Source organism: Mustela lutreola, chromosome 5, assembly GCF_030435805.1.
Source record: "Mustela lutreola isolate mMusLut2 chromosome 5, mMusLut2.pri, whole genome shotgun sequence".
Classification (NCBI taxonomy): Eukaryota; Metazoa; Chordata; class Mammalia; order Carnivora; family Mustelidae; genus Mustela; species Mustela lutreola.
Window position 1 is genome coordinate 87831718 of NC_081294.1, and position 72089 is coordinate 87903806.

Consider the following 72089-nt stretch of genomic DNA (forward strand, 5'->3'; position numbering starts at 1 on the left):
ATATGAGGAAGTGGTGATGCAACATGGGGGCTTAAGTGGGTAGGAGAAGAATCAATGAAACAAGATGGGATTGGGAGGGAGACAAACCATAAGTGACTCTTAATCTCACAAAACAAACTGAGGGTTGCTGGGGGGAGGGGGTTTGGGAGAAGGGGGTGGGATTATGGACATTGGGGAGGGTATGTGCTTTGGTGAGTGCTGTGAAGTGTGTAAACCTGGTGATTCACAGACCTGTACCCCTGGGGATAAAAATATATGTTTATAAAAAATAAAAAAATAATAAAAAAATAATAATCTAGGGGGTATTCTTGGGATTCTGTTTAACCAGTTTATATTTTTAAATCTGCTTCGTCCCCTAATTAACTGCATGGTTTTGATAAGTCACTCATCCAGTGTCATCATTTCCAAGGTTCTTTCTAGTGCTAAATCTATGATTCTTCAGTGAAAATAGCACCTGGAATTATGATCAATTTCAGCTAGTAAAGAGGTTGGAGAAGAGAAGGAAAGCAATTTCTGGTGAATAGTCAGTAACTTTTAAAAGCCTAAAGCATCATATCCCCTAAGCACCCAGGTTAATTATATTTTATTAGAGAAGCTAGTTAAAAATAATATACCAAACCTGAAACATTTCAGGATTTTAATAATCCTATATGCTGGTCCACTGGGTTCTGTTTTTATGCCATATCACAAAAGTGGGTATCTATTGTAGATGAGTAAATCCTTTTGCCAGAAATAGAGAGGATCTCAGCAATGTGGCCAGTAACCTAGAACAGCTCAGCAGATGCAGGCCTTCCAGTTATCTCAGCAGAAGATGTAGATTCTTGCTTCATGTTTCAGTTTCAATATTAGTCCTAAAGACTGATGCAGTGAAACATATGCATGCTAACACAGCTTTAGGATATAAATAAATACCACTTATAAATTACAGAAAGATCAAATTCTTGCATGCAGTTGGGAATGGTCATGTTATGCTATAGTTCTCTATGAGATCTGTTCTGTGAGTCTCCAGATTTCCTTCATTCCTTTTGCTCCTGAAACTTCACTATGGCCCCTAGTGGAATGTCAGGCTGCTGATACCACTGTGTTGTGTCCCAATAGCCGAGGCCATCTCAGACCCCTGGGCGTCCCTGGATCCCGAGTCCCACTCTTCCATAGTTAGACTCCGACAGCGTGACCAGGTTGAAGCTGTTGTGTGTCAAGTGATCCCATGTTGCTAATGATCCTGTTGGTATCTCAACCTGGTAACATGTGAAACTCCAGAAACTCTGGAGACAAAGTCAGCTCAACTGATGAAGCTAAACTAATGTATCAATAATTTCCTGATTCTGAGCAGAATTGTGACAGACCTAATCTTTGCAAGAAGTAATGAGACATTTAAAATTATTTTTAAAGATTATTTTTCATCCTTTTCCTCTTCTCACTGCTTGATAACATTCTTTCCAGCACCCATGGTATCTTGAAATATCTTTTACTTTTCACTTTTCATTATGGAGGGAATTCCTCCCTCCCCCTGCCCCCTACCATATGCGCCTGGTACTAGGGTGATGGTTACTCTCTACTCAAGCCAGCCAGCAAATTTAAAATGTATGGCATAGGTGAGAACACCTGCTGTTCCTCCTGGTTACCATCACCCATGTAAGATTTTAGTTTGCTTTCCCTCTCTCCTCCAGTATTGTTGTCACTGTTTTGATGGAAACTCACAAAAATTCATTCCTCAGCCCCCTGGGCTCTTGTGTCCCAACCTCTTCTCCTGCATTTTGTTTATCTTCCATGTCAGCGATGCCTCCCCATGCTCACATCCCTCAACTTGGAATTACCAATAACTGTGCCTCCTCCAAAGTCTTCATTTCAATGGCCCCCTGCCCCCAACTAACCAGTATTTCTTGTCTTCCCAACTAACTTCTAGTTTGCCAGTTGGAGCATTGCTTCAAACTCATCAGGCCCTCGATCCATCTGTTCATTAGTAGCTTCCCTCCCACGAGGCCATGGTTTTCCTTCTCACTCAGCTTAGTTTTCGTGTGCTCCTTGCTTTTCTCTATTGAGTTTGCCTCTATAGCTTTCAACCCTACTGAAGTTTAACTCTTCAGCTGCTTCCTACTTCTGCCTGCATGGGTGCACATAGCTAGAGAAAAATCATATAGACAATGACACACTGATGGTCGTAAATCCCAAGTAAGCCCTGACACGGCCAGGCAAGCTTACCCTATGGCCCTAATCAGTTCACAGTGCTGCCCCCCCCCACCCTCCAAATGCTTGAGAGCATAATTTTACCTCTTCTCAAAATTCCTAAGCTATCACTTCTTACTCCTTTTTTATTTAAATTTTAAATTTTTTATTTTTTATAAACATATCATATAATATATTTTTTCCGCAGGGGTACAGGTCTGTGAATCATCAGGTTTACACACTTCACAGCACTCACCATAGCACATACCCTCCCCAATGTCCATAACCCCACCCCCTTCTCCCAATCCTCCTCCCCCCAGCAACCCTCAGTTTGTTTTGTGAGATTGAGTCACTTATAGTTTGTCTCCCTCTCAATCCCATCTTACTCCTTTTTAAAGGCAAACCCTCTCATAATATCAGACAAAACACAAGTTAGAAGATAAAATTATCAATGATTTCAAGATTGTGACAGCAGAGCATTGTGCCAAAAGTGGGGCAATTCTGAACAGTGGCCTTAGGTGACTGGAGTGACTGCAGCTCCCAAAGCCACCCCTTGGCCCTCACACCACCGGAAGGCGGGAGGGCATGGCTCCCTGCAGGAGGCAGTGGTGTCCATGAGGTCCCTTCCTTTGGGTTCTGCGTATTGGGACACAATGCAATTTACTAGAGCCCAGTTAAAGGTATTAGCAGATTATATTATGTAGTTTTAACTAAATTAATCGTTGCACACACACAACTGGGAATTTAAGAGGATACTGATAGTGCAAGCTTGGGAAAGGGGGGAGAGGCAGAAAATGGTGGAACTGACCCTAGAAATATTTATCAACTAATGAGATCTCATAACGTAATAACTAAAATTACAAAAATAATAAAAGAATTATTTTACGTATAGGCTTATATCTACCATAACTACAAATTCTGTGGCTAATCATGAATTTTCACCTAAGTGTATTCTGTGCCTTTACAAATTAAATAATGACAGAACAGTATGTATATATCTCTGTTGAAATTTCATGCTCAACTTTTAATTTATACACATCTGTGATCTCTTTATTTCATTAATATCTATAGCTAGATGGGATTATAGTTGAGATAAGAACATAGAGGAAAGCCCACCCTAGAAAACTGGCTTTATTACATGTTAACACTTGAGTCAACAACCTCCATAATGTAATGTTATGCTTACTACATACTAAGTTGTCCATAAAGTCATGGACACATGTGTGAATGAACTATTCATCTAGGCAGTTTCTCTCTGGAATGTCTCTGGCAAGTAGCCAACTTATTTAAACTTGAGCACCTTGATAAATGGGCAACTTACTACTTCTGAAGATACCCTCATTGTAAAATGTCACAACACATACACACCACAGCATACACACACAAGGAATGGGAGAGAAAAAATAATTGACATACCATTTTCCTCCCAAAAGATGTTGAAAGTTAGTTCAAATACATCAGTGTTTTTCCTCTACAGTCTCAGTGGAATCCATAACGTGCTTACAGTCATGAGAACAGAGACAGGAAGGCAGAGAGCACAAGCAGGGAGAGGATGGAGTTGCATTCCAACACATTTGGATAATGATTGATGGATAGCTCGACAAACAACCCTGATTAGTATGAATATGTGTGGTTTTATTGATATAAAAAATTTGAATGTGTAGTGATCTATGTCTTTATGCAATAAGCTATGCTGGTCACCACAGACGTGCTCCCTAACAGTGGCTGGGATGACTCGCCTAGGACAGATGCTACTGATGCATCATTTCCAAAGGATTCCTGGCTTAGGACCATGAAAGGTCTCTGGAACCTGCCTAGAAGAGCAGTGACTTAGCTGTAGGAAGCCCTAGGCAGCCTCCACAATGAGTTTCTGAGGTATAGTCAGCGCCCAAAGAACCGCAGGAACCTATACAAGAACCATCCCTTGGCCTGGCGCACATAGTGAGGACAAGTCTAGCCAGAGAGGCTGGTAGAAGAGTTCCTTCTGTGAGTGTTTGCTTTAAGGTTCAGAATGTCAAGTTTAATGAAAGCCAATCTTTTTGAAAATCACTCCTAATTCCTTTCAGTCATAATGCATCATTTGAAAACCCAACTTTTTTTGTGCCAGGATTTATCCTCACTATAAAATAATTCCTGTTCTTGTGGTGCCTTCCTGTCAGTGTACCAGTTTTCCATAGGTGAAGATGGTCCGGTTGTCCTCAGCAGCCCTGGACTGGGCAGTCATTTCATCCTACAGCTGAGGGAACCACTGAATAGGACTTAGGACTCCAAGCTAGGAAAAGGACTTCTGTGTTAGCAGACTCACCTCTCATAAATGCAAACCTTTTAAATCCTGGACAATATTAAAACTACTCATACAATGAATGTTGGTAGTAATTTACATGAAAACAGGCACTGTGCCTTCTTCTCAGGACACACTTGTCTAGTTTTACTTACATGTAGGTGCCACTGATTTGTATTTTTCAAGCTGTAATTTTTCTTGGAGTTAAAAATACATCCTGTTAAATGAACCGAGGCCATTTTTCTTTTGGGAAAATGCAGTTATTTTTTAGTTTGGGTAGGTGTTACTCTAATCACATTTATTTTTGCTTTTTTCCCTTATAGTAGCAGGGAAAGGATTAAGTTCAGTTATCACAGAGATACAAATCAAAGTGACAGTTATCAAATATTTCTGTCCCCCCGTCTTTCCCGAGAGGTGATACTATTTTCTTACATCTTACTCATCTCACCCACATTCTTTTCAAAAAGTTAGCATAAATGTCCTTGTTGTGTTTTTTTGTTTTTTTGTTTTTTTGTTTTTTGAAAGGAGGAGGGAGAATTTATGAAAACAAACCTACAGGTGATGCAAATTCTTAGTTTTTCCTCACTGGAGGTCACACAGACTTCCTGCTATGGTTCTGCCTAAAGGAAGTGAAACTCTTTCTTTTAATAAATACTCTGTTCTTCATCTCCCTTCCCTCCTCCCTGCCCGCCCCCATATGGGGACTGAAATAGTTGGGATTCATTGAAAGGTAGCAAGGAAGTTTTCATAAGGCACCTAGTAACCCTGTCCTTACTCTGAGATGTTTTTCAAATCTAGAGTTGGCCAAATATAAGAAAAGGAAAGTCAGATTCCAGCTGTCCATTAATTTCATCCTATGGGGGTTCCTGGCTACTATGCACACTGATTTATAAGTAAGCAAGCAACCAATCAGAGAACAAAAATTGCATTTCCAAGCACAGACCATGTTCATATCTGAAGAAGTGATTGAGTTGTGTGAATAGTATTTCAAATCCCAAAATAACAGAAGGGAATGTGTGGGACTCAACACTTCCCCAAATCCCTAAGATTTGTGGCAACTATGCCTGTGGTGTAACCAAGATCCCTTGAACCCTGTTAGCCTGCAGTCTATCATGGGGGTACAATTAGGGGGGTAGAGTTCAGGTAGACAGAGGATCACAATATTTTAAAACTGGCTTGTAGCCCATCATCTAAGGATCCTCAGCTGGGACATCTTGTCTCTGGAAGAGGACATGACCTTCGAAGCAACTCTGGAATTTACACCTCAGCTTTACCATTTTATGAGCATTGTGACATTAGTCCATTTACCAGTAATCATCTCGGTTATTTCATCTGTAAAATGGCAGCCATAAGGCTTACCTTAGAAAATTTCAAAAATTACATTTTTCTTTTGAAACACACAACATGTCTCCTCTGCTGTCTTAGTGAGTGGAAACGATGTGTTTAAAGCAACACAAACAGAATCAAAAAGGCAAAAAGCATAAACAGTGGGAAGGGATAGAGTTGCATTTTACCCAATAAATCCCTATCCCAGGTACCACCCATTCAGCGTGTTTAGGAAGAGTTGGTATCTATACTAGATAATCTGACTAGACTAACCAACTAAATAAAACTGTAACATATTACCAGTTGTGGTTCAATCTGTTGAAGTTATCAGGATGTAGGGCGAGAATATTTCTTAAAAAACAACTAAGTCAAACTTTATTTAACAGGCGGAACAAAGAAACAGGCAAGCATGAGGAGTGGCTTTTATGGGACTCACAAGTCCTCAAGGGCATGTTCAACCCTAGATACCGGATGACCTGATTCTGAATTTACTCTTTCCCCCACCACACCATGCCTTGGATAACATGGAGTAAACTATCTACACTCATTAAATACTGTTTTTAGAATTATGGCCTTATTTGGTGCTGGCAGCCACACCGTCAATTTAAGGAAAACATCAAATTGTCTCTAATCTTCAAATACATGAAAATCCCCATGAATTGTGCTGTTGCAATTTCTGACACCAGGCTTTCCAATATTCCTGCTAGGGTGTATTTGTTGGTTTGTCTCTTCAAGGGACTAACCTTTTTTCAACAGTTTATTTCCCTAAGTCTCAATTCCCATCTCCTGCCTTACCTGTTCCTGGCTATCCAGAAGACGAAAAATACATGGTTTTCTTTTTAAATTTGGTACCTCTGGCCACAGGCCTCACAATGTCAAGTCATTACCTAATAGCTGATGTGAGCTTCTTAGAGGCAGATTGATCCGTTCAGGTCTGGAGTAATTATAAGTAACTTTTATTCCTATGTCAACCTTTCTCTTCCTCCATTTCTCTAGTCCTCCAGCCTCAAACTCAATGCATTTGCCTTTACAACCTCCATTAAATAGCTGCCCTTTCCTTTTTGATGCATTAATTTTTTTGATTCAAACGACTAGGTAAAAAGCCTTATAAATGGTTCTCAAAAAGCTTCAGCCCAGCTTCCTGTGGGCTTCCTTTAATCACACATCCTCTGGACTCATTAAGTCTTATCTGTGACAAAAGATGTCATGCAACATTTCCTCTCCAGCTGAGGCTTTGGCCAAGTCAGTCCAAAGAATTAAGAGTTTTGAGTCCAGGCCAACCTGCAGACCCGGCAGCCTTCACAGCCAGGGCAAGGACAGAGAGCTGCTGAGTCCTGGGGTCACCAGGGCTTTCTGCAGCAGGAAGCTGGACACGGGACTTATAAGTGGGAAGGCTGAGCTGGAGCTGTGTGGAGGACACAGACTGTGTCACTAGTACTTAGAGAGCTGGGCTCTTCCCCAGGTAGCCTTTGCTGAGATACAAGTGTGCTTGGAAATTGTGAGCATTTGAGGCATTGGTAAACTCAAGCCAATGAATGTTGGCCAGTTTTACACCCGTCCATCTCTCTTCATACACATGGCTATGCTTCCTTCTCAAATAGGTTTTGACATAGGTTAGAAAAGGGGTGGGTAGAAGAAAGGACCCTCGGATTTTTTGAGTATCCATTGTCCAGACTGCAGGGTTTTAGTGTTTTCCTTGACCCACACACACCATGTACATCTGTGCCTAAGGAATTGGTATTGTGACATGCAGTGGGTAACTAGTTTTTAACATAAAGCAGTTTTATATGGAGTCAAGTTCACTGTGTGCATGGGGGGAAAGTCAAATAGTGACCAGCAAGTATTTTGCTCCAGTGGCAGCATTCTGGTCTGCATGGCAACTGAACTTAATCTGATTCTACCTGAAATGACTCTAGCAAGATTCACCAGTTTGGTATGAGGTAAGGATATGGCTCTTTCTTCTGAGACTTAAGACCTATGTGAGAGTGAGTGGCAAATTTCCCTTTCCCCTTCTCTCTGTCAGAAGTATACTATTTTCCATAAAGATAGGACAACTATAGAGCGAATGTTCCTGGATATTACGTATCCCGGATATAGAATACCCCAGGAAATAATAAACCTCTAACTAAGAAGTTCAGATGATTATCTGATTTGACACTTAACATTTTGTCTTAGTGGTTACTAGTCAGCATTCCCACGGTTGTAATAATAAAATTATTTTCTCTAAAACAGAGAAATATTCCAAACAAAGCAGATGACATCTTGGTCCTTAAATCCCAAATAGTGACTTATTTTTCTTTTAGGTTTTATTTATTTATCTGAGAGAGAGAAAGAGGAGCAGAGGGAGAAGTAGACTTCCCACTGAGCAAGAAGCCCCACGCTGGGCTCGATCCCAGGACCCCTGGAATCATGACATGAGCTGAAGGCAGACACTTAACCGACTGACCCACCCAGGTATCCTCCAGATAGTGACGTATGTGCACATATATTTGCCCACTAAACCTCTTTGATCAAAATAGTGTCTCCTGAGATAATGAGAAAGTCTATGGATTTAAATGGAATATTGTATTATTTCTGATGTGACTCCTTTTTCTGAAGAAATGGGAATAGGAATGAGCTAGGGAGTAAAAACATTGAAAGCCTGGAGTCACGCTGATAACTTTTTCACAGAAACCACAAAAGGGTCTCCCTGGTTGATGTAAAAAATCAGAAATGAAAAGGAGAGGAAATGTCAGATCCCATCGCTGCGAAGTCTAGTGTGTCTGGGCACAGTGGGCATTTTGCTGCTCCTGCCAACACCAACTTCTTCTTGTCCAGCATCTCTTGATTCTTGAAATGTGGATCCATGTAGCTCTAAGAAGCTGCCTGCACTTCTGCTCCAGAGAAGAATCATCTGATAGACTAAACCAATGAGAGCGTTCTTTCTTAGATTGTAGTGACTGAACCAATACCGGGCAGGTGACCTCAACTGTTCCAGAACTTTTCCTTGAAATGCTGAGTCAAGGATCATTTTTTTCCACTGCAGACACAAATAATAAGAAATAACTCAGGGAGCTATTAGCAGCATTCTCAGGACCATAAGGTGAGGTCCTGTCTAAATAAAACAATACAAGAAAATTAGAGCTGGGAAAGAGGGGGAAAAACAACAACAACAACAACCCTGAGTGTTTGTTATATATATTAAACCACTAGATTGAGTATCATTTGAAAATAGCCCCATCTGAGACTTTTTGAGCCCACGAATCAATCAATACCATTCTTGCTTATGCCAGTTTTAGCTAGGTTTTCTGATTCCTGCAACTGAAGGCATCCTAACAAATTATTAAGTCTGTGTAATTACCCTGAACCTGGTCCCACATCACGACTCTGACTCCTTACTTATTCTCTGTCTTGACCTCACAGAGATAGCCAGCTGCCAGAATCCAGTGTCCGGTTAGGATCGTTGGAGGTCGGTGCTCCGTGGAGAACAGAATGCCTGGCCGGAAAGCATCATAGCTCTGTACTGAATCTGCTGCTGCAGAGACAGCAGGGATATCAATATACTCCTGCCCCCAGGGCAGGACAGACTGATGGGCCCATCTGTAGGGCAGAAGCAGCCAGAACAGAAAATTGAACAAGAAGCTAATGAAGAGTTGGAGGAGAACCAGGAAACAGAGGACTTGGAATTAACAGGAATTAGAGAACAGTGAGTCCAGCTACTCGGTAGGGAGAGTTTACTGGAGACTTCGTGAAGAACAGTCTAATTTCCCAAGGAATGAGCATGTCCATACTTCAGAGATCGCAAGTAGGCCAGCACATCTGTCCAAACCAGGACCTCCAACTGCCCCCATCTCACAAGGCTCCAGTGAATATGTGGGAAGTCTGGAGAGTTGTGTGTGTTCCTTCCTGGCATACAGAAGGGAAAGGAAGATTTAACCAGAGGGGTGTGAGTCACTTACCTAGACTTGATGAAACTTTGAGCTCTTAATGCCTTCCTCCCTCCCTAGGAGGTCCCCCAAGATATTTCCCAGTCTCTTCTTCATCCCCATAAAGCAAAGGCAAAGAAATGACTCAATTCTGAAGTATTATTATCTGGTTTGGACACTGTGATTTTGAGTTTTCAGAAAATTCAACAGTTTGCTCAGTTTATTTCTCCAGAGATAAACTTGACTCTTTTCCTAAAGAAAAAAAAAAAAAAAAAAAAAAAAAAAAAAACTTTGCTGATCCTAAGACCTAAGAAAGATAATACTTTTTAAACTTTCTGGAGTGAGGTGTGTATGGAACCACTAACAGAATAGGAATGGGCTGTATAATGAAAAACTAGTGAAGGGAAAGAAGCATGACAGAGAAAACCTGGTCAATTTAGTCAAAGCTAGGAAAAGAGAGAAAAAGCAAACAAAACCAAAGGCACAAAATACATGAAAATAATTATAGAGTAACTATAATGATCATGAGTGAATCCAAAGGGCTTAAACTGATTGTAAAAATTAGGGCTTAAAAAATTCAGCCACAAACTGATTATAAAATGCCATTTAAAATATGGGAAAGAAGAATTGAAAATAGAGAAATAAATAAAAGACATTCCGGATGATTACTAAGAAATACTAATATCATCAAGATAGACTTTAAGGAAGAAACATTGTCACGGATAGAGAGACTTGTTACATAATCACAAATGAAACGAGTTGCTAAGGAAGCATAATATTCTTGGATATATGTACACTGAACAACCTATCCTCAAGATATATAAAGCAAAATTTGAGATTATTGCAAAGGAAAATGAACAAATCTCTAGTGGGCGATTTTAGACATACGGCTTAGAAATAAAAGATTTAACAGACAATTATTAAGGTTACAGAAGATTTAAGAAATTCAGTTAAAAGGCTTTATCCAACGGACCTAACACATTTAACAGTTGGAGAAGAATCAATATTTTCAAGCACACATTAAATAATTTTATTCTGAGTGAAGTCTTCACTACCTTTCCAATAGATTTCTCAATTGTCGAAATTCCTCTAATTTGTTTATGCTGAAGTAAAAGAATAGAATGGATGTTTATGACAGCTTCAGAATATCAGTACATGAATTGATGAACCATGGGGCTCTTTGTAAATGGCTGGGTTGGAGGGGCCACTGGTCTGGAAACTGGTTCTGTATGGTTCTTTGGTACAAGAAGAATATATTTTTACTTAGACAGTATGTTTCTTTGACTAAGTAGAGATTATTAGGAGCTAAGTCAACTTCTCTCCCTAACAAAGCCATTCCTTGGTGTTTCTACTATTCATTGAGACACTGGCACCAACCTATTTCATCTGCCTTTTGCTCAAATCTCAAGATGCCTGATCTATAGTTGACATTTACAAGGTAGGGTCTTCTTTTGCAAGGTTTCATGAACAGAACAAACAAGTTTCTGCCTACTGGTTCCCAAACTTAGATGTACATTAGAATCATCTAGAAAGTTTCTAAAATACAAATTTCCTGGCCCCAACAATGAGGTTCTGAATGAAAATCTCTTGGGATTAGAAATCTGATCCTTAAAAGCTCCCAGGTTATTCTGATGCAGGGATTCATCTGAGTAGTATTTGAGAATACTTTTTTAGCCAGAGGACCCAGCCTTGAAAATAAAGAAATGATTTTTGTCCCAACTCTATAACTATCTACTACCCTAACAGTTTCCTTAAAGTGCCAATATGTTTTCCCATGTGGCATATTTTCTAAATTTGGAAATTGGTGTGTAATTATACCTGTGGTTCACCTACCAACCCCACTGAGTGTTTTGAAGGATGAATTAGATAGGTTAGAACTATCAACCTAAAACCATAAAAATATCTAATTTTTTAATAAGGAAATTTTCCTCTTTTTCTCAAATCAATTTACTTTCCTTGGATTTTTTTAGAGCAATGAAAAGAAATAAACAAAATGTTTATGACTTGTTTTAGGGATAGACTTAATTCCAACTTGCCCATCCTAAAGCAGAAATGGTATGATTTACAGGATTAAATATCTACCAAGAAAGGATAAAGTACCTAACTAATGACGTCTCTGTGTATGTATGTGTGTGTGTGTGTGTGTGTGTGTGTGAGAGAGAGAGAGAGAGAGAGAGAGAAATGCACATACTATATAGAATATATATAATTTGAAGAGACTTGGATGCTAGAGGCTGGTTATAATGTGTCTGTGCTGCAGTGGAAAAATTCACAAACTTAATCATCTGCATAAAGATTTAACAACACGATAAAATTAGATGTGTCTTTTACATAAGATGTCACTTGGAATGATTGGTTTCCCAAATCTTAACCTTTCAGATTGCGAATGGTATAATTCTTGAGGCAGATGATAGCATGATTTCTCACCTGTCAGTGTTACCTTATATCCACTTTGCTCACATTTATGCTCAGAGAAGGATAAGGGAATGCAAAAATGAAGTTCAGTAAGATGAAGAACAACATAGCTACATGTTTCAAAGGAAAGGAACAAATGAGGAATTGTTAGGGGAGAGGTGGATCATTGTGAGCTATGACCTTACGCAGAAGGGAGACTGGCATTATGAAGACTGTAATTACCGGGGGGGGGGGTTGTTTCCAACAACAGAGAATTCCAGGGTTCTGACTGGGGTGTTGTTCACACACTAGCAGGCAGCAGCACATTTCAGAGTGACATCTTTCAAAAAGCAGATATAGGTAGAAAGCTCATCCCCACTTTTAGGGTTCAGTGCCTCAGCACAGATGCGAGACCCAGACGGAGTTCTGTGCACAAGCTTACAGCTTTGCCATTTATAAAACTGAGCCATAAGATGCAAATCAGATCTGAATGTTGTTTTCCTTCCAAGTAAATTTCAAGACTGGAGAAATTAATCTGCCGTTTTTACTTTGAAGCTGAAATCTGTAGATTGCAAAAGTCAAGACTGGTAGACTCTCTTCATCTCTTTCTTTATGTTCTTATGTAACATAGCAAGCTTTACCAGAAATAGATGATAAAATTTTCACATCAAAGGTACAGAGCAAAATTCCTGCAGATTTAAAGAAGTCTGTTCCTTTGAGGAGGAATAACGTTGTCGCTTGGCTGTTCTCCAAACAATGGTATTTCTGCTGGAGTCCTTGGTGATAAGAAAGGATACAATGAGTAAAGGAAAGTATTCAAAGGCAACAAAATGTCTAATGTGATCTATTTTTTTCTTTCGATAATATTCTGTAGTTCTTTAGAAAAATTGTAGAAAAATGAATAATTAGTCATTTGTTTGACAAAAAATTCTTTCTTCTTTGAGAGAGAGCGTGAACAAGGAGGGGCAGGAGCAGAGGGAGAGAAAGGATTTTTTAAAAAAATTTATTTATGTATTTGAGAGAGAGAGCTTGCACTGTGGGAGGATCAGAGGATCAGGAAGAGATAGAATCCTCAAGATATATTTGCTTATTTGAGGGGGGGGGGAGTGCAAGCGTGGGGGAGGGGGAGCAGAGGGCGAGAGAGAATCTCAAGCAGGCTCCCTGCCGAGCCCAGAGCCCACCACCCCAAAGCTCAGTTCCAAGACCCAAACATCCTGGCAATGGCTGAAAATAAAGAGTTGGCCACTCAACTGACTGAGCCACCCAGGCTCCCCATTTGACAAAAGTTCTTGCATAACTGATTTGGTCATGCTGTTAGAACCTAAGAAGACAAAATGTGACTACATCTCTTCTTGCAAAGAACTCCATTTTAAAAATTTATTTATTTATTTATTTATTTGACAGAGAGAGAGAGAGAGAGAACACAAGCAGGAGGGTAGGAGTGGAAGTAGCAGGCTTCCCCACTGAGCAGGGAGCCTGATTCTGGACTCAATTCCAGGACCCTGGGATCATGACCTGAGTTGAAGGCAGATGCTTAATGACTGAGCCACCCAGGCACCCAAGAACTCCATTCTTGAGAGAGCTTGACATAATAATATCACAAATTATTGTTGTTGTTCTGAAATATAATAAGGGAGTAGAGGGGCACAAGCTACTGAGATCAATTAATACAACTTTTGTTCTCATTAATATTTACCCTCTTCTCTATGGACCTTAAGACAGTAGAGTTAAAAATGACGAACTAAATGTTATCAACAGGCTTGTTACATGCTAAATGATCTGTAGTACCCAATATTTCATGATAAATCTAAAAGTCTTTCATCAGAAAATCACCCTTAGAACGATGGCCGCTTGAACTTAAATATTGGGAGTACTGTCAAGATCAAAGCCTTAGTGGTATGAAACAACACTGTTCTGAAAAAATTGATTAATGTTTAGGTCAACTAATTGGAAAGTTATCTTAAAAAGTCAGTTCCAAGTTGGAGAAGAGGATCCTTTGACAAGCCCAGCCTGGTTTCTTGTCTTCAATTTTGATCACTTACCAGTTGACCATCTCCCTGTCTGTGGGTCAAAATCTAGAGCTAGAGGTATTTACAGAATTCCAGTGTGGAGCTCAGAGACCCACCTTTGACCTTGAACACTTGTTCTGCAAGCTGGATTCTGGCCTATTACAATGGTTTAGACATCACCCTTGATCTCAGTTCTTAAAAGAACATTCATTTCTTGTTCCGGTGTTTGGGTATTCATTTTGAAAATGTGTCCGCTGCAGAAATCCCTTCTATATCTGAAGCTCCTGAAAATTCACCGTGGCCTGTGGCTTTGCTCCCTCAAGAAAGATGACTTTAGTAGTGACAGACCACAACTCGGATCACTGGTAGATCCTAAAGTCTTTGTCATCAATCACTAGCTGCATTTCGGATGATTCAACTCCTCTGGTTTACAAAGCCCTCATATACATGGTGGTCTGCACCACTACCTGTCAGCTGCAGTGTTTTAGATATTGAGGCTCTAGATAATTGTATCTTGCATACCAGACTGAAATTCCTTGTGATAGTAAGACCAAGGTTTCTCTTTGTAAGGTTCTACCCTTAATAGGTTTGTTTTACAACTTTAAGAACACAGTCTTAGCCCAGAGCTGAGAGATGGGCAAACCATACATTATTAATGCCATGCTAAGATTATGACACAGCAATACTCTACCTCCTTCCATTGCATTGGCCATTCCTCAACTTCTCCCCTTCTGGCTTAATAAACTGATGGATTGATTTTCTCAGCTCTCCAATCAGGTAGTAACTGGACTTCCGGATTATTATGTATCTTTTTGATCTCTGTGGAATCTTCAATAATTGTAAATAGCCCTTTTTTCCATCCCCATTCAGATATAAGCCAGACAACCTGGCTGTAAAGGCTGGGACTCAGCTGCAGTGTAGGTGAGCGGGTGTCTACCTTTAGGTCCTGGATGTCCTAACTCATCACAACTGACTGCGCATACTTCCATACCTTGTCACCAAGTGATGGGGCAGGGCGAGTTCCTGAGTGTTCGATGGCTAGGAAAGGAAATCATGGAGAAAGCAGAGGGGAAAAGAATCTGTAAAGTTTGACTTGATGGTTCATTATTTCCATCCCAGAACTGGCCTCTGCATGAAGCCAGTTCTAAGCTCATTCCTTGCAGGGTATCCTTTCTCACCTCCTCTGCCCCTCCAAGGAATTCAGTCCTCACTCCCTGCCCTAGCTCCTTGGTTCTAGGTTCAGCATGGGGTCTCAACACAATGAGGGCTGTTTCCATCCTCTTTTTCCTCTAGCCAGTGTCCTCTCCTAAAAACAAGCTCCATTACAGGAAGAACCTGCTCAAAAGACTTTAGTGGCCCTACAGGCTTTGCCCAGTTCCTTCAGTGTCTTGCTCACAGTTACTACTGAATGAATACTTATAATTTAAGGAAAAGAATCATAAATAGCATTTATTAAAAATACACATTTTGGGGCACCTGGGTGGTGCAGTTGGTTAAGCATCCAAGTCTTGGTTTCAGCTCAGGTTGTGATCTCAGGGTCATGAGATTGAGCCCCATGCTGGGCTCTCTGCTAGTGTGGAACCTGCTTGAGATTCTCCCTCTACGTCTTCTCTGCCCCTCCCCCCATCTCTTTAAAATAAATAAATAAAAATCTTTAAAAAAATACATATTTCCAGCCCCATGCAAGTTTTATGACTCAGAATTTCTGGGAGTGAAACAAGAAAGAATTTTTTTAGAAAATATCCCTAGTGATTTAAAGGCATATACAATTTTGAGAAGTATTTTCTTGGAAAATCACATTCCCTCCCAAGATTGCATTTAGGACTGACCTTTGAATTTAGAACTAAGCCAAAACCAGAAAGTAAAAGAGGGAGATGATATTTCCCCTTTCATTCTCAACTCTTGCCTTATGAAGATACAGAGTCAAAGTCTCTACAAATTCTTGACAAATTCTTCTCCCCACAGCAAGATTATTCTGGTGTACAATCTGACCCAAACAATTAGTTACTAGAGGAATCTGGAGAACAAAGTGTTAATATATAGAGTGTATTTAGATGATCAATTTTCAAGGAAAATAAATTTAAATATGTTTGACATTGGATTAATAAAAATCTTTCTTTGCTGTCCAGTTTCTCAGAAGGAAGTCAGCCAAGCAAAATTCCTGACCCTTAAAAGATATTTAGGTGTTGAGTAAATGGATATACATGTGAAAAAATCCTCTAATCTCTCAAGGTCAATATTATGATTCTGAATCATCATTGTTCTCTAAATATATAGGGATATTAGTGAATTAAAAAGTTATTTAACAGAATGGAGAACAAACTAGGTTTTACTGTAATAGTTTATTATACTGTAGGAACTACTTTCAGTTTTTTCTCTCATAGTCTGTGATAACAAATTATGTAATTTTTCTCTTGTGCTTCATTTTACCCACTTCTCAAAACTTAGAGTCTGTGGTCATAAAATGAATTAAATTTATAAAATACATATGTAAATATATATATAATATAATTTATGAACTATAATAAAATATACATTTATAAAATACATATAAATATGTATACAATATATATAACATATATACATATTTGGGAGGAAATTTTTGCTTTAATATTTATTATAAAACATTGGCCTTACGGCTCTTCTAAAAATTAGGAGAGGATGTAAGTCTCTTAAGACTATGTCGAAAGTTCTATGTAATCTGGTGTGCATCAGCCTTCCTTTGAATGTCTTCTCTGTCCTCATTCTTGTTGGTTTTGGCACCATCTCCATGTGTTCTCTTATGGTGTTATAGGTCGAAAGAATAGAGCTGCATAGGATCGGTCACAGACAGCCTTTGAGTCCTGTTGTCACATATCTTTTTGACTAGCAGAGAGGTGCAACTTGCACCCTTTTTTCTAAAGTAGCTCTGTACTTAGTCTTACACATTTAGAGTTAAAGAAAATTAATTTGTGTTTCTAATTAATAATATAATAAGTTGCTGATTATCAGAGTTTAAAGACCAAATTTTCTGATAATGAAAACCTGAGAAAAAATTGAAAAGCTGCTTCTAAAGTATCTATGAAACTACAAAATACATAAGCCAGGCGAGACAAACCTGAAGAATAAAATTAGGAATTACCCTACCAGATTTTAAGATTTATTCTAATCTACAGTAATTAAAGATGAGCTTATAGCAGCCTACAGATAGACAGGTCAAAGGAGCTGAATAGAGAATACAGCATCTACAGTTACTTATTGTCAAGAAAGGAGCCAATAGAATTCAATGAGGAAAAGAAAGTCTTTTTAATAAAACGTGTTTGAGCAACTAGGTAAATATGTTAAACAAACAAACAAACAAAAAACCTTGACCCCTCTTTCACAACATACACAAAACTTATTTTGAGATGGATCAGAGACCTTAATTTAAAAGGGAAACCAGCAAGCTTCTAGACTTTTACTAATACTATAGCCACTAAGCACATGTAGCTTCTAAGCACTTGAAATGTAGCTAGTCCAAATTGAGATGTGCTCTAAGTGTAGAACACACGCTGATTTCGAAGATTTCGTTTAAAAATAAAAATGTAAACTAGATTTTGAAATGGTAATATTTCCTAAGCCCTGGAAACTGTGAATATGTTGCTTTACATGGCAAAGCTCAGTTCTGGATGCAATTAAAGTTGCTAATCAGCTGGCAGGGCTAGCACAGGAGATGAGCCTGGCTTTTCCAGGTGGACCCAGTGTAATCACGGGCATCTTTAAAGATGGAGGAGGGTGGAAAGAGAGGCAAAACCGGAGAGTAGCAGCCTGAGGAATATGTGGTTTTATGCTGCTGGCATGATGAAGATGGAAGAATATCTTAAGTACAGGAATATGGACAAGCTCTAGCAGCTGGGAAAGGTAAGGGAATGGATTTCACCCTAGAACCTCCGGAAAAAACAGAGCCCAAAACACAGTTCTGCTCTCCAGAACTCTAAGAAGAGTTTGTGTTGTTTTTTAACTGCTAAATTTGTGGTATTGTTACAAAAGCAATAGAAAACTGATGTTGATGTCCCTATGGAAAAAAAGCCAGCCTAGTCAGCTCTAGTTCTCAAGAAAATAAGATACACCTTCTCAAAAAGACCTACAGAAAAACTGCAGGGCAGTTTGATTCACAGAACTGAAATAACACAAATGTTTAGCACAGAAAAATGGAGAGACAAACAGTGGTATAAATCTACAATGAGTTATAAAACAGCAACAATAGAAGTAAATTCAGATGTATGAAGCAACATGGATTCATTTAAAAAAATTAGATTGAGCAAATGGAGTAGATATAAAAGACAGTATACTTTGTGATCTCATCCATAAGCTTGCAGGGGGAGGCTAAACCAGCCTATGATAATAGAGGTTGCAATAAGGATTACTGGAGGGGTGGAGGGTTTATTAAGGGGAACAGCAAGATGACACATTCTGGGATAATAAGTGGATTTTCCATCTTGACCTGGGCATTGGCTGCAGGTGTGGACACATACAGAAAACTTCAGAAAGTCTTATATTTAAGATATTTACATTTTATGTCCAATAAATTTTGTCTTGATAGAAAACCCCCCAAAATTAAAAAAAAAATCAACATTATCTTTTTTTTTATTAACATGTAACTTATTATTTGCTTCAGGGGTACAGGTCTGTGAATCACCAGTCTTACAGAATTCAAAGCACTCACCATAGCACATACCCTCCCCAGTGTCCATAACCCAGCCATCCTATCCCTCCTCTACAACCCCTAGCAACCCTCAGTTTGTTTCCTAAGTTTAAGAGTCTCTTGTGGTTTGTTTCCCTCCCCAGTCCCATCTTATTTCATTTTTTCCCTCCCTCCCCGCTATGACCCCCCCCAACCGGCCTTTCAAATTCCTCATATCAGAAATAATGATAATGTTCTTTCTCCAATTGACTTATTTCATTTAGCATAATACCCTCTAGTTCTATCTACATCATTGCAAATGGCAAGAGTTTGGGTGTTTTTTCTGGTTGCACAGTATTCCATTGTGTGTGTGTGTGTGTGTGTGTGTGTGTGTGTGTGTATCACCTCCTCCTTATCCACTCATCTGTTGATGGACATCTAGGTTCTTTCCATAGTTTGGTTATTGTGGACACTGCTGCTATAAACATTCGGGTGCACATTCCCCTTCGGATCACCACGTTTGTATCTTTAGGGTAAATACCAGTAGTTCAATTGCTGGGTCATAGGGTAGCTCTATTTTCAACTTTTTAAGAAACCTCCGTGCTATTTTCCAGAGTGGCTGCACCAGCTTGCGTTCCCACATGCATTCCCTTTCCTACATGCATTCCCTTTCTCCACATCCTCACCAGCATCTGTCATTCCCTGACTTGTTAATTTTAGTTATTCTGACTGGTGTGAGGTGGTATCTCATTGTGGGTTTGATTTGTATTTCCCTGCTGCCGAGTGATGTGGAACACTTTTTCATGTGTCTGTTAACCATGTGGATGACTTCTTTGCAGAAATGTCTGTTCATGTCCTCTGCCCATTTCTTGATTGGATTATTTGTTCTTTGTGTGTTGAGTTTGATTTCTTTCTAGATTTTGGATACTAGCCCTTTATTTGATATGTCATTTGCAAATATCTTCTCCCTTTCTGTTGGTTGTCTTTTGGTTTTGTTGACTGTTTCCTTTGCTGTGCTAAAGCTTTTATCTTGATGAAGTCCCACTAGTTTATTTTTGTCCTTGCTTCTCTTTCCTTTGGTGATGTTCTTAGGAAGAAGTTGCTGTGGCTGAGGTCAAAGAGGTTGCTGCCTGTGTTCTCCTCAAGAATTTTGATGGATTCTATCTCACATTGAGGTCTTTCATCCATTTTGAGTCATTTTTGCAGATGGTGTAAGGAAATGGTCCAGTTTCATTTTTCTGTATGTGGCTGTCCAATTTTCCCAACACCATTTGTTGAAAAGACTGTCTTTTTTTCCATCGGACATTCTTTCCTGCTTTAAAGATAAGTTGACCGTAGAATTGAAGGTCCATTTCTGGACTCTCTCTTCTGTTCCATTGATCTATGTGTCTGTTTTTGTGCCAGTACCATACTGTCCTGATGATCATAGCTTTGTAATAGAGCCTGGAAGTCTGGAATTATGATGCTGCCAGCTTTGGCTTTCCTTTTCAACATTCCTCTGGCTTTTCCAGGTCTTTTCTGGTTCTATATAAATTTTAGGATTATTTCTTCCATTTCTTTGAAAAAAATTGATGGTATTGTGTTAGGGATGGCTTAAATATGTAGAGTGATTTAGGTAGCATAGACATTTTCACAATATTTGTTCCTCCAATCCATGAGCATGAAATGTTTTTCCATTTCTTTGTGTCTTCCTCAATTTCTTTCATGAGTACTTTATAGTTTTCTGAGTACAGATTCTTTGTCTCTTTAGTTAGGTTTATTCCTAGGTATCTTGTGGTTTGGGGTTCAATTTTAAATGGGACTGACTCCTTAATTTCTCTTTTGTTGGTTTTTGGTGTATAGAAATGCAACTGATTTTTTTTTTTTAAGATTTTATTTATTTATTTGACAGACAGAGACCACAAGTAGGCAGAGAGGCAGGCAGAGAGAGGAGGGAGCAGGCTCCCTGCAGAGCAGAGAGCCTGATGCGGGGCTCGATCCCAGGACCCCTGGGATCATAACCTGAGCCGAAGGCAGAGGCTTTAACCCACTGAGCCACCCAGGTGCCCCAACTGATTTCTTTTTTAAAATTTATTTTATTTTTTCAGTGTTCCAAGATTCATTATTCAACACACCCATTGCTCCATGTAATATGTGCCCTCCTTAATACCGACCACCAGGCCCTCCCAACCCCTCACCTCTGTCCCCTCCAAAACTCTCAGTTTGTTTCTCAGAGTCCACAGTCTCTCATGGATTGTCTCCCCCTCTGATTTCCCCCAACTCATTTCTCATCTTCTTCACCCAATGTCCTCTGCGTTATTCCTTATGTTCCACAAGTAAGTGAAACCATATGATAATTGACTCTCTCTGCTTGACTTATTTCATTCAGCATAATCTCCTTCAGTCCCATCCATGTTGACATAAAAATTGGGTATTCATCCTTTCTGATGGAGGCATAATACTCCATAGTGTATATGGACCCTATCTTCTTTATCCATTCATCTGTTGAAGATCATCTTGGCTCTTTCCACAGTTTGGTGACTGTGGCCATTGCTGCTATGAACATTGGGGTAGAGATGGCCCTTCTGTTCACTACGTCTGTATCTTTGTGGCAAATACCCAGTAGGACAATTGCAGGGTCATAGGATAGCTCTATTTTTAATTTCTTAAGGAATCACCACACTGTTTTCCAAAGTGGCTGCACCAAATTGCAACTGATTTCTATGCATTGATTTTATGTCCTGCCACTTTCCTGAATTCCTGTATGAGTTCTAGCAGCTTTGGAGTGGCATCTTTTGAGTTTTCCACATAAAGTATGATATCATCTGCAAAGAGTGAGAGTTTGACTTCTTGCCAATTAGAATACCTTTTATTTCTTTTTGTTGTCTGATTGCTGAGGCTAGGACTTCTAATACTATGTTGAATAGCAGTGATGATAGTGGACAGTCCTGCCATGTTTCTGACCTTAGCAGAAAAGCTCTCAGATTTTCCCCATTGAGAATGATATTTGCTGTGGGTTTTTCATAGATGGCTTTGATGATATTGATGTATGTACCCATGTACCCTCTATCTCTACACTGAAGAGTTTTGAACAAGAAAGAATGCTGTACTTTGTCAAATGCTTTTTCTGCATCTATTGAGATGATGATATGGGTCTTGATCTTTCTTTTATTAATGTTTTGTAGCACATTGATTGATTTGAAGATGTTGAACCAACCTTGCAGCCCAGGAACCTTGAAAGCCCAGGCTCTTGATACTTGGTCTTGGTAAATAATCCTTTTAATGTCCTGTTGGCTCCTATTGGCTAGTATTTTGGTAGGAATTTTTGCATCTGTGTTCATCAGGAGTATTGGTCTGTAATTCTCCTTTTTGATGGGGTCTTTGTCTGGTTTTGGGATTAAGGTAATGCTGGCCTCATAAAATGAGTTTGGAAGTGTTCCTTCCATTTCTATTTTTTGGAACAGTTTCGGGAAAATAGGTATTAATTCTTCCTTAAATGTTTGGTAGCATTCCCCTGGGAAGGTGTCTGGCCCTGGGCTCTTATTTTTTGGGAGCTTTTTGGTGACTGCTTCAATCTCCTTACTGGTTATGTGTCTGTTCAGATTTTCTATGTCTTCCTGGTTCAGTCATGGTAGTATGTCTTTAGGAATGCATCCATTTTTCCCAGATTGTCAGATTTGCTGGTGTATAGTTGCTGATAATATGTTCTTACATTTGTTTGTATTTCTTTGGTATTGGTTGTGATCTCTCCTCTTTCATTCATGATTTTATTTATTTGGGTCCTTTGTCTTTTCTTTTGGATAAGTCTGGCCAGGGGTTTATCAATTTTATTAATTCTTTAAAGAACGAGCTCCTAGTTTTGTTGATCTCTTCTACTGTTCTTTTAGTTTCTATTTCATTGGTTTCTTGTCAGATCTTTATGATTTCTCTTCTCCTGATGGTTTTAGGCTTTCTTTGTTGTTCTTTGTCCAGCTCCTTTAGGTGCAGGGTTAAGCTGTATACTTGAGACCTTTCTTGTTTCTTGGGAAAGGCTTGTGTCACTATATACTTTCCTCTCAGGACTGCCTTTGCTGCATCCCAAAGATTTTGAACAGTTGTGTTTTCATTTTCACTTGTTTCCATGAATTTTTTCAATTCTTCTTTAATTTCCTGGTTGACCCATTCATTCTTTAGTAGGATGCTCTTTAGCCTCCGCGTATTTGTGTTTTTTCCAACTTTCCTCTTGTGGTTGAGTTCTAGCTTCAGAGTATTGTGGTCTGAAAATACACAAGGAATGATCCTAGGCTCTTGATACTAGTCAAGACCTGATTTGTGATCCAGGATGTGATCTATGCTGGAGAATGTTCTATGTGCACTAGAGAAGAATGTATATTCTGTTGCTTTGGGATGGAAAGTTCTGTCATTTAATGTGTCATTTAAAGTCTTTATTTTCAAGTTGATCTTTTGCTTAAATGATCTGTCCATTTCAGTGAAGGGAGTGTTAAAGTCACCTATTGTTATTGTATTATTGTTCATATGTTTCTTTGATTTTATTATTAATATGTTTATATAATTGACTGCTCCCATGTTAGGGACATTGATATTTAAAATTGTTAGATCTCTTGTGAGACAGATCCTTTAAGTATGATATAGCATCCTTCCTTATATCTTATTATAGTCTTTGGCTTAATATCTAATTTGTCTAATATAAGGATTGCCACCCCAGATATCTTTTCATTTCCGTTAGCATGATAAATGGTTTTGCACCCTTCACTTTAAATCTGGAGGTGTCTTTGGGTCTAAAATGAGTTTCTTGTAGACAGCATATCGATGGGTCTTATTTCTTTATCCATTCTGATACCCTGTGTCATTTGATTGGGGAATTTAGCCCCTTTACAGTCAGGGTAACTGCTGAAAGATATGAATTTAGTGCCATTGTATTGCCTGTAAGGTGACTGAAATTTTCCAGTTTTCATTGATTAGTGAACTTGGTCTTGGCTGAAGGTTCTTGCTGATCTTCTGGGAGAGGGGCCTGCTGCCATGATTTCCAAATGTCTTTACCTGAGGCAGAATTGCACCACCCTTGCCAGGGACCAGGCTAAGTAATCTGCTTGGGTTCCTCTCAGGAGCTTTTGTTCCCTGAATGCTTTCTGTACTGCTTTGGAGGACAGGAATGAAGATGGTGGCCTCCCAACCTCTGGCCCAGAGGAGCTGAGAGCTCGGGGCCCCACTCCCCAGTGCACCCTTGGAGATAAGTAGTCAATCCCTCTCATCTCCCTGGTCTCTGGCCACACTCTGTGCTCACGCAGCCTGTCACCAAGCGTTTCCATCTCTGGTGCACGGCCCCATTTGGAGTCTCCAAACCCAGCAGATTACTGGTTTGCGCTCCCACACCTCCCAGAGGAGGAATGAGGGGGTCTCCCTGGATCTGCCATTTGTGGGGTCCCAGCTGGAAGAGCAGTGGCCCGACTGCCTTGGATCAAGATTTAAGGTCACCCCAAGGTGAGAGTCCCCTCCTCAGCTCTGTCTGTAGCCAGCTTCCCCGCTCTGATACCTGGGAGTTCTGCTATACTCAGACACACCCAGTCTTTCTTTGACCCTACGGGACCTGAGACCATACTTTCCCAGTGAGGGTTCTACCCCCCACTTAGCCTCCTTCAGTGGAGCAGACTTCTAAAAGTTCCAATTTTATGCTGCACTGCTCTACCGCTTGCTGGGAGCCAGGGTCTCCCACAATGTTCTATCTTCCCATGTATTGGGTCAGATTCACTTATCTGTATGTCCTACCTTCCAGAAAGTGGTGCTTTTCTATTCCTAGAATTGTTGCTCTTTTTCTCTTCAATCTCCTGTTGAGTTTGTAGGTGTTCAGAATGGTTTGATAACTAACCAGCTGAACTCCTGGGAATGATTATTTTTAGGTCTCTACTCCTCAGCCATCTTATTCAAAGCTTGCAACATTATTTTTTTAAATGACTTTTTCCTTCTGGTCTGATGGTGGAGGTGGGTGGTGAGGGAAAGGAAGGAGGGAGATGATAGACACACTGGGGATAACCCAGTCAGTTAGATGTTGATATGGCCAAAGGAGGAAAAAAGCAAAAAAATGATCAAGTTGTTATAGGGAAAGTCTAGAGTAAAGGGTCAGTAAGACTCTTACACTCATCTCTGCCTTTACCCCCAACCCCACAAGGAAGGATGAGAACTGAGACAGTAGTTGATGGCTTCTCCTTCCGGTTGTCAGCTAAGTCTTTTGAACTGGTGCTTTTCCAGATGGTAGAAAGTGACATTTTCTTCTTGTTAATAATCTTAGTTGCAAGATCAAATTTTTACTGTGTTAAAAATCAAAGCGCACATAGCTGTATATATCCTCTAAAAAGTCCCTAAATGACAACTTTGGGCTTTAATAAACATTTATTTTTCCAGCCATTGCTTAATCAAAACCATGAAACCTTGAATGTGGCTCATTTGGGTGCTAATTTCTAGCCTTCTATCAATAGTGAAGCTAGGAGTAGTTAATTATATCAACAGAATCTTCTTTCAATGGCCAGAAATCAACTAATATAACTTGGTCCCAGCTATATTAATGAAAAAATCTGAGGCAGAATCTTCTTGCTTTTGTTACTGTTTTTTAAAATTCAGTGTAGCTTAATTATGTTCAACAAAATAAAAACATTTTTGATACTTGAATCCTGTTCATATAGCCTAACAAATTAAGGCGACGAGGTAGTAATGTTGATAATTACTTATCTACTTGCAAATAGACTCCTATTTTCCCAGTATTTCTACTTCTGTGTGGTATGCTGTTAGCTCCTTTTCAACTTAGTTGGTCCAAAGTAAGTAAATTGAATGTGACCACAACTGCAGGTGACCACATTAAAAACCCAAGAGACACCTTTGGTTCTTTCTTTGTTTTATCCCTCACATCCAATTAATCACCAACTCTAATGATGCCAATTAGTTTTCACTGTAGTTTTATTCTGTGCTTGAAACAGGACATCTTAAGATTTATTGATTTTTTTTTCAAACATTTCTTTCTCAGGGTAATGCTATTTTCTTGATTTTTAATTTTTACCCCCCTCTATGTATTTGAACAACCATTCTATTTTTAATCATGCAGTTTCTCAAAGTTGAGGCATGAACATGTTTGGCACATTAGAGAAGTTATAAGCCAGCCAAAATCTCAACATTGGCGGTTGACAAGCTCAGGGAGAAAGCCAAGTTTTTGATAATGTGAGGCATTGTAGACTGTGGTAAGAATCGTATTCTGTTTTTGTTTTCCCTAAGAGTGATGGGAAAGTATAAGAGTTTAATTTGGAACATATAAGTGAAATGGCCAGAATTGAATTGTCAAGGATCACTTGGTGTGTGAAGAATAAACCACGAGGGCAAGAGGATGGAAGATGGGGAAGATCAAATGGTTCCATGCCAAGGGATAGATGACAGGGGCAGAGCCTATGTTGGTGATGGTGAGATTTGATACCATTTGTGAAGTGCTTGACATTCCTTGAAGCACACCTAACTTTATGTTCAGATGCTGCTATGTCAGATGATGCCTGTAACTGGGTCAGGTTAGCCATGCAGAGGGGAAGCTGGAGCAGAACACTAGACTGTCACTTAGGATACCTAGGTTCTGGTATGCCCTCTTTCCAGTTATGAGCTGTGGGCCAAGAGCAAATCCTTCTACCTCTCAAGGCTTCTTTTTCCTTACAAGTAAAAGGAGGGAGCTGGTGGGGTGCCTGGGTGGCTCAGTGGGCTATAGCCTCTGCCTCTGGCTCGGATCATAATCCCAGGATCCTGAGATTGAGCCCCTGTATCAGGCTCTCTGTTCAGCTTGGAGCCTGCTTCCCCCCAACCCCAACATCCGCCACTGTCTCTGCCTGCCTCTCTGCCTACTTATGATCTCTGTCAAATAAATAAATAAAATCTTTGGGGAAAAAAAAAAAGAGGGAGCTGGGAAAGATTTTACTTAAGTCATTTGTACTTAGTCAAGAAGCAGGTGTTTTGCATTTTAAAAGAGAAGCTTGGAGAAAAAAGTTCACTTAATGATACACAATAGAGAGATGCATTTGAGAAGGAAACACTTGGGTGCCCTGAACTATATGGGAAGAGCCCCTTCTCCTCTGCTCATTGGATCAAATTTGTGATGCACCAGAAATCTGCACCCTAGCTTCCCTTCCCTCTCTTCTTCCCTATGTTAGCCAGCCCTCCATCCTCTTCATCTTGTGGGTATGTAGATCACATTTAAAGAACTAAGCATTGGAAGTTTGGCTGCAGTAGAAAGACCATTGTGAGTACTGGCAACTGGAAAAGGATTTTTGTGCTTAACAGGACACATGAATGCTGCCCAGATTGCTTTTCTGGGCTTGCATGTAATTACCATAATAAGGAAAGAAACATGAGATAATTACCCCATTCTTCTTGCTGTGCCATGGAGCAGGAAATTAACAAAATCCGGAAACTTAGTTTATAAGTTACATTGAATCAGTGTAATTTTTTTTTTTTCTGGGGCTTTAAGAAGACCTAACTTGATGGTTTAGTTATTAATTTCTATTAAACTAAAAGGAAAATAAATGTGTTGCCTATGGTAAGACCATAGGAGGCTGGGCTTTTTAAGTGAGCTAATGTTTCCTGACTTCTCCTCCTCCCCTTCTTGACCTGCTGGCATTCATCTCTCCTTCCTCACTTTCCTTCCTAGGAAAGGAAAAGCCCAGTGTGGAGGGAACTCATTTGATTCTCCACCTTCTGTGTGCTGGTTCCTGTGTTAGATGCTTTAAGCCCGTGAACTCACTTGACTCTGATAACTTTCTGAGGTCTTATTCCCATTGTAAAGATGAGGAAAAGCGAGAGAGGCACCTTAGCTCTACCTTCTGGGAGGCTGTGTTGCTAAAGGCAATTGAACTTCATCTCACTTTGACCTATCATCTACTTCACAACTAACTCAAAGATGTTTCTTTCAGGAAAGTTGGACCTGTCCTCTCTGAGGCTTTTACCACATCCCACTGAAAGTGCTGAAAACCCCTTCGTTTATTCATCTGTGCTTCTGTTCCTCCCTTCATTCAGCGAGTACTTGCTAGCACCATAATGTTGGATTTCCTCTCTCCTATGATTACAGATGTCTTTGTTGAATTTTTTTGTTATTCCACTACAATCTCAAGGAAAGAATATTAACTTTCCCAACTCTTTTTGTCAAAACGTAGTTGAATAATTCTGCAAATGGGAGCAAGGCATAAATGCATTTGTTTTTAAAAAGGGAAACAGGTTAACTTATAGAAGGATAATGTATGGCTTCTCCACTTAAAAAAAAAAAAAAGGGCATCTTTGAATACAAACCACTGGCTTTGCCCTCCTAAGTCTTAAGTAAAATAATGGTTTTTTTTTTTTTTTTAAGATTGGTGACTTAAGAATAATGAACATTTTCATGGAATTGTAAAAAATGCCATACTGCATATTCCAAAATAGACCAAATGGCTACTTGGATGAGTGATCTTAAAAACAATACATAATGCATGAATACTAGTAAAATATATCTTAGGCCTTTCAATTTATTCTTGTCAAGCTGGGAACAGTGATAGAATTGTTCTCTGTTATGTCAGCAAGAGTTTGCTGGCTTCCTGAGCTTTAGATTGTAGGAATCAAGCCCACTGTAGTGAATGTTGTCTTGAGTACATTCTGCTGCTTAGGGTGCTTGAGTACATTCTGCTTGCAGTAACTGTTCAAAAAATCTTGGTGAACTGCTGTGTCCCTTGAAATTCATAGTGTACTTCACTCCACGAAAATAAGTGTGAGCCAGAAGAATGTAAATGATGGCCTTTGAAGGTGCTCACTTGGGGAAGTGGGCGTGGTGGTGTGGGCTGCCAACTGCAGATAGGAAATGGAGGTGTGGACTGTTGGGTCCATGATCCTAAAATCATTTAGCATGATAATAGTGCAGAATAACCAAATGTTCCCATTGGGCACTGCATTTTTACCTTGGGGTCCACACTGGGACATTTAAAGCAGATATGTATTAGCTGTTTTCATTGAACCAAAAAGCAAAACCAAGCATGATCAGAATATTTTAGGAGTGTTCCAAGATGAGTTGACTTTGGATGAGGCAAGAGGTGACAGTTCAAGGCATGACTTGGTTTGCTCTGAATCATTTTTTTCATAAGGAGAGAGGGAGGGAGACCAATGAGACAGAAGCATTTCTGTTCCTGAAAGAGGAGTTACATTCCATCCTTCAGGTGGAAGGTACACCAAGACCTACATGAAAGTTCTTAAGACCTTTCCCCCAAATTGAAATTGTTCTTTAGTACACTAAAAAAAGCAGGCCCATCAAAGCAAGAAACTAATTTCCCTGTTCCCATGCACAAATACAGTTGCTTCAAGGACTTGATTTATCACAAAGTTGTGATAATGGGGAATGGCAGTCACTATTCTCAAAGGCATCTTTTTGAGAGTTTTATTTTAAGACACCTTGGTTGTAAAACTTTATTATCTTGTAGCTGTTATTGGGGAATAATGCATCCTCTGGATTGTAAAATCTAACTTGGTGTTGCCTAAGCTTTTTATGCTGTTTACGTGACTTCCAAGGTTGGGAATTCAATTGTCCTTTCATTTTTGGCTGGCTAAAGAAACTCTTTCCTAGCTTATCCATTAGTAAAAGGGAGATGACTTGTGGTGAGAAAATACTAAAGAAAGGGATCACAGGAAACTGGGTTGGCCTTTGGGTTTGTTTTCCCAGGCATGTAGAAAACTGAACTCTATTTGGCAAATCTAAACCCTCTTGACTTAAATCTCTCTCCCATAACCAACGAGAGGCAGCACCGCCCAGTGGTTACATACATGGAGCTTTCAGCCAGACTGCTAGGCTTTTAATCCTAGCTCCACTGTCAGTTGGCTGTGTCACCTTAGACATATTATTGAACCTCTCTGTGCTTCAATTCATTCATCTGTTGGAAAAAAAAGAGAGAGGGGGGTGTTATAATAACTTGATATGATTGTTGTTAATATAAGTTGATATATATGAAGCACTTGGAGTAGCACCTGGCACTGAGTGCGGGCTCCTACATGTAGGAGTAGGATGTCGTCATCACCTCCTGATCTCTATTTGTGTCCAGTCCTCTCTCCCAGGCATCTACCAGCTGTGTCATTAACACCACTCCTCACGTGGCTTGACTCTGCTATGTCTTTGTTATTACCCTCTGTCTTCCTTACAGCTTCACTCTGAGTTCCCATCCACTTAGTTTTCAGAGATGAATGTCATTTGTCTGTCCATTCCATTCTTCATACTTCTCATGAGCCTCTGATTTGTAAGCAGTAAGTTAATTTAAAAGACTATTAGGAAATAGGAGAATGTGTATACCTAATGTAAATCCATTGGTGGCTCAGGTGGAAAAGACTCAAAGATAAAGTAATGGGCTTAAGAAATTAGTAAAGTGATAGATTTCATGTTTGCCTTCTGTTTTCCAGTCCTAGAGATGATCCCTCCTTGGTCAGAATCAGGAACAAAGAGTACCCCTCTGGGTTTGTTTTTTGTTTTTTTGTTTTTGGGTTGTATGTTTTGTTTTGATTTTTAATTTTTGTGGTGGTTGTTCTGTTAGAGTTTTTCTATGCATTTTAAATATTGAACGTACTGAGGAGAAGTAGCCTTTAGACTTTTTGCAAGGTTAAGGTTGATTTATTTCTGAACTGGTTTGGGAAGTCCTTTCCTAAAACAGCTCTGAGGTCTATTTGAGTTTTCAGACTTTCTCTTAGAAAGATTGCCACTGTGCAATAAAATCACAGGGTTCATTGAAACCTGTCCATGTTAAAAATTAATAAATATTGCAGTGTAACTGTTGGGCTGGAAAATAAGACCTCTTGAGGTCTTTAACTGCAAGATTGGGAGGACACATTGGGCCAACTCTGAATATCTACTTGAGGCTTTGAGTTTGCATTTCAAATTAAGCTAACAGCTTTGGAGATCTGGTTTGTTTTTATTCTTGGTAAAGTATTCTAGCCTTATTCAAAGGGAAAAAGGAAAAGTTAATGTCTTCCATAAAAGCCAAAGCTTCTGGAACTTCTAATAGTGCATATTAAACATCACAAAAACAAAATGTAAATGAATAAGAAACAGATGTATTTCCCTGCTCTTGAAATGTCTGTGAATTTTAAAATTAGAGAAGTTGGAAGAAAAAAGATCTGGTGAGAGATAATAAATTGATTATGACTGTACTACATTGTCTTATAATCAAAACATTCTTCTCTAGTTGAACATAAAGGATCAATGTCTAATGAATTCTGAAGTTTGAGTTTGTTCCAGGATCCCTAATGTTAAAACACCGTTATGGAACAAAACAAAACACTTCTGTGATGTTTTCTAAGACAATATATATTCCTAGAGCAATTAACTTCTTTTTTGTTCTAGTTGACAATACATTCAACATTGACTACACAGTGTCCTTTACTACACCTAAGTGTTGATATACCTAAACTATACAAGGACAGAAGCTACATGGGACTAGGCATGCATAATTTTCTGCGATTGGATCCATAAGAGAAGGAGAGGATACCATATTTAAATAGGTGGAAGAAGCAGGGAAAAATGAATTTATAATGCTGTGAATATTTTATAGAAAACTGAGCTCAGAATCTAGTCAATTTTCCAGCATCGTAGATGAAAAGAGGCAACACTTGGCGACCGTCCCATTGCTAATTGAGAAATTGGGGACAGGAAGAGTTGATCTAGATGTCCGGTCCACCGCGCTTGCTCAAATGCAGACGAATATAGAAAACAGAAACTCCACTATTTGCAGTTTCTGTGCTCTTGTTCTGGATGAGATGAACTGCTGCTTTGTCACAAACATGGGCATCAACTGCAAATAGCAAGTCAGAGTGTGGACCCCCTGGTGGTATAAGCACCAATGGTGGTCAGCTGGATCAGGAAGGAATTTATTTCTCATTGGACTCTTCAGGCCGGTTTCCTGGTCTTTTGCCTCAGATAACCTCTCAAAGTTTCCTGAAATTCAGGTTTGGTGGGACTGACACATGTGCAGAGGAACACACGCTATCTGAATCCGTCGGGACTAAAGTAGAACATGACCGAATATGCCATCCCCAAAAAGGCCACTTTGACATATGAATTATTTGGTGCTGTAGGCACTTGAAAAACAGCAACTGCAGGCACAAGCTTTTTCTCAACTCCGTCAACTGCCTGAAGACAGATCCTCCAAAAACAAATCGTCCCTCAGAGTTTCATCAACAAGGGAAGAGAAACTCTAGTCACAGGAGAGAAGTCAAGCCCACACCACATCAAGGCAGACTATCATACCTACGATCTGTTCTTCTAAGGAGCCATTCATCTTTCCTATAAATCATTTACTGTCCTCTAAGAAGCCCCTAAGCTCCACACCCCTCCCTATTCCCTATTAAGATGATACTTATTTCTGAATTCTAAGGCACCTCAGGGATCCTTCATTCTCACCCCCCCCGCCCCGTATATCCATGAGAAACTTCTGTTTCTCTTTCATTACTCTGTCTTAATTACAGGGGTCTCAGCTATGAATTCAGAGGACTAGAGGGAAAATTATTCAAATGTGCAAGTAATCATACCTCAAGGAGGACCCCAAGGCTTCACCTGACATTACTGAGGACCACACTAGAGAATAATTCTTGATGCTCCCCAGTGATCATACTGGTTACAGTATCCATTCAAAAGCATTTTCTTTTGTTCTGTCCCTCCCTCCACTTCGCTTTCTTTGGATAAATACTTGGCTTGCTACTGAAAAAGTTAAAGGCAGGTATTTTAATTCCTAATCTAGTTATCACACTTGATCAAATGCTCCCTACGTAGTGTGTCACTTAAAGTCTCTTTTTCATCTCTGCTGCACCTAACCAAGTTTTAACTTTCTCATCTTCTCATAGGTAGGGGTTACATGGGCTTTAGAATCACATTATTTAGTAATATTTGGCATGTATCATTTTATATTGGTCAAGTTATAGGGGAGAGGAATGGAGTTTTCTGTTGTGTTGACATGTGTGATTCCTCTTATTATTTTTTATTTATTTTTTTATTTGGGTGTGTTACACGGGGCACGTATACTCACTAGGTAGGTATTGTGAATGGTCACAGAGCCCTCCAAGCATTCCCAGTCCAGTTAGATTCTCAATAATTTCTCCCTTACCCTTTGTTTTGTGTGTGTGTGTGTGTGTGGCGGGGCGGGGGGTGGGGGCTCGGGATCTCAATTCCTGCTTGTTAATCAATGTTTGTATGTACAGCAGAGTTTTTGAGGGTTTTTTTTTTAATTGTAATATTTACCTGGTGGCAAGATTGCAACAGGATCTATAAAAGCCTTAGCATCCAAACGCCAGAGTCTTCTAATGTCTGCCCAAAGGAACTAGCTTGTCTTAGCTCTGTTGGCAACGTATTATCATCCCTCTCTGCCACCACCTTAATTAATAGTTTAATTGTCCAACACATATATGTAGATAGTAAAGTTTTTTATTTTTTTAAATATTTTATTTATTTGACAGAGAGGGGGAGAATACAAGTAGGCAGAGTAGCTGGCAGAGGGAGAGAGAGAAGCAGCCTCCCCACTGATCAGGGACCCTGATGTGGGGCTCAATCCAGGGCTCTGGTAACACAACCTGAACCAAAGGCAGAGGCTTAACTGACTGAGCTACCCAGGTGCCCTGATAGGTCTTTGAAAAATGTGAAGAAACCCATGAGACACTCAAAAAAAAATAATAATAATTACAGGTATACATGGAGATACGAAATTTCCTTAATAAAAGTAAGAATGTTTTGAGAGACATGGGTACCATTGTCATTACCTCCAGCAACACAGGAACCCAGAAGAAGAAATGATGACATGGGATGAGGGTGGAGAGTTGTATGATATGAACTTGAGCTAGAAATTCTCATTCTGCCCTTTTATTCCATTCCCTTGAGGGTCAGTTATACTCCCAATCAAAGCTCCGGATGGTATTTGGTTTCTGGGGAAAGTCTGAAAGATGTACTTGGCATTTGCAGAGCACAAACAGCATATCAGCCTCTGCTGGGCAGATCAATAGATCCATAAGCATGTGAGAAATATGAATGCATTTCTGTAGAGGGTACAGCTGTGGGCCTGGAAAGTGTCCGGTGTCAACAATAAGAAAGCAAAAGAAAGTGGTAAAAGAAGGATGAGTCTGGCTTGATGTTTTTCAAATAGATCCCTTTAACGTTCCAGGAAAGTTCTGGTCTGTAATTCCTTATCTGTGGATCATTCCTTTTGTGGGAGCTGAAGTGGTATATAATAATTCTTTTCTAGGAAATCCCCCAGAGATGTCCTGAGTATACTTTTTAATTCTCTTAAAGAAATGTCTGTACAAATAGAAGTGGTCTCTTGGTTTACTTTCTGGAAGGATCAGCTGTTGTAGGATAAAAACATGTTTTTACATTGATTTATTCACTCAATAACCAAACTGACGGCTTAGTATAGGAAAGGCCATGAAGAATACAACATAGCCCCACTGTATGGGGGCTTGAAGTTTGGTGAAATAGAAGCCTATCACCTCTTCTCCCAGAAACTTTGAAATTGGTTGCTTATTCCACCAAGATAGCTCATGTGAAACTCAGTAGCCCAATCATCTCATAACCATTATTAATAAATTGTTACAAGCCACCATAATATATACCTCTTTTTTCCTTAAGATTTTATTTATTTACTTTAGAGACAGAGTGTGTGAGTGGGGGAGAGAAAGAATTTTCAAGGAGACACCCTGCTGAGTGTGGAGCCCAATGCAGGGTTTGATCTCATGACCTGAGTTCATGACTTGAGACAAAATCAGGTCAACTGACTGCACCACCCAGGTGCTGTAGCCATAAAACATACTTCTACTTAAGAGTGTTTTGTGTGATATCTGAAACATCCATTTCTTTAGAAAGTTCTAAGAGTTTTGACAATGTAAGAAGTGTTTGTAAATTAAACTTCAACTTTGAGACTTAAGTAACCCTGAATGGAATGTATAAATAATGTAGGAATGCATAGAGATATCTGTTCCTTTGAAACATATGTGAAAGGATTGACTACCGTCTACATAAACACAAATCTCTCCCATTCTGAGCAGGCTGACCCTTTTTCACTAACCACTGTTTGGGCAGGAGGCTGACATGGAAGAAAGTCCTCCCATTCCTTTGGAAACCAGACACTTTTCATCTGCTGGCTGATGAGTAGATGAAGTAAGAATGAGAGAAACACACACATATATATACACATTTGCACTCAGAGAATAATGAAAATTGTAAGGTAACATAGTAAAGTTGACTGGGTGTAAAAAAAAAAGGGGGGGGGAGGGTTAATGTAAAAGTCAAAAGCCTCTCTTACTGTAATTTTCCAGGTAAATATAGTCAATATTCAGAGTTAACAAAAAGTTAGTGAACGTTTTTCTCAGTTTAAAGATTTATTTATTGAGCACCTGGGTGGCTCAGTCAGTTAGGTGTCTGCCTTCAGCTCAGGTCGGGATCCCAGGGTCTTGGCATTGAGGCCCACATCAAGCTCCCTGCTCAGAAGGAAGTATGCTTTTTCCTCTGCCCCTTCCCCCACTTGTGGGCTGTCTCTCCCTCTCTGTCTCTCTCTAATATAAATAAATAAAATATATTTTGAAAAAATAAAGATTAATTTTACATTTATATATTTTTAAAGATTTCTTTAAATACCAAAAGGATAACATGTCAAGGTCACATTCTCAATATAATAAAGTTATTAATAAGCATGATGTCCTTTACAGGGTCACTTATAAAACCTTTGGCTTGTGTTTGGACTTCATCTTCCAGCACAATGGAGTAACCCTCCTTTTCCCTTTATGTACTGTTAAAATCTTTGAACATATAAAAAAACAAACTGGTGATACTGTACTGTATTTTACAAGGCTGAACACTGGACAAACTTTGTAAAGCATATACAGGAGCTCTCTGAGTGATTTCTTACAAGTGTTTGTGAATCCACAGTTTCCTTGAAATAAAAAACTTAACTAAGAAACGTGGAACTTGCAGGTCTACAGACAGAAACAGTATAGGGTGTTTTCTTTATGAATTTGGATCTGATTTATAAAAATTTGCTTAAAATATAACTATTGATAAATGCACAATCCTTATATTTGATGCTCTATAATTATTAGTCTTTAATTTGCAAATACCAATCACAGGAACTAGTCATTCCATACCAAAGCTGATTAGGAAGGATTTTACCCTTCTTCCCACACTAACCTGAAAATTCCCTTTTCCTGTGGGAAATTAATAGCTCCAAGATCACTGACAGTGAGTGAGGCTTAGTCCTCAAGGCCTCTTCTTACACTTTGCAATGTTGCCTTTCTATTTTTTTTCCCATTTATTTATTTTCAGCATAACAGTATCATTATTTTTTCACCACACCCAGTGCTCCAAGCAATCCGTGCCCTCTATAATACCCACCACCTGGTACCCCGACCTCCCACCCCCCCCACCACTTCAAACCCCTCAGATTGTTTTTCAGAGTCCATAGTCTCTCATGATTCACCTCCCCTTCCAATTTACCCCAACCCCCTTCTCTCTAACTCCCCATGTCCTCCATGCTTTTTGTTATGCTCCACAAATAAGTGAAACCATATGATAATTGACTCTCTCTGCTTGACTTATTTCACTCAGCATAATCTCTTCCAGTCCTGTCCATGTTGCTACAAAAGTTGGGTATTCGTCCTTTCTGGTGGAGGCATAATACTCCATAGTGTATATGGACCACATCTTCCTTATCCATTCGTCCGTTGAAGGGCATCTTAGTTCTTTCCACAGCTTGGCGACCATGGCCATTGCTGCTATAAACATTGGGGTACAGATGGCCCTTCTTTTCACTACATCTGTATCTTCAGGGTAAATACCCAGGAGTGCAATGGCAGGGTCATAGGGAAGTTCTATTTTTAATTTCTTGAGGAATCTCCACACTGTTCTCCAAAGAGGCTGCACCAACTTGCATTCCCACCAACACTGTAAGAGGGTTTCCCTTTCTCCACATCCTCTCCGACACATGTTGTTTCCTGTCTTGCTAATTTGGGCCATTCTAACTGGTGTAAGGTGGTATCTCAATTTAGTTTTAATTTGAATCTCCCTGGTGGTTAGTGATGATGAACATGTTTTCATGTGTCTGATAGCCATTTGTATGTCTTCATTGGAGAAGTGTCTGTCCATATCTTCTGCCCATTTTTTGATATGATTGTCTGATTTGTGTGTGTTGAGTTTGAGGAGTTCATTATAGATCCTGGATATCAACCTTTTGTCTGTACTGTCATTTGCAAATATCTTCTCCCATTCCGTGGGTTGCCTCTTTGTTTTCTTGACTGTTTCCTTTGCTGTGCAGAAGCTTTTGATTTTGATGAAGTCCCAAAAGTTCATCTTCACTTTTGTTTCCTTTGCCTTTGGAGACATATCTTGAAAGAAGTTGCTGTGGCTGATATCGAAGAGATTACTGCCTATGTTCTCCTCTAGGTTTCTAATGGATTTTTGTCTCACATTAAGGTCTTTTATCCATTTTGAGTTTATCTTTGTGTACGGTGTAAGAGAATGGTCGAGTTTCATTCTTCTACATATAGCTGCCCAGTTTTCCCAGCACCATTTATTGAAGAGACTGTCTTTTTTTCACTGTATATTTTTTCCTGTTTTGTCGAAGATTATTTGACCATAGAGTTGAGGGTCCATATCTGGGCTCTCTACTCTGTTCCACTGGTCTATGTGTCTGTTTTTATGCCAGTACCATGCTGTCTTGGTGATCACAGCTTTGTAGTAAAGCCTTTCTGTTCATGAAAAGGATGCCCTCTCCAGACAGAAAAATTGCCATAAAGTATCTTTCTGTGAAAACCACTTTGACAAAAGCTTTGCTTCCTTCAGAATGAGTGCAGTCCTGAGCCAAGACACTAGGTTTGGCAAGCAGAGCTGAGGCCAGTTTTCCGCCCCCATTTCTCTCCCTTGGCTTTTGTCCTCATGTGGGTTAGTCTGCACAATCCTGTGAAGCAACACTTGGTCCTTCCTGCAGACCCAGGGCCACATTTTCCTGCTTTTGGCAGAGGGAAGAGCACTCAGGCCCTCATAGGGAAACATGGATCTTAGGACCTCTTTCCTGTAGTGCTGTTTTACATCTGGTGTCAACCTTCTCCATTTTGGGGGTTTCTACCATCGAAGTTCAGAAAGAAGTGAGAGAGGGAAACTAGTATGTACTGAGCACCTTCCATCTATGTACCTGTAACTTTTCACAGTGTTTTAGGATCCTTCCTTAGCAGACAAGACCACTGAAGCTCAGAGAAGGGAAAATGATTTGTTAAGACTACCCCAGTAAGGAGAAACGGTTGGATTAAAGTCTAGGACCACCTGAGTCCAAATAAAAAAAAATGGCTCCACTGTGTCAATAGAGGTCCATCCTGGATTCTTGATCAGCTACAGTGAGAGAAACTCAGCCAGTTAGGCAGTTATCCACCCTGACCTTGATGGGGTGAGTGCCAAAGAGTTTAAGAATACAATTTTCAACTGGAAGGCCCTCCTGAGGAGGAAACTTGGACTTGGCATGAGAGGGGTTCTTTGGAGTCCTTACTCTACATGGCTATAATATGGACTTAAACTGAGGCCAGCACATTCTGAGAACTTGAAAACAAAACAGAGCAAAAACCTGAAAGTTCAAAGTCCAAAAAATAGCCAAAAAAACCCAAAAAAGCCACTGGGGTAGACCTGAAGAAATCACAAGAGTATAAAAATCCAAGGAAATTTTTGGTTTAGCAATTGAATAAATTGTGTTTCTAAATGTAAACATTTTAAAATACAGTAGATGAAATCCCTTTAGGAATTCAAAAAACTATATATCTGATGGACAAGAAATTGATTTGTAATTGAGACACCTTTATCCAAAGAAAGCTTCTGAGTTAGAGGCAAAAATGAGGCACAATAAAAACAAAGCATCTCAGCCTCTATAGCCCTTCAAAATGGCCTAAGTTCTAAACAAAATCTCCCCTGTACCTTATTTATAACCACAACTCAACCAGTGTGTTAGTAATTTTTTTAAAATTTAGAATACCAGTGTTTTTTTTTTTTAAATTTGCATTTAAAGAGCATTAATTTCCCTCATTCACACTTAGTTACATCATGAGTTAAAGGCAGTTTGGTGGACTACTTGGGACTCCAGCCAGCATTTGTGAGATTGTTTCTAAGATTACATACATTCCCAGTTCCCAATACCCTACTTACAATAAAACACTGCACACAATAAGTATTGTCAAGTCAACTATTCAATGAACAATAGGAGAAAATACTAATTCAGTCTGTTCTTCAAGTCTTGTTTTTCCTTTCCCAAATTATAATTTCTCTCTTGTCAACTCGATCTACACTCCTTCGGCTGAGCTTTGTGTTCTAGTTCATAGAAAAACTATAAACTAAGATTATGCAAACTTTGGTTCAAAAGGTGGGTAAAAACTTTTAATGGCAAATATGCCTTTTACTCAGTTGAATTTGGGAAGGTTTTTTGCCTTCAGTGAAGTAGTCTGTCCGCACATATATTTGCAGAAACATACCCATAGCCTGTAGGAGCTAATCCATGTTTTGGAGTGACTCACTCCTCTGTGATGAACCATTAGAGACATTTTCAAAATTAGCATTTGGATAACTGCTTGGAATGAGTTGAAAGGTATGGGTTAGCTGAAAATTTTAGCTGTCACTCACTTGATGACAGAGCTTGGCACACTCTGACATGTAAGTCTCTTTCTCTGAGTCTACCTTGACAGGCAGGCACATCCAACCCCTGGAACAGGAGCAGCTCCCACCTCAAAATCAGCCCAGGAGCAGGCATCAAAATGCAATTTCTAGTGTGGGTGATGTTGCTTTTGTTGATAATTTATGTTCAAGAGCCAAGGGAGTTAGACTGTGAAAGCTGTAAAGAATAGGTATTATTATAGATAAAAAGTAAGGGAACAATAGATTTATGCTGGCCAAAATAGAGCTCAGACATTTAAGAAACGCACATGTAGGACACACTAACATTACAGTAATGGCTCAGTACATCACATTTGAATAGCACTTTACAGTTTGTAATGTCTTTCAAACATAGGTAGGGAATCTCATTACAAACCTAGAACAACTCCATTAGGTATACTTACCAGTAATGAAATTTGTACAAAGGATTTTTATGTCTGGTTAAAGCATTTGTATGACTGATAAAATTTTTAAGTGTTATCTTAAAGTGGAGCTCTTTTCCTCTCAGAGTAGAGAAAGACTGTATCATAATCCCAAAATAGTACTGGTCCAAAGTAAAAACTTAAAAACATTCCTGAAAGAAAACTCATCGTGTCCGGTGACTTGACGCAAATCGAAGTACAAATCTAAGACCTGAGTTCCCAGTTCAAAACCCATAGCTCTAAACTAGATAGCCTTGCAGAGGTCACTAACTTGTCATTGCCTCAATTTTTTCATCTATAAAATGATGATTATGAAAATGAATCCCATATAGCTGTTCAAGATACTGGTTACTACGGTTTTGTTCAAAAGATATGTCTGGAATACCTACCATGTTCCAGGCACTATTTTCTGCACTGAAGATTCTGTAATACAAAATGCCAAAGACCCTGCCCTGTGGCTTAAATTATGGAGAAAGAGAATCAATTAATAGATGACTATGTTTGTAAGTGGTGTTAAAGAAATATGGAGAAAAATAAAGTAGGGAAAGAGGACAAGAGGCAGTGTGGAATAGGTGTATATAAATAATAGGGTTGTCAGGAAGCCTTCACTGATGAAGTCATATTTTAGCTGAATCCTGATGATATGGAAGCAAGCCAAGTGGCAGTTTAGGGCATCGGTTACCATATAGAGGAAATGACAAGTGTAAAGGCCCTGAGGCCAGTGTGGCAAAAGGAGCAAGGGAGACAATAGTAGGAGATGGTGGTAGTACAGAATGTTAAGGTCTTCCTTACAGACCACTCTAAAGGTTTTGAACTTTATTCTGAGTGAGTAGAGAAGCCATTAGAAAGTTTTAAATAGAAGAGTTATAGTTCAGTGTTTTAAAGATTACTCTAGCTCATTGCTATGCTTTCATGTCATTTACCTATGCAGCTTGAGATTCTCTATTAGTCATACTAAAAGTAAAAATTGTAGATGAACTTTATTATTATATTTTAGACCAATATATCAAAATATTATATTTTCAATGTGTAAAAAACATAAACTATCACTGATGGCATAATTTACATGTTTTTTCATCCTAAGTCTTGGAAATTTGTCATGTGTTTTACACTCAAAGCATGCCTCAGTTAAGGCTGCACATATTTCAAGTAGTCAGTGCCATATGTGGGTAATGGCTCCCTTACTGGGTACCACAGCTCTAGTTGCTGTTTTCAGAATTTATAGTGGCCCCATACCCTGCTGGTGGGAATGTAAAATGATGTAGTCAGCTTGGAAAATTGTTTGACAGATCCTTAAAAAAAGTTAAATTTAGAGTTAACATAGGACTCAGAAATTCTCCTAGGAATATACCCAAAAGAAGTGAAAATGTATTTCTTGCAAAAAATTCATTGCGAACATAAACATCAGCACTGTTCACTATGGTGAAATGATAGAAACAACCCAAAAGCCCATCAGCCAATGAATGGATAAACAGAAGGCGGTATATCTATCCAATGAAATGTTAGAAGAAGGAATGAACTAGTGATTTTTGATACAATGTGAAAAATGTTGAAACTATTAAAAGTGAAAAACCAGACACAAAAGGCGAATATAATATGAATGCATTAATACAAAATCAACAGAGTAGGTAAAATGATAGAGAAAGAAAGTGGATTCTGGATGGCTGGAGCCAGGGATTGGGGGTGTATGAGCAGTGACTTGTAGTGGGCCGGGGTTTCTTACTAGAGTGATGAACATGTTCTGGAACTGGATCATGTTGATGGTCACAGAACTTTGTGAGTATGCTAAAAACCACTGAACTGTAAACTTTAGAAGGGAGAATATAGAATATAGAATATAAATTCTAAATTGAAAAAAGAAGATTTAAGGTCTGTGGGGGTTGCTGGGGGGCATGGATGAAGCAAGAAGGTCAGTTAGGAAGTTACTGCAATAGCCCTGGAAAGAAATAAAAATGATCTGGACTAAAGTAGTAGCAACAGAGCAGGTTGTGAGACACAGCAGGTTTCCAGGCATAGTTCGAAAAGTAGAGCCACATACTTTACTGATGGATTTTTGTCTGGGTGTTTGGAAAGATGAAATTTCATTGCCAATGTGGGGTATGATTTGGAGGAAAAAAATAGTGATAATTACAAACAAAACTGGATACAAGGTTGAAGTGCCCATTAGGCATCTACACAGAGGTGTCCAGGAAGTAGGTGGATATGCAAATGTGGAATGAGGGTAAATTCAAGCTGGAAAAAGAACTGTGGGCATCCACACTATATAGGTGGTATTTAAAGCCAGGAGATTGGATGGAATCACTTAGGAGGTGAGTTTAGATACTGCAAAGAAGAGCTGCAAAGCCTGTGTCCTGTTTTACTCCCACGTTTGGGGTCAGGGAAATATACAGTTAGCAAAAGTGACAAAGAAGTAGTGCCAGTTCGATGGAAGAATCAAGAGTGAATGATGTTCTGGAAAACTACATGAAAGAAGGGTGAAGGGGCGCCTGGGTGGCTCAGTGGGTTAAACCTCTGCCTTCGGCTCAGGTCATGGTCTCAGGATCCTGGGACCAAGCCCCACATTGGGCTCTCTGCTCAGTGGGGAGCCTGTTCCCCCCACCCCCCTCACCTCTGCCTGCCTCTCTGACTACTTGTGATCTCTCTCTCTGTGTCAAATAAATAAAATCTTTAAAAAAAAAAAAAGTGTTAAAAGGGTCTAGTGATCCATAACCTCAAATGCTGCTGAGAGGCCAGGTAGCATGAGGAGAACAATTATTGGATCCAGTAGTACAGAGGTCATTTATGACCTCGCGGCTGTCAGCCTGAAAGGAGTCTATATTGGGTCAGAAAAGAATGGAAACATTATTATAAATGGGAGCAGAAAAATAGGCCCATAGACTAAAGGGAGATTGGATCACTTTTACTTTTAAGGTAAAAGTAATAACCATCAGGGCACCTGGGTGGCTCAGTCATTACACGGCTACCTTTAGCTTGGGTCATGATCCTGGGGTCCAGGGATCAGGCCCCGCATTGGGCTCCTTGCTTGGCAGAGAAGCCTGTTTCTCCCTCTGCCACTCCCCCTCCTCTTGCTGTGTCTCTCTCTGTCAAATACATAAAATCTTTTTAAAAATGAAATAAAAAATTAAAAGTAATAAGCATCTATTCATATGCTACTGTAGATAATCCAGTAAAGAGAAAAGAGTTAAGATTCAAGAGAGGGAAAATTGTTGCAGTGCCATTTAAACAATGAGTGTAAAAATACTTTAAAGGCTTAGAAAAGTAAGTAAAAGCAAATGTATGTTATGGCCTTCTGAAGGCTTTCTTCTTGATTCCGTTTTAGAGGAGTGAGTGGTAGAGTTAGCCACCTCACTTAGGTCACTCATTTACCTTTTCTCCCCCATTCCAGGCTCCAAAATATGCTCAAAATGGGACACAGTTTGACCCACTGAGAAAGCATGATGGCAGCCCTTGCATGAGGTTGAGTCAAGAAACAAAGTGGTGGTAGAGGCCCCAGACAGAAAAGAGAAGCAATGCAGAATGTCTCAAGTATGCTGCTTGTCAGTATAGAGATCAGAAGACCTTGTGTCAGTGAGCTCAGCCACAGTCATGGCACAGCTAAAGTTTAATGAGACGTTTTTCTAAAAACTGAAGTATGAGGCTATCCCTGAGGATACTAGAAGCTGCTCATCAGACATTTCCTTAATGATTGCAAAATGGCAAGCCCTTTCCAAGACTCACAATAAACCAGTGGCTTAAGTCAGGAAATAGTTGTAAATTCTCCTGGGTCATCTATTGCCATTTTTTCTCTCTTTACCCATGAAGCTGGATTGAGTCTGTCTTTTATTTCAGCTGAAGGAATTACATTGCTGAACTCAAATAACAGCCAGCTAGTTCCCACAAAAGCCCTGGAAATGGTCAAGGTTCTTCTCAGACTTTACAGGGATGGATTCCAGTGTGTCTGCCACATTCCCCAAAGGACTTGAATCCTGTAAGCTCAATAGTAACCTTCTGTAATGAAACACAATTGAGGTGCTCTGAAACGAAAGTCTTCCTGACCTGATTTCTGTCTCTTATGATCCATATTACCCTTAGAGAGGATACTTTGAGGAAGAGGGGTCATTGATCCTTGCTTAGCAAACTGTCCTAGATATCATTTTTCTTAAATTTCCTTAGTATAGTTGCAGCAAGGTTGAATGTTCAAACCAGACTCTACTAATAGCAGGATATAACCAAAAGGAAATAGACTTAAATAAAACAAAGAGAAGTAACCCAGGCACTCTGAATTAAAAGACTAGTTTTTTGAATTTTCAACTTCAGGTCCATGAAGTGACTAGTGCCTCCCTGCCTAACCTCCAGGCTGCTCACAAGTTTAAAAAAAAAAAAAAAAAAGATGTCTTTAATATCTTATTCCTTGAGACACATATAAGAGTTTTGAAGTCTAGTCCTATAGATATTACTGGTTGGATTCTACCTATGTAACCACTAGCATTGGGTTATTTTAATTTTGTCTACATCTGGGGAAAGAAAGGACTTTGTAAAAGAAGATAAACCCAGAAGTATCTAGCCCAAATTCTTATGCCAGCTCTGTAAAATGAAGACTTTATTCTCCATTTACTGCCTGCTACCCAGTCCCTAAAATAAACATAATAATAAAATTAGAATAAGTGAGGCAAAGGAAGGTCTCAGTGACTGAACACTGTCTAGTTTATCTACTCCTTGACTGGCTTGTGGATTCTTCTTTATCCATCAGCCATGGTCTGGTAGGTATCTCATTCTAGATATTCTGAAAAGGAGTAGGTCTTCCCATATGCCCTGCTGAGTGTTTTCTTCTCTTCTTCCCCTGAGCAGCTGAATGGGAGTTTTAGTTTGTGGCCATAAAGGTTAATAGGAATTTAGCTTGAAAATCGGCCTATAACTTGGGTCTTCACACACTAGGAAAGAATAATGACACTATTATGCAGCACTAAGTTGATTTTTCTCTGACCCTGGAAAAAGTTGTTAAGACTTTCTTGAGTATACATTATCATGCCATGAAGACTTGGGCACTGCAAGTTGTTGGGAAACAGATGAAAACAGTGGCCTGGTAGTGTTCTTTGCGTTCCAGAAGATGTAGCAGTACCTGGAAGGGGCTCATAATATCCAGAAGACATGGTGCTATTAGGATCAGTTAGGTAGAGCAGAAGAAAAGCATGGTTCTTTCTACACAGTAGTACCCACAGACTGATCGGTCTTATTCATTAGCCCATGTGGAACATCCCTGGAACTCCCAGAACCAATCTGAGAGACATTTGTAGGAAGCTAGCATTTAAATACCATGTGACGAGAGAAACCAGAAAAATACAAGTCCTGCTCAGAAATACCTCTGTCTACAATGGATTTGAAAAAGCAGAGGGACCCATTAGGAGGTTGATATAGTAATGAACATGAAAGTGATGCCAGCCTCAATTAGGGCAATGACAAAGGGGTTGAGCTAATAGGATATTTTAAGTGCTACTCTTGAATTAGAATTGACAAAAGTTGGTGATTGATTCGGTGTGGGGTGTAACTGATCAGATATGCTGAAGGAGAAGGCCACCTCCAAGATGATTCCCACGGTCCCAGCTGGGATGTCATAGAGGCACAGTGCCTTCCTCCCCTGTTGAGCCCCTTGTCAGCCATGTGCATTCTCACCAGACTGGGAAACAGCAATCTCTGTATCCTTAAACTCCTAGAGGTGGTGCAGCTTTTCTTCCACAAGAAGATGAGCTCTGCCGTAAGGATGACATGGATTTTGTTTCTAGGGCAGAATGTAAGAAGTTTCCAGAGCCAGCTTTATGGCTAGTTTAACCTGAACTTCATGTATCCATTCCTTTTCATGGCTTTTGTCTTTTCTCTCAAACATCAGCAACTAGATCCCTGACTTAAACTAAATTCCATAATACCTGGTGAATCAGGGCCAAGTAATCCTCTGTGCCTATTCTGGAGTCCTGCTCTGGTTCCCTAATTCTAATCTCCCTAAGTCCACCATCTGCATTCCTGGATGTATATCCATTTTCTACCAATAGAGTCCCCACCTTGATCATCCACTCTGCTTCTGGGAGGCCTCCTGTAGCTTATTGTTGACTCTTGCTGTTGTTAATCAACTGTATAATAGTGTTTAATTTTGTCATCGTCTCCTGATGACATGCCATCTGCCTCTCTCTTTTCAAGCCAGTGACTCAGTATTGGTGTGTCTTCAAGTATCTTCCCACCAGAAGGCTTTCTGATATCTGAGTGGGTCTTTTATCCCCCAATTTGATGTGATTAACCATCACTGATGCCTCAGGAGGTCCTCAGGATCTTCCTCAAAAAAATTTGCCATCCAAGCTTCTTCAATTTCAATTTGAGACATGCCTTCCTTAATTGGTATTTTCAGGGACTGAGATTTCTTTAAAAAAATATATAGGCTAAACTGAATAAATAAACCTAAGATTTTGAAATTATATTACATATTGATCCAGGAAAAACCATCTACTTTTATTTGTGTCAAGATTTAGTAAACTAGAGGTGCCTGGGTGGCTCAGTGAGTTGATCCTCTACCTTCAGCTCCAGTCATGATCTCAGGGTCCTGGGATAGAGCCCTGGGGCGGGGCGGGCTCTCTGCTCAGTAGGGAGCCTGCTTCCCCCTCTCGCTCTGCCTGCCTCTCTGCCTACTGGTGATCTCTCTCTCTCTCTCTCTCTTTCTGTCAAATACCAAAAAAAAAAAAAAAAAAAAAAAAAAAAATCTTAAAAAAAAAAGATTTAGTAGGGGCACCTGGGTGGCTCAGTGGGTTAAGCTTCTGCCTTTGGCTCGGGTCATGATCTCAGGGTCCTGGGATCGAGCCCCACATCGGGCTCCCCGCTCAGTGGAGAGCCCGCTTTCCCCCCTCTCTGCTTGCCTCTCTGCCTACTTGTGATCCCTCTCTCTGTCAAATAAATAAATATTTAAAAAAAAAAAAAGATTTAGTAAACTACTTTTAAGACATCTGGGAAAAAAATTATTTAAGTCTCAAGATGTTACAAACTTTGATTAGATGTCATCTCTCAACCCTTGAAGGAACTGAATTTAAATACATTAGAATTAAACAGAGGTTCTGAACTTTGGCTGCAAGGTGGAGTTTTCTGGGGAGCTTTAAAAATAATACTGATGCCTGGGGTCTACTATCAAAGATTCTAACTAATTATTCCAAGGTACCTCCCAGATATTGCTTTTTTTTTTTTTAGTTTTTAAAGATTTTTATTTATTTTTTCGACAGACAGAGATCACAAGTAGGCAGAGAGGCAGGCAGAGAGAGAGAGAGGAGGAAGCAGGCCCCCTGCTGAGCAAAAAGCCTGATGCAAGGCTTGATCTCAGGACCCTGAGACCATGACCTGAACCAAAGGCAGAGGCTTAACCCACTAAGCCACCCAGGCGCCCTATGCTCAGCATAACAATTTTTAAAAGCTCCCAGAAGATTCTAGTTTGTAGCCAAATTTAGGGATCATTGACTCAGATTAATGACATTTAATGCTGATGTTGAAACACCAATTAATTAATACAATTAAGTACTAATTGTATATGTGAGTTTGAAAAATACAGAAAAACAGAAGAAATTTTCGTATACCACTCAGATATCACCACTTTTAGTCTTCTTGGTTTATGTCTCACACAGACACACAGACACACACACACAGGCACAAAATATATGCATATATGGTATTAGTTGTTTGTAATCTCAAACAATATTAAATTACATAAAAGTAATAAAAAGGGAGGTCACCTAGTTGTTGAGCAGAGGGATTTGAGGAAAAATTTTAATGAAAATTAAAACCTACGATGTAAAAGAATTTTATGTGCTTATTTGATTATTTCTCCCACCTTTTGCATGACGTGCAATGTCTGTTTAATAAAGAGACCCTGGCTTCAAAGTGGCTGCAACACTTCTGCATGGTGATGGGTCTGTCATCCAGACAGACAGTCACTTCCCACACCACCTCACTTCGGCAGGTCAGTGTAGGAAGGAAGTACATGGATGGGATCATCCTGGTGTGTCACTTAATGGTCTACTTTTGAAGGTCCAAAATGTGATTGCTACGTACTCAGTGCTGGTCAGACTCAGAGGGACCCTCCTGTGCTAACCATATTCACAAGACAGCAGTGTGTAAAAATGTCCATGCATTATTTAAAAACTGAAATAGACCAGGGTGTTTGTGTTGGCTTTTCTCCCTTGTAGAGAGTCAGAACTCGTTGCCAAATTATTATCAGAAGTTTGCTTCATAAACTCAATAACTGAGTGGAGACTGTCCTTGAACCCCAGAGAACCTGACGCACACATCTCCACGGTGGGCAAACAACTGCCACAAAGTCAGCCTCGCCCATGTCGCATGTCCACAGTCTCTCTCTCAACACCGTGCGGTCACAGATTCCTGGGATTTTATTTTCCCCTCGTGTGGGCTCCACACACAGCCCCTGCCGTATACCCTCACACTTTTCTCCTCAGTTATGTTAATGTCATTGTTTAGGCTGTGCTTCCTTTCCGTTCTATCAGCTCTGGGGTTAGATTTCTGGGAGCTCCCTCTTCCGGCTTTGTCTAACAGGACATCCTGTTCCTTGATCTGGTGTTGCTCACATTGCGTCACGTGCCCTAGCAGCACCACAGTTACTTGCGGGGCTTGTTAAAAACTGTAGAATCAGGGGGCCCACTCCAGAAACGAGAAGACAGAATCTCTGCTTTGGAGCCTGAGCACCTCCATTTTAAGGAAATAGAGTTGATATGCATGTAAATCCTAAGGTGACTTCTGTGGAGGGCTCATCTCAACAGTCATGTGTTAGCTCTATTGATTTAGTTCTGTAGAATTCCTCTTATTTTCAAAATTTGGGGTCATTTCTAAAGTGTCATTAAATACTGAGTATAGTTAGAATTTAGCTCTGGTTAAAAATGATAAGAATTTTATTTATTTATTTACTTAAGATTTTATTTATTTGACAGAGAACACAAATAAGGGTGGGTGGAACAGCAGAGGGAGAGGCAGGCCTCCCACTGAGCAGGGAGCCCAAGGCAGGGCTCAATCCCAGGACCCTAAGATCATGATCTGAGCTAAAGGCAGACACCTAACTGACTGAGCCACCCAGGACCCCAAAATGATAGGAATTATAAAATGTGGCAACTGGTAAGTAAAGCAATGGATAAAATTAATCCTTATTGATGTAATTTCAAAAAATCATGTTATAACAAAATCAAATAGAATATTATAATCCTTTACTGAGTTTTGAAAATAAAGGCCCAAAAGAAATATAAAAATGAGTTTTGGGTTCTATCTTTAACACCTAAAATAGAAGATTAAAAAAAAAATCATCTAGAGGTTTGAGTGGGCTTAACATCTGGCTTATGTTATAGCGTGGTCAATTTGATTATCTCTGATATTTAATAGGGCTGCAAAAACACAAAGGATAGAAAAATGATCATCTCTGAGGCTCCACAAAAATGAGGAGAGAGACCACTTTATCGCAGGAAAGGGAATTAAGTAAGGGAAGAAAGAGACCGACTCCTTCATGGTTTGTCTTTGGTCATCTAGATGGCCTGAGACAAATGGTAAAATGACTCAGTGATTTTTCTAAGTCAAAGGCTTTAATTGATTTCTCCCTAAAATCCTGTCATGGAAGATGATGGTGGGACTGCAAGATGACCATCTTGAGAAACCAGCAAATAGTGTGGATAAAGTGTGCACTTTTCATTAACCTGAGGCTGGAATTACCTGAAAGTTGTCTGCACACAGGCTCATGGGGACAGCTCCTTTCCATTCCCCTGGAGAGCAGTCCAGAAAGAAGGCTTTTCGTTTCAGCAGGGCCTTGCTCTGTCCCAGCCAGAAAGGGTATTGAGAGGTTGTTAATAAGGAAACATTTCTCTGTGTCTTTCTAGAGATCTTTAGAAATAGATCTGAAACCACGTAAGAATGAATAAGTTACAGTTGACTTCCATGTGGGCCTCTCCTTCTGCCTCAGTCCCAGGTCACAGAGGTGACAAATGTCCTAAATCTCCTGGATTCCAGTTGTTTTTTTCTTTCTTCTTTTCAATCTTCCAGACTGCTATGACATTCCTCTTGGAGCATGTCACTGTACTGCCACCAAAACCAGTCCACACCCAATGTGGTTCTACCAATTGTGATCGGTTAGTTATTTTATCATAAATTAGCAGAAAGTAATAGACCCAAGTCTACTGGAAAGTAGGAAATTTTAATTTTTTTATTCTTTCTTTTTCCTCCTAATTCTAATTATAGTGAATTGAAAGTAAAATATCAAGTTCAGGTTCAGGGCTTGAATTCTAACATTTCAAGTACTTAGAGGCTCTGAATTATTGTAATAAGCTAAAATGTGGTAAGCTCTGGTGAGAAATAGATCAAGATGGTTAAGATTTTTTTTTCTTTTTCTTTCTTTCTTTTTTAGTAAAACATAGCAGAATGAAGGCTGAGTGACTCTCTGTGTTTGTTCTTGTCTTTCAATTTCTCAATCTTATATTACAACATAAATTATTTGGATTTCAGAGTGCCTTAGCAGATATTCAAGGGACTCATAGGGAATATTTCTGCTACAGTCCCATGAACAAATAGGGACAGGGATGGGGGAAGTTTTTGTGGTAAGACAGGATGTTGAGGTGTAGACTAATTTCTTAACCTCCAAATGGGCAAAAGCATCTTCAGTCTTGGTGATGGCTCCTCTTTCCAGATGGACAAATGAGCCACCAATCTGTCAGTTGGGTGCTGCTCTGTTGCCCTCTCTGCTTTCTGTCCAGGTGACTGCAAGTGTTCAAGTGGGAGATGGCTCCATCAGTATTCTGATATGCAAAGTGAAACCTCCTGAAGTTTACCAAAGAGTTTTGACATTGTCACTGTCACTGCTACATGAGAGCCTCTCCAGAATTTTTAAATAAATTCTACCTATTTTGTATCATTTTAAAACTGAGGGTTGTTCATTCCTTGATTTATAGGAATATATTAGGCTGCACCAGACCTAAAATCAGGTGCCTGAGTACTCAAATAGAACAGTCAGTTGCACTCTATTTAAAATAAAATTCAGTATGCCAGGTGACATTAGCCCTCTTCATCCAAATGTATCTTGAACTTCCTGGCTTACATTAGTGCCTCCAGATGAACAACCCCAAGGCTGTTCCAAATTTCAGGATGTGTTTATGACTAAGGAACGCTACCAAAAGCCAAATGGTAGCACAGTTCTTTTTTTTTTTTCTTTTAAAGATTTTATTTATGTGACAGACAGAGATCACAAGTAGGCAGAGAGAAAGGAAGCAGGCTTCCCGCTGAGCAGAGAGCCGGATATGGGGCTCCATCCCAGGACCCCGGGACCACGACCTGAGCTGAAGGCAAAGGCTTTAACCCACTGAGCCACCCAGGTGCTGGGTAGCACAGTTCTTACAGATAATGTAAAGTTGGGAGCTCTTTAGCTTAGCTTTGGAAGTATATACCAAGCCCAAAGGAAGTTTGGGTTGACTATGTTAAAAACAAACAAAAACCTTAGCAATTTTGTGTTGGGACAAGAAGCTCTTTCGTTGGTCCATTTTTATTCCTGACCTGTAAATTTAATCCAATAATAGTTTCATTTAGTCAAACAAGCAGTTGATAGTTATTTAAATGGATTGGCAGGTGGTTTTGAGGTCTTCAGGATATTATCTGAGGGTATTTACCCTGCATGTGTGTATGTTTGAGTCTATGCTCTATACCCATGAATGTGGCCCAGAGGAGAAACACAGCGTCAACTCTAAGAGAAAGAATATGGCTTTGTGTAAATATAGGTAGGCCCAGTGCAAATACAGCAGGTCAAATAATCCTATATGACCTAACTGTTCTTTTTTTTTTTTTTTTCAAGTTTAAAAGTCAGTAGAATTGTTTTCAAATGAAAGGACTGATTCTTATTTAAATAACCAGATAGATATTTTAATTTCCTTCCCATATTCCTAAGAGCATCTGTTTGTAACCATATTAAAAGCATTGCTTTGAATTACATCATGTTCTCAAATGTTTCTTAGGCTGGGCAGGTGAGAATATATTCAACTGTATCTGTGACTAAGACACAGTCACAACCTTACCTTCATCAGAAACTATGTTAAAAAAAAAAGTCGTCAACATTTAGTACCATCAAGGACATTACTGTGCTTATTTGGTGGTTTGACTTTAAATACAATTCAAAGTAGTGCATCGTGGATGTCTCTGTAAAGAGGGAGGGAATTGCAGTCAGAGAGAGGGACAGAGGGAAGCAGTAATGATGGTCATGTTTTATTCCTTATCTAAACATAGGATACACAATAGTTCATTGTATTACCTGACATTACATTGTATATCTAGCATGGCTAATGATAATTTTGGTCCTTCAGTGTCTACTAAGAGACCTCATGCCCTTATGTATATGGAGAAACAAGCCCAAGAGAAACTGTATTTGAGCTCATTTTAAAAGTGATTATTTATCAAATCCTGTTTCCCCCACCTATCTGCTCTTTCTCAAAGGGAGACCTATCCAAAAGCTTGCAGGTTGCTCTAAATTGCTGAGCCCTGGAGAAAAGAAGTGAAGTAATTCATTTTCCATGGAAATAAATGAAAATTCTAGAAGTATTTATTTAAAAAAAAATCGTGGCTATACAAATTGTAGCAGATCATTCAGAATAAGAAAATCCATTGAAAAAAATGTTTGCATGTGACCGTGAAGACTGAGCTATACTCTGACTTGCTGCTACATACTACCTCTATCTACACGGCAACATAATGTAATCATGTTAACAGATGAGCAAAGTCCTAATGCTCTTCTTGTTTTCCTCCATGGTACTTCTGGAGACCTCCTCATCCAACTGCCAGGCATTAAACACTTTCTTACATCTTCGCTACATTTCTACCAATTCTATTCCTCTTAGTGATTAATGACTGGTCCCCACTACATTTCGTGCATTCACTCTCCCTGAAATCTGTTAGGATTAAGCCTGAGGAATGTCAAGAAGGTAAGAGGAAAAAGTAGTCAGATAATACTTCATTTGCATTCCTTTCCAACAGATGAGAGTTTACAAATTTATCTCATTCCAGATAGATACCAGTTTGCTATTTCTGTAGGAATCCTGGGAGCAAGATGGTATTGACTTAGAGGTTGGTCCTTTCATTTCAGGAGTATCCACCACTTCTGAAAAAGGCCCTACGAACAATGATCAAGGTCACCCTTTGCAGCCTAGCTGTGCTTTTGTTTGAGAAGAGATAGCCCTTCAATGCTGAGAAACCCAGCTTCCAGGAACTCCAGACCTCAGCTCAGCCACTGTCTTTCACGTAGCCCTGCAGAGAACAATTGTGTGAAGCACAGTGACCTCAGAAGCCCAAAGCCTTGCAGGCTATTTATGAATGCAGTGTGCTCAGAAAATGGGCTCAGGATGAGGAAACCCTATCAGAGCCCAATTTAGCTCCCACTCTGCCTCTGTGACCATCTTAGGAGAAAACAAGTATAAATATAGCAATAACCAGTTCAAAGGTAGAAGGCCAGTTGCATGTTGTGCTTCTGAGAGCAAAAATGAGATCGCTAGAGATGTTTTAGCTAGAGAAGTGGATTTCTGGGGGGATTTGTGGGTGAAGTAGAAAATCAACATTTGTGGTGGTTGTTGTTTCATTTGTTTGTTTTTAATGGCTCTTGTATGCACAAGGTGAAATTTTGGCCAATGAATTCTCAGCATATGGAAGAAAACATCTCATGTTCAAAACAAGAATAAATAGCATTGTTCATCTTCAGAATATGATGGCTTCATTGTTCTTTCCAGAGCATTCTAAATAGATAAAATAATCTCTTTTTTGGCAGTTCATCCATTTTGGGTTAATGCAACTCCACATCTTATTTGTGGGAATTATGCCTGGCCTGAACATGCCAGCAGTAGACTTCAGTATAATTTACGGGATGTGACATATCCATGTGAGTAATAATGATGGAAGGTGATGCCTTCCCCTTTCAGGTGTCAGTCACCTAGTGAAAAGTGAACAAGGAACCCTCCTACAAAACAGCTGCTAATGCAGCAGGGTCCAAGACCCCAGCCTCACTGGTTTGAAACTTTCGGCAGTGATTTTTCTTTCTTCATGGACTATATATTTCTCTTTTTAAAATATTCTATGCTGCTTAAGATCCTGTGTCCTTTTGGGGTGCCAGGGTGCTGCAGTTGATTGGGTGACTGGCTCCTGGTTTCACTGGGGTCATGATCTCAGGGCCTCATGAGATCAAGCCCTGTGTTGGGCTCCACGCTCAGCCTGGGGTCTGCCTGGGATTTTCTCTCTCCCTCTCTTTCTGCCCCTCCCCCTCACACATACATGTATGCACACTCTCTCGCTTGCTCTCTAATCTTTGTGTGTGTGTGTGTGTAGAGAGAGAGAGAGTTCTTTTCATGAAACATTACATGCTTAGGTTGAGGCAGATACTGATTTAATGAAAGTTCCAGAAATACATGTATTATGTTCAATGACTGACCCTTCGTAGGGACGACAGTGGTGTTGAGTAGAGCTGGAAGGTTATGTTAACAGCCAGGATGAAGGTGGGGAGGTTGCTGGGAATGTAAAAAGCTACAAATGTGTCGAAAAGCAATATGACGCAGGGGGCCCAGAGAAGTCCAGTGTCAATACTTCTTCAGGAGCTTTTCCTAAAAAAATAATCAATAACTCCCCCCCAAACTAAATATAAAATTGTTCATTGCAATATAATCTGTAATAACCTATACTGAAATCCCCAAAGAATAGAAAACAAAAAACAAAATCCATATGATATATTGGGTATCTCAGTCTGGACATTGGTATAATGATTCAAACACTTTGAATTTCAAAGAAAAATTGTATATATTATATAGTCAGTTTGAAGCTCACTATACTATATATATGTATATATAATATAGTCAGTTTGAAACAGGGTGTCACGTCCTAGCTTGTTGAAAGGTGTTTGCCAAGTAGTACAAATAATTTTGTTGTGACTTTGTAGAAATTTTTTCTTTGAACTTTTCTCTATCAAAACAAAACTTGATCCCATCTTTATATCCTCTGAAAGGATATGGGATAAACTTTACAGATTTTTTCTGTTGAAAAAAAATACATTTTTCATGTGTTCTAGTTAGAGAATCAGTTTCTTATCATTTGTAACTAAGAACTGGTGACCCTTTCCCTCTAGAGTCCCAGATGCATACAAGGAAAGTAAATGACAGAACTTAGTTTCTCCTATCTGTCTCTACTGCAGATAAAGAGTCCATGCCCAAGACTGTGGGGAGTGCTGTCTGTGAAATAATAGAATTCTTAATAAAACAATGGCCTCTTAAAAACAAAGCTTTGTAAATGGTGTGGAGGAAATGACATCATTTTTAGACCTCATGAGAGTCTTAATGTTTCATAGATCCTAAGAACACAAGTCATCCAGCTTGACAGAATGTGTCCATTCATAAAGGAATCTTCAGAATAAGGTAGAATTAGTTTTTTAAAGTCAGAGAGGAAGACAAAAAAAAATTCTTTAAATCTTTTTATTCTGCATAATTATTTTGATGGTGTTAAAAGTGAGTAATGACAATGGCCCACTGCCTGAGAATCTGTGACTTTAAAGAATTAGAAATGCATGAGTTTTTAATTTTTTTTTAAGTCAAGGAGAGAATTCAGAACTGTTAAACAGAAAATAATAGAAAGCAATTTTACAAAATTATTTTTTACCTAAGGGAATGATGTTAAGTTATACTCAAGATTCTAACTGAAATAGATGTTCAAAAAACTGTCTGCTTTGGGGGAACAGGAAAGGACAAATTATCTAACTAGGGCCAAGGATGGATATGAAACCTACATGTACAGACAGAGAGGTGCAAACACAGGGGTTGACGGATGGGTGTGTCAGGACAGTCTTTACCCACAAACTGAAGAAGTCTAACTGGTCACCTTCTAGGGTCTGATACGTAAGAATAGTGTTCTGTTCTGCAGGTGGTCTCAGTGAAAACTCAGGAATTTTGATACTGCAGCTCGTGTCTGCAAACAAAAATAGAACGTCAGACTGACCAGTCTAAGTTCCAACAAGAGTTGCATTATAGAGTCCCCAAATCCAGCAGCTTAATTAGGAGCTCGGTCTTGACAGCAAATGTCAATATTGGATGAATCTGGTATGTGATATCAGAGCAGAGCTCAGAAATTCTAATACATCAAACTTGATCACCAGACCCGGTGACTCTGAAGGCAGTTGTGACATAAAGCTTATTTCAAAGCAACAAATAGGGTTGTAGACTGAAGTATAATCAAGATCCTACATAAATCTTTCATCATTGTTTATGTTCAGCTGCCTGAAACATTTCAAAAAGAGAGCTTTGTTTATTTCCTGTGATTTCAGATTACAGTTCAGATGGTTTAGAGTAGATGTATTATCGACGCATCGGTCCATGTACATAGACGGTCGTGGTTAAAGAGAGGTATAGCTTCATTCATCTTTGGCTTTCTCTTAATACTCTTAGCACAATGACTTGCTCACAATAAATATTTATAAAATAAAATACAAATGCTTCCCTTACATATTACTCCATTAACATCATTAAAAATGTTTTTCCTTTTACTGTGGAAGAGCTTTCTATATCTTTCCAGTTACAGTTTTGCATAGCACATGGTGGAAAGCAGTGAGCAGAGATGCACGTATAGCTAGGTTCTGCTTCTGCTTTTCATTAGCCAGGCGATCTCCAGGGAGGTCAAGCCAATTTTAGAGACTCCCCTTCCTCCACTGGAAGACAGGGAAGGAAAACTTACCTGGCTCATTTCATAAGACTGCGGTGAGGACTGACTGAGATACGTGAATGCTTGGTATAAAATGTACCACTCATACCAGGGTGCATTTCCAGATACCAATTTGCTATTTATGTAGGAATCCTGAGAGCAAGAGGTATTGGCTGACATAATTGTTAAACTTCCATGCTGTCTATCCTTACTACTTTCTTTTGCATTTATATCTTCAAGACGTTTTCCTTTTTCAGTCAGAGATGAACACTAGGATTTGTTAGGGCAAAGACTATTCAACAGGGCTTTCACAGAATGAATATTACAGCTTATGGAAGCCATTATTCATTATATTGAAAGGTTTAATTTTGAAGAGAAACTCGTGTTTTGCCAACCAAGGAAACATGAAGTCTATTATGTGCAAACAATATAAAAATTATTGTTTGCAAGTCTTTTTGTATCTAATTCTAGGATTGCCAAGGAACTGGAAAGAAGAAAACGAGATCTATGTAAAAGCTCCAAGCTTATGCTTTACCTCAACCCACCCACTCTGCAAGAACCAAAGTTTGAAGTTGGTTTCTAAATTAAGAACACAGTTTCCTAGAGGTTCTATATTTGGGAGAAGGAGATTTCCCTTGTCTAGAAATACACCCTTTCCGGTGTGGTCTGCAGAGAGCCAGATGGGAGTTTTCCTAAAACCAAGTAAACAACCTCAACTCCTTTGCTGTTATCTTAAATTTGAATTGAGATCACTAGCTTTGGGAAAATATTTGGTAATTTGACATAAGTGGGAATTCTAGTGCTGTGTTTGGAGTAGAAGGCCCCACCTCTTTTCCGCTTTCATCACCTTGTTGTTTCTTTCATGATGGCACATACTGTGTTACAAATGGTGTTTTTTCTTCCGGAGGGAAAGTCACTGAGAAGAGAGACTTGATGTTTCATCTTGAGGTCTCTTGAGCTTAGCTTGGGAGTTTGACATGACGTATCTCTCCAGTAAGAAGAAACTGTTAATGGGGTGAATAAATAATTTGGGTAAGTGTATGTATATTTGAGTTTATATTCAAAGATGGTGTGAAATGAAATCATCAGAAGATTGAAACACACATTTATCCAAGGTATTGAATAACTGCAGTCCAGTGGTGGCAATGTGGTACAGTGTTAAAGAGCACAGACTCGGAATAAAGTAGATAGAAATGGGTTCAAAACCACCTGTTGCCCCCTCCCCTAGCTGTGTGACTTAGGCAAGTTATTAACCTTGCCATAATGATAACAGTAAGTACATCTCTTGGATCCTCATTGCCCTTATCTGTAAATTATGGGATGGGGATAAGGATCAAAGGAAGTAAAGCATGCAAAATATCTAGCAGTAGTCTAGAAATGAAGAAGTCCTCAATAAACGGTAGCTCTCGTCACTAAGTGGTAGTTTGGGTAGAGAAATAAAGAATGGTTTAATTATTAAAAAAGACTTTATCCATTAGAAAAAATCTACTTTTTTTCTTTAAGGTAACATCTTTACACAACTTTTTGTTCAATCTTATTAATGTTGTTTTCTTTCTGGAAAACTGTTCCATTTCCAGTTTTCCCTAAAGCAGGAACTCTTTTTTTTTTCTCTCTCTCTTTATGATAAATGCAATAGGGGAAGCTGATAGGCATAGATCACTCTAACTTCCTTTGGAAATTACTTCATTGATTTCTGAAATGATAAAGGACCTGTAATGTACCTATAAATATACTCATTAAGTCACAAAATGCTCATGGCAGCACAGGAAATCTCAACATACTGTCCAGGCATCTTCCTCCTCCAAACACACATTTTCCCAAGGGTGCCCAGCCCCGATCCATTATCATAAGTACTGCTGCAGCTAGAGTCATGAATCAGAGAACAACTTTCCAGTTCCTCATCCTCTTGGAGTTCCTTTGGTGGGCAGGTTTTCAGGCTGATGTGATACTCAGAACCAAGGAATTTACATAGAAGGTGGTTGATTTCCACCACTCAGCTTTTCTGTTAGAGTTTGGACACTGAAAGAAGTATCCCTTGAGGAGTGCCTGGGGGGCTCAGTGGGTTAAAGTCTCTGCCTTCAGCTCAGGTCATGATCCCAGGGTCCTGGGATCCAGCCCCGCATCAGGCTCTCTGCTCAGCAGGGAGTGTGCTTCTGCCCCTCTCTCTCTCTGCCTGCCTCTCTGTCTACTTGTGATCTCTGTCTGTCAAATAAATAAATAAAATCTTAAAAACAAACAAACCAACAAAAAAACCCAGAAGTATCCCTTGAACAACAGAGGGTTCTGGTGAGAGGGTGGTACAGCTCCAGACACTTCATTTGAAGGCATCTCCCGGTGGCTCTTGTGTTGTGCTATTATTGGGGGTCTGTCCCTAATGTCTTCCCACTCAAAGAAAACAATGAGGGTATTGGAATGCCTGTGGTGGCTTTTCTGTATGTAAGTAGCTCCTGGATGGCTGCCCAACAGCACAGGTTAAGTTTTTGACATCCCTATCTTGAGCGTGGGCAATCTTCAGATCATTTTACCAAAAATCTGGTGGATAGACCCTTTGTGAATCATGCCCAGCAGTGAAAACTCAGGGTGAATTAAAGTTTGAATTGGGGGGTGGAATAAGGGGCATCATAGCAAAATTATGTTTTTAGCCATTTCATATTGTCCTTATTTCCCTCTTACTCCATACTGAGTCTATTTCCCTTTTGAATTTTATTACTCTTCCTGAGACTGTTTTCCTTTGTTTTCCCCCACATCAGCCAGGATCTCCAGTCTCACAGTTAAGGTGTTTAAATCATATATTCCAGTGTTATCTGGAAGAACACACAAACCCAGGAGCTTACCAGCATCAGAGTAGGCACTAGCCTCCACATAGCTTAAAAATCAAACAAACCAACCACAACCACAACAACAAAAATCCCTATTAATGCCCTCCTGTTCCTTGTGGAAACTTCGAGCACACCTCACTAATGAAAGGTTAGTTGGCAGCTACAGCTCACTGCTTTAACAAAAATGGTTTTCACGAGAAAACACAGTTCATGTGCCAAAGGGAAGTCATTCGATCCAAGTACAGAATAATCTTCTGATACTTCATATTTACTTTTTATGTGGCCTGTTTGAACTTTTAATCATTTCCACTGAAGCAGAATTACTACCCACCATCATTCTCCGTTTTGCACTTGGGAATGTTACCAGCACTCAAGAATTACCTGAGGGGTACATATTAAATTCCTGTTCTCACTTTCTTAATGGGTCCCATCATCTTGCCATTGTTCTTGGCTTTTTGAAAGGAAAAGAGGCAAGGTGAGCTTGAACCTGTTCAGACCAGCAGCCTACAGTGAGGAAGGAGAAAATCTCCTGAGTAGGGCTTATTCAAGTGCCTTTAATGGCATATTAATTATATATGACCCTGAAGGCAGCTTTAGTGTCACTTTCTTTAGATAAATGATCAAGTATTTATCTCGGGGGGTTATGTTGTTTCTCTTGGAGAGAATCCACCAGGTGTCTGAAATGACTGTAAGGGTACTCCTCTTGAACCTATGCTCAACGGAGCCAGAATCTGTCATTGACAGAAACTTAGATGGAAGGGTTTTCATCTCCATTGCTGTTTTTCTCCCTGAAGTTCTGTGTTCTTCTTTTTGATGCTTAGATCTTCCTCATGCATTAGGATTAGTCTAAAGCTCTTCCATTAATTACTGTGAAATTTCCTTTATGGTAGACTATACACACACACACACACACACACACACACACACACACACTTTTTAAAAAGAAAAATTTGGTGAAGATTTAACCTACTTTTTCCTAAAGCATGAAAATTGATCTCTCCTAGTTCTGCATTCTCCTGTTAGGAAGCTTGCATAGGTCTCAGTAGCTTCCTCTATCTTCCCTGCTGCAATTTAACTGAGGCTAGAGTTTATAGGGAGACTGCTTAATTGTTGAGTATTCTTTGTGAGCTCTTTATAATGAGGGACAATATACACATATATTTCAAAAGGGAGCTATTGAAGAAAGCAGTAATTCTCTTGAGAACTGAACAATTAAATATTTTATATTGGCAAATTTTAGATAGAAAGTTTCTAAGGTAGATTGTGTACGTCTTAAGCTATGCATATTTCATCTTATTATTGACTTAAGCAATCATCATAGATGTTGATTATATTCCTATGACATAAGACTTATGGCCTTGGGAGTTAATGAGCTGTTTATGGCTATTTGCTCATATATCACTGGTCCCATACAGCTAGACTTTTCCAGTGTTTAGTCAGTTTTTTGTAAACTTTCGTCATTGCTTTTAGTGGTTGCTTTCATCTCTTGATGTGCTCTGGGTATCCGTAACGGCCCCCAACTAATAAAATACATGAATTCTAGTCATGGAGGTGGAGACCCATGTTTTCACCATTCTCTCCCTCAAACACTGGATTTAGTGGAGTTCCTGTCCCACATACAGCTATGATTTGTGTTACTCTGACATTGAAAGAAATCTTTCAGATGAAGAGGTCAAATGGTAGGACATGAATATTTGTTTATTATGTGACTTTAAATGAGTACAGTGCAGAAATAAAATGCAGGAAAGCAAACAATGGGTATTTCCTGTAATAATAAATTCAGATGGGGTAGAATTGAAATTTTATCTTTTTCTTAATTTTTAAAAAAATTTTTAAGTAGGTGAGGAGCCCAATGCTGGGCTTGAGCTGACGACCTTGAGATCAATACCTGAGCTGGTATCAAGAGTTGGAGGCTTAACTGACTGAGCCATCCAGGCACCTCTGAAATTTTATCTCTTTAAAAACTTATATGAGAACTAACTCAGGGTTCTTTTATTAAAAATGGAGTTTCCTGGGATTGCCTGGATGGCTCAGTTGGTTAAGCATCTGCCTTCAGCTCAGGTCATGATTCCAGGGTTCTGGGAATGGGTCCCACATCAGGCTACCTGCTCAGTGAGGAACCTGCTTCTCCCTCTGCCTGCTCCTCCTCCCTGTTTATGCACACAAACACACACACACACACACACACACACACTCTCTCTCTCTCTCTCTCTCTGTCCCTCTCTCTCTAATAAATAAGTAAAAAATGAAATCTTTTAAGAAGTGGAGATTCCTGGACACATTCTAAGCCTTCTAGGTCAGAATTTCTAGAGGTAGAGTGCTGGATTTTTAAACAAGGTGATTCTGAGGCACACACACACACACACACACACACACACGAGATTTGGGACTGTAATGTGCAAAATGTTGAGTATGGGTTATCATAGTAATTATTAAAGTATTGTTGAAGACTAGCAATGCTGGTTAGCAGAAAATTTCAAACGATAAACAGAATTTCTTGATAGTTCTTTCATCATCCTGAATCTCACATTTAGCAGAGTTCTGTAAGACAGAAAATTTATCTCAGGGTTGAAAAATTGTTTAGTTACATGTTTTTACTCTCAAGATACTAAATAGGCTATAGAGTATCTATGAAATTCTTAAAAGTAGAAGCAAGAAATTTTTTTGTATTTTTTTTTCAGAAAGAGAATTGATAACAGAATTTTTGTCCCCCTTTTAGAGGTAAAGAGATGCTCAGAGAGGTAAAGGAACTCACCCTTAGTAGTTAAGAAATAAATCATTCTTGCCCTGAATACTTAAGGAATTTCTTAGATGGATAGAACTAGAATCCCAAAGATAGGTATGTCTGATTCCAAACACATGCTGTTTTTCACTCAAGCTCGGGGTGTCTTAAATTACTTTAAATTCTTCCTTTTGTTATTCTTGGAGGACTGGCTTGATTCGACCACAAAGCCATCCTTCCCACGGTCTGGATCATTCTTACCAGCTTTGTTCACCACCTAACTGGTCAACCTTATCTTAATAGTCTAATCACAATGTCATCAAGTGCTTTTCTTGCCCAAGTTCTCTGCTCTATTTGATCTCATTTTGTTTCCAGTTGTTCCTCATTAAGTTTCTCGGAGACAGTTTCTGTGAGATGATCAGATAATAACCACAGCCCACTTCTCCATTGCCCCCATCTTCTTTCTTTTCAGCTTGCTTGGAATAGCACTGAAGCAGTTAGGAAATTTAAACTGCCATCTCAGGAAAGCCTAGGAAGAAGAAGCAGGATTTCTTGTCTATGCATTGTTTGTCTCACTGAAGTGCCTACTCATTTAAGAGACAACCAGTCTTCTTGGTTGAGTCATTATTTTTTTTAATAATTGTTTTTTATTCATCTAAGTTGGACACTTTTTAACAAGTGGGCTTCCTTCCCACACATGGCCTGGTAATATTCTTAATGTACAACAGGTGTTGGAACTCTCAGAATCCTGCATGAAGTCCAAGAACAGCCAGGGACAGAGAGGAAAAATGAGAGATATTGCTAGGAGATGGTTTGGTGACAGGGAAGAGACAAACATCTGAAAACTTTGTGAGACTATCATTGCTCCTGCTTTTGTTCAGTGCAATAAATACTTTTGTTGCTATTGTTGTTGTTAAAGATTTATTTATTTATTTGTCAGACAGAGATCACAAGTAGGGAGAGAGGCAGGCAGAGAGAGAGGAGGAAGCAGGCTCCCTGCTGATCAGAGAGCCCGAAGTGGGGCTCTATCCCAAGACCCTGAGATCATGACCTGAGCTGAAGGCTGGGGCGTTAACCCACTGAGTCACCCTAGACACCCCAGTAAGTACTTTTTTTAGGTATCTGCTGTGGGCTGTGTGCATGGCTAGAAGGTAGAGACACAGAGGTGATGAAGAAAAAGTATGTGTCCTCACAAAGCTCAGCATCGAATTAAAGAGACAAGCAGATAGACAAGGAGAGGGCCACAGTTTGTCTATGCATTAGTGAAACTCTCAGGGATGAAGAGTAGAAACAGCTGGTATAATGGAGAATAAAGGAAGCAACTGCTCCTTTGGGCTGACATTGGGTTTTCTTCTCACTCATCACCACCCTGTGTTATATCAGTCTGACAGTGTGCTCAAGGGAAAAAGAAATACACATGGGATGGTTAAATTTCCAAAGGGCTTGAGGCCTTTAACCATCTAGAGTTGCTCCTCTAAAGATGCTGAGAGGGCATCAATCTGTCATTGCGATCTGCTGGAGACCTTCTGTCCAGCGCAGAGGAATTAGCAGTTAGTCTCTTCCAAGTCTTATGATTTGAAACTCTGCCCCTGGTTGAAATGAGAACAGACTCTGGAGAGTAATACTCCTGGGAATATACATACGTAATAAAAAGAAAGAGAATAGATGAGTAAGTCTGTGGCCAGACTGAAGTTTTTCCCTGAAATATGCTTTTGGATTAGCTGGACTTTGCTGTTCAGATTTTCTTCCTAGAAATACTTTAGAATCATTGCTTCAAAGGTTTTTTTTCATACTTGACCAAAACTATTTATTAAGCTAATGAATATGAAACAATTTAAATGTAGTTGGGCACAGAAACAGAATCAGTCTTGTACCGATTAGTTAATATCACACTAAAAATGTAAGGCTATGAAATAAAATACAATTTTTTGAATAATGCCTTTGTAAAACCTACTACAAAAAATGTTGCTCAACTTGAAACTCTTCTTTTTTAGAAGATCTCGATACAAAACAGAACATTCAAAACCTACAAATGTATATTTTATGTTATAAATATCAGCCTTTTATTTTGAAATCATATGTAAAACAGCTACCAGGTAATGGGCTCAATTCTGGGTGCTAGACTATAGACGCAAATAGCACAGGCTGCCTTCCTTCTAACAGCTCATTGGTAATAGGGTGGGCAGACCTACAAACACCCACTCACAAAGTTCTATAATCATTGCTACACAAGTGGAATGTATGGATTATCTAGGAGTTCAGAATGGGAAATGACTACTCAATAGAAGGAGGTATGGGCAGAGATGGCAGTGGGCTAGCACCTTGAATGGTAAGTAGAAAGCAGTTTGATATAACCAGGTCCACATTATCTATCAAGCAAAAGAGAATAAAAAATGTTATAATTTTAATTATTTAAAAATAACTTTTGGTATAATGATTAGTAGTATGCTATACTTTATCAGTTTAGAATATATAATAAAGAGACTTTTATTTTATTTTAAATTTTATTTTTTTTCAGTGTTTCAAGATTCATTATTTATGCACCACATCCAGTGCTCCATGCAATATATGCCCTCCTTAATACCCACCACCAGGCTCACCCAACCTCCCACCTACCTCCCCACAAAACCCTTAGTTTGTTTCTCAGAGTCCACAGTCTCGCATGGTTTGTCTCCTACTCTGACTTCCCCCAACTCACTTCTCCTCTCCATCTCCCCATGTCCTCCATGTTATTTCTTATGCTCCACAAAAAAACCAAATCATATGATAATTGAATCTCTGCTTGAATTATTTCACTCAGCATAATCTCTTCCAGTCCTGTCCATGTTGACACAAAAGTTGGGTATTCATTCTTTCTTATGGAGGCATAATACTCCATTCTATATATGGACCATATCTTCTTTATCCACTCGTCTGTTGAAGGGCATCTTGGCTCTTTCCACAGTTTGGCAACTGTGGCCATTGGTGCTATGAACATTGGGGTACAGATAGCACTTCTTTTCACTACATCTGTATCTTTGGGGTAAATACCCAGTAGTGCAATTGCAGGGTCATAAGGAAGCTCTATTTTTAATTTCTTAAGGAATCTCTGCACTGTTTTCCAAAGTGGCTGCACCAACTTGCATTCCCACCAACATGGAAGAGGGTTCCCCTTTCTCCACATCCTCTCCAACACTTACTGTTTACTATCTTGTTAATTTGGCCATTCTAACTGGTGTAAGGTGGTATCTCAACGTGGTTTTGATTTGAACCTCCCTGATGGCTAATGATGAGGAACATTTTTCCATATGTCTGTTAGGTATTTGTATGTCTTCTTTGGAGAAGTGTATGTTCATGTCTTCTGCCCATTTTTTGATATGATTATCTGTTGTGTGTGTTGAGTTTGAGGAGTTCTTTACAAATCTCGGATATCAGCCCTTTGTCTGTACTGTCATTTGCAAATATCTTCTCCCATTCCATGGGCTGCCTCTTTGTTTTGTTGACTGTTTCCTGTGCTGTGCAGAAGCTTTTGCTCTTGATGAAATCCCAATAGTTCATTTTTGCTTTTGTTTCCTTTTCCTTTGGAGACATGTCTTGAAAGAAGTTGCTATGGTCAATGTCGAAGAGGTTACTGCCTATGTTCTTCTCTAGGATTTTGATAGATTCCTGCCTCTGTTGAGATCTTTTATCCATTTCAAGTTTATCATCTTAAAACAACAGAATACTCATTCTTCTCAAGCACACATGGAACTTTCTCCAGAATAGACCACATACTGGGTCACAAATCATGGCTCAGCTGATACCAAAAGACTGAGATTATTCCCTGAATATTCTCAGGCCAAAGTGCTTTGAAACTGGAACTCAACCACAGGGAACAGTTTGGAAGCAATTCAAACACTTGGAAGCTAAAGACCCTGCTTAAGAATGTTTAGATCAACCAGGAAATCAAAGAAGAGCTTAAACAGTTCATGGAAACCAATGAGAATGAAGACACATTGGTCCAAAACCTATGGGATATGGCAAAGGCAGTCCTAAGAGAGAAATACATAGCCATCAGAGCCTCATTCAAAAAAATTGAAAAATTCAGAATACACCAGGTCTCTTTACATCTTAAAGAACTGGAAAATCAACAACAAATTAAGGCAACCCCATGCACAAAAAGGGAAATAATCAAGATTAGAGCAGAGATCAATGAGAGATAAGCTAGAGATACAGTAGAACATGTCAATGAAACTAGAAGCTGTTTTTCTGAAAGAATCAATGAGATCAATAAACCACTGGCTACACTAATCCAACAGAAAAGAGAGAGGGCCTAAATTAATGAAATTTTGAATGAAAAGGGAGAGATCATGACTAACACCAAGGAAATAGAAACAATCATCAGAAATTATTATTAACAGTTATATGCCAATAAGTTAAGCAACCTAGAAGAAATGGATCATTCCTGGAAACCTATAAACTTCCAAAACTGAATGAAGAAGAAACTGACAATCTTAATATACCAATATCTAGTAACAAAATTGAAGAAGTGATCAAAAGCCTCCTAAAAAACAAGAGCCCAGGACCTAACAGATTTCCTGAAGAATTTTACAAAACATTCAAAGAAGAAATAATACCTATTCTACTGAAGCTGTTTCAAAAAATAGAAACAGAAGGAAAACCTCTAGACTTTTTCTATGAAGCCAGCATTACCCAAACCAGCATCAGGGTAATGCTGGCATGGTACAGGCAAAGACCCTATCAAAAAGGAGAATTTCAGACAAATATCTCTGATGAATATGGATGCCAAGATTCTCAACAAGATCCTAACTAATACGATCCAATGGTACATTAAAAAGATTATCCACCATGACTAGGTGGGATTTACCCCTGGGATGCAAGGGTGGTTCAACATTCGCAAATCGATCAATGTGATAGAACAAATCAATAAGAGAGAAGAACAACATGGTCCTCTTGATTGATGCAGAAAAAGCATTTGACAAGATACAGCATCCATTCCTGATTAAAACACTTCAAAGTATAAAGATAGAGGGAACATTCCTCAACTCCATAAAATCTATCTATGAAAAACCCACAGTGAATATCATTCTCAATGGGGAAAAGCTGACAGCCTTCCCTTTGAGATCAGGAACATGACAAGGATATCGACTCTCGCCACTGCTCTTCAACATAGTACTAGTAGTCCTAGCAACAGCAATCAGACAACACAAAGAAATAAAATGTATTCAAATTGGCAAAGAAGAAGTCAAACTCTCTCTCTTCACAGACAACATAATACTTTATATGGAAAACCCAAAAGACTCCACCCCAAACTACTTGAACTCATACAGCAATTCAGTAATGTGGCAGGATACAAAATCAATGTACAGAAATCAGTTGCTTTCTTATACACTAACACTGAAAATACAGAAAGGGAAATTAGAGAATCGATTCCATTTACTATAGCACCAAGAACTATAAGGTACCTGGGAATAAACCTAACCAAAGAGGTAAAAGATCTGTACTCAAAGAACTAAAGAACACTCATGAAAGAAATTGAAGAAGATACAAAAAGATGGAAAGCATTCCATGTTCATGGATTAGAAGAAAAAACATTGTTAAAATGTCTATTCTGCCTAGAACAATCTATACTTTCAATGCCATCCCAATCAAAATTCCTCTGGCATTTTTCAAAGAGCTGGAATAAACAATTCTAAAACTTGTATGGAACCAGAAGAGACCCCAAATTGCTAAGGAAATGTTGAAAAAGCAAAACAAAACTGGAGGCATCACATTGCCTGATTTCAAGCTTTACTACAAAGCTGTGATCACCAAGACAGCATGGTACTGGCACAAAAACAGACACATAGACCAGTGGAACAGAGTAGAGAGCCCAGATATGGACCTGCAACTCTATGGTCAACCAATCTTTGACAAAGCAGGAAAAAATATCCAGTGGAAAAAAGACAGTCTCTTCAATAAATGGTGCTGGGAAAATTGGACAGCTATGTATAGAATGAAATTCAACCATTCTCTTATACCATACACAAAGAGACATTTATTTTAATTATGATTCTGATTCTCCTCCTTTCCCAGGAGGGAAGTTTATGCATGTAAACTCAACTGGAATTTATTGGGCTCTTTCTCACTCCAGGCCAGACACTGGCCAGACACTGGGGATAGAGATAATGCCCTGCTTTTACAGAGTTTGCATACTAGTTGGGAGAAGCAGTGAATAACCTGACAAACCAGCAGGCTGATCAATAAACAAACATCAAATAAATAACAAGGAATGTTTAAGAGTTATGCTAGAATTAAATTTGAGTGATGTGATGAGCAATGACAGGAGAGTCAGGCAGGGCTTTCTGAGACTAGGGTACTGGAGCTGAGGTCTGAATGACCACTTTCAGAAGGAAAGCCCTCTTGGCTGGAATACATGAGTGAGGATGAAAGAGACAGGAAGCAGGGGCAGTCCTGAAGAGCCTGGTGGCCATTTGGATTTTAGTGTCATTGTGATAGAAAATTGTTAGTATCTTGTAGGTAGGGGAGTGATATAATCTGATTAATAATTTTAAGAGATTCAATCGTATGAAGAACAGATCCAGCTTCAAGACTGGAAGCAGAGTGAGTAGCTAGGAGCTTTGATTGTAGTCTAGATGAGACTCAAAGAGGACTTGAAAAGTGTTCACCCATGGGTATATACTTGTGAGGTGGCACTGATTAGATCTGGATAAGGTGTGGAAGGGGAATTGGAAATGACTTCTAGGTGGTCCCACCGATACCATATTGCTGTTAAGGCTCTGAAACATTGTGGTCTCAGAGATTTCCAGGTTACCCTATCTGGTCAGGCCAGTGTTATTTCCTGGATGCTTCCTTTCTTGATATCAATTTGCTCCAAGCAAAGATACTATCTTCATCTACAACAATCCAAATGCCCAGGTAAACCACAGGATGCTGTTGAAGACATTGAAAATCCCGAGTTCAATGTGGTTAACATCTTATCAGACTCAGAGTTTCTGTCTGAAGACCAGATCCTGGGATTAGCCTTCTCTCCTAGACCAAATGGAAATCTTTGTTCTCCTAATTCAGAGTCCAGAGACCCTGAATTACCCCTTCTTGTAAATGGGTAAATGACATTTCATCTCCCCTTGACTCTGGATGATTAACAGGGACAAATTCTTTTCTTGCATGAGAATCTTCTGTGTGTCCATCTACAACATACAGTTAGAATTTCTCCCCCAAGAAACAGTTAAAATGGTAGATCCAAAGCCTTCATGTTTTATCCAAAAAAACTTTTTATAAAATAGTTAGAGCCCAATTTACATACGTATTTGTGGGCAAGTACTATTCGATAATAAAGTACATTCTAATTTTCGTTATAAAACTTAACATTTAACACTATTCTGTAGCATATGGGTATCAGCTTATGGCCACTTTGTTAAATTCTCAAGAGTAATGGGTAAGAATTTGCTTTATTTTACACTTTTTATAAATAAAGCTTTTATTTAATGGTGTTCTCAATTTGATTTGGAACAAAGAGATTCTTCTCTAAAAGTAGCAGTTTCTCAATCTTCAGAAGCCAATTCTAACAAGATCTTTATTTGGCAATTTTCCACAAATGAAACAACAAATCAATTTAAAATTACTTTCCTTTGATTGCTCTTCCATTTATAATTGCTATACCACCATCAGAAGAGGAAGACAGTATGTTATCTGAGGGGCTGAGTTTTTAGTGATAAGTGGGGATTATATCTTTCAGATGTGATCCAGAGAAGTGGTTTTATTGAAGATTGGAGGGGGTGGGTGATTGCCAGGGAACTAGTGGGTTAAAACCACCTGAGGATATTTTTCTAGTATTTTTCTGGCTCTCTATATTGCTTGAGAACCACTCATTTATAGTCCAAAATATAATATAAAAGGCACAAGCACTTTTAATTGTGCAAAACCAGCTTTATAAATTCTGATTATGAAATTTCTGATTGTGAAAGAATGAGTCATGGAACCGAGGCACCAATTGGTGTACAGGTGACACAATTTCAGAATAACTTACTTTGATAGTGACTTGTATGTGGGCCTTGACTACATTATAAATGGAGTTTCTTAGAAATAGATGTCATCTTTGCACACTTTATGTCTTTTGAATATTGGAGACAACTAAATTATTATTTTTTTTTAAGATTTATCTACTTACTTTGGAAAGAGGGAGGGAGCTCTCCTACACATATGGTGTGGGAGTGGAGGGGGGAAAAGGCAGAGGGAAAGTCAATCAGACTCCATGCTGAGCATGGAGTCCAGCGATGGATTCCATCTCACAACCCTGAGATCATGACCTGAGCCAAAACCAAGAGTGGGATGCTTAAGCAACTGAGCTACCCAATAGTCCCTAAATAATCTCAAACAATGTGCTTCTTTGAAAAATAAGGAATATCCACATACCAGATTTAAAATAAAAGATTCTTGGTTCTTTAATCTTTCATTTTCCTTGGATGTTGACTGTCACCTACCTTAAAATGGGATCTCAAAAAAAGGAAAAAAGGAATTCCTCCAGGGAGAGTATTGATGTTGCTGAAGAGAGACAGATGACTCACAGGTGTGGTATTTTGAACCCACTGGAACATGTTCTGTCTTCTCTTCCCTCCTTCTTTTTCCATTATATTCAGCCTGTCCTCCTTTGTCTCTTTCACTTTCTCACACACAATTACCTTGCACAAACTGAAAAATAAAAAAAATATCACTGGGGTTTGAGAGACTCAATACTGAAATACTGCAAATGATCACAGCAAATTCTCTGTGCCATGAGAAAGACCTTTAGAGAGAATAACTTTGTGAAAAATAGAAAGAGAAAATACACTTGAAAAGAACATACCTTTGTTTACTATCATGACTAGAGTACATTGGGTCTTTCATTTTGTAAAATAGTTTTCAAAGGAATTTCATAATTGTATTTATTCAGTAGACAACATTCTTCACACGGACATTCCATTTATCTCTTAGCCCGAGTATGTTTCCATCAAAGGCTCCATGAGCTGCCTTACCACTTATTCTAACTCTAGCTAATTTCAGAACTTCATTTCATTTGTAGGGATGCAGATAAGGTAGCCTATGGAGTGTTTCTGGATTTCTCTATCAATCAGTTTTACTTTTTTCTTTCAGTTCCTCATTCTTAGGCACGATTAACACCCTCTGGCTCATTTTTCTACCAGTAGTTGAAGCAAGATATTGCTTCTCATCTGAGAGGCCACTTGTCCAGGAAGCTAACCTGTTGACTCTTACTTACAGTGATACTTTTTCTAGATTCTGGCTTTTAATCCTGGCCGCCTTAACTCTCTAACCTTGCCTTTTTGTTTCTAGTATATGTGCTCCAATATTCTTGGCATCTTCCCCATTGCAACACCAGGTCCTTAGTTAAACATTTGATTCCTAGCAGAAAATTACTTACTTCCCTTAAAGCTCTGCATTCTGTTTGTACAAGAAAACCTTGATAGAATTGCTTCTCTAGCTACAGAGGTTGGTTTGATTTTCACTGTGGCTCCCTGCTTCCCTAGCAGTTCTTGCTTTGTCTAAATCACATATAAAGGCTCCCAAGGTAGGGACTCTACCCATATTTTTTGAAAAGAAGTTTTGAAAACCTCCCTCATCTTTCAGTGCAGAATACTACATTCTGTGAAGCATACTACATCATTTTGCTCCTAATTTAGAACAGAGATAAATGATTTCTTCAAACCTAATTTGTTCTCTTAAAGTTCTTTTCCTCTGTTCATTTTTGATGGTACATGTTTATTTATAATTCAAAAATGAGAGGAGAGTACATAATATTCTGGGGAAAGTTTAAAACCCCACTGTTGTGTTCCCAAGTGCTTTCTAAGCTTTCTCTGTTAATATTAATACCTCAGGTCTCTAAATTGATGTTATGGACGCCATATTTCTGTCAGAGCAAACTTACCTGGGGGAAATCCTTAACATATGACTTCATGGGTCTAACAAAGTGAAGAGCCAGGTGAAAAGCCAAATGAATCACAACATAACACATACCTGTGGTACTGTGTCAACAAAATGTGGTCCATCTGGCTTCTGCTTACACACTCTTTCTC